General features: G+C 44.4%; 1 protein-coding gene across 2 annotated transcripts; it reads left to right on the top strand.

Annotated features, from left to right (window-relative positions):
• The first annotated feature begins 16331 nt into the window (after positions 1-16331).
• sirt6 (sirtuin 6) lies at positions 16332-69584 on the top strand. Of its 2 annotated transcripts, XM_078198214.1 has the most exons (8): positions 16344-16478; positions 22226-22353; positions 32356-32538; positions 48821-48880; positions 55499-55594; positions 59352-59432; positions 62594-62717; positions 68829-69584. In XM_078198214.1, exons 1-8 carry the CDS (start codon positions 16413-16415, stop codon positions 69180-69182), a joined length of 1092 nt encoding a protein of 363 aa, XP_078054340.1. In that variant the 5' UTR covers positions 16344-16412; the 3' UTR covers positions 69183-69584. The 2 variants fall into 2 exon arrangements, with proteins under 2 accessions (XP_078054341.1, XP_078054340.1); XM_078198215.1 differs by lacking the exon at positions 32356-32538 and having other exon boundaries at positions 16332-16478.
• The last annotated feature ends 2505 nt before the right edge of the window (positions 69585-72089 follow it).

Below are 72089 nucleotides of genomic sequence, written 5' to 3'. Positions count from 1 at the left end.
TGTGAGGCAGCAGTGCTAACCAGTGTGCCACCATGCCGCCAGTTGAAGATGAATGAAAAAGTTATTCTCGATGTCCTGTATTGATCCTCCAGAAGGAACTCTTCAGTTGTAGGCAATAAATTAAAACAAAATCAGACTTAGTCCAACTTATAAATCAAACAAAAAAGTTTAATAAAGAAACTTCATTACTCCAACACATGCAGCCTCACCCTGGGCCATTCCAAGCTCCCAACAATTCTCTATTTATACTGAGTCAGTTGATCATCACATCATCTTGTCATTGATTACATAGTTTATTGGGTCAGCTAACCCTTACAGCTTGTTACCATTGGTCACACTTCAACAGATCCAATGTTATCATTGGTTACATTCCAACATCCTGGCCAACATATATCCCTCAATCAACACCACAAATGTAGATTCTCTGGCCATTACCACATTGCCATTTGTGGGAGCTAATGATTGGCAAAGTTGCCCACCATGTTTCTTTCTTCACTGCTTTACTTTAAAAAGTATTTAATTGGCTCTGAAGTACTGTGGGATATCCTGAGGTAAGAGGTGCTGTATAAATGCACCCTACCTTGGGTTTTCTCCTTCCATTACAAGGTCATTGTTTGGTGATGACTTTACAATATTAAATTCTATTCTTAACTCCTCCAATCATGAAACCTTCAGCAAGCCTTGGGCTGGCAAGTGAAGGGTTAACGTTTCCATCACTAAAGTGTCAGGGAAGAGCGATCTTGACCAGCAATGGACCACCACAGGAGTCTTCCAGCAACAGGGTCCTGGACGCCACCCTTACACAGAACACAATTGGACCAGGGAGGCGTCTACAGGAACAGGGCAGAGGCTGAGTCGCCCATGATCAGTGGCTTACCTCCTGGCTGTTCAAAGCCTCTCCATCAGCTACAGGACTCTAGTCAGGAGACTGATGGGATAAACACCGCTCACCTGGGACAACAGTCACAACACTACTGAAAAAATTTGACACCCACCAGGACCACTTGAATTGTCAACAAATTCCCCCACTAGGTTGTTGAGATATTAAAATATCGACAGAATTTGAATATAAAAGCAAGAGACCATACTTACATAGCAGCTTTCACAACTTTGAGACATCCTAAAGGTCTTGGAGACAGTGAGGTATTTTTGGAAGTGCAGTCACTTTTGTAATGTGGAGAAGGTGGCAGGCACAGCAAGATCCCACAAACAGCTGTGTGGTGACGGTGGGATAGCCTTTCTCAGTGATTTTGGTTGAGGGCTAAGTATTGGCCCAGACATGAGAAATAATTCTCAACTCTTCTTCACAGAAAGGCATGACTATAGATTCCAGCCTGTAACTTATTCCCAGGTACCGATTATTCAAGGTATAAATCGCCTCATTGATTAGTTAAACATTTGAAAAATCAAAGCCACCCCATCACAAAGTCTTATCTTATTATCAAAAATGCCCTAATGTTGTATCTCTTCCTGACTGTACCCCTCCATGGCCACTGCCTTCAGGTGAAGCAAGATCATTCCACACTTGGGTGGAATTTCTGACTATTTACCTTCTCCATTATAAATACTGTTCACTTCCACCTCTGAAATACTGTGTAATACCATTCCTACTTCAATTCATTTACTCCTCAAATTTAATTCTATGGGTGGGATTTTAAGACCGCGCTCATCCCGAAACCATAAAGTCCCGCCCGATGTCAACATACCTTCCCATGGTCCACCCCTCGCCTGCTCCGATTCCCAGCCTTTATCACCTTCTCCCATCTTCAAAATTCATCAAAGATTCTGTCTGTTGTCTGTGTTCTATTTTGTACTTTCCCGCCCACACGTTACTCCTCTGCCCACTGCCCCACGTTGACTCCAATTTCCCAATGTCTCAAATTTAAAATGATTATTCTTGTCTTTAAATTCCTCCAGGGCCTGTGTATTTCAGAACCTCCTCCAGCCCTGCAACCTTCTCCGGAACACTCTGCGTGGAATTCTCCCATTTGGAGACTGATGGGGGGCTCCAGCAGCACATACCTGCTGACCAGGATGGTGGGATCCTGCTCCAGTTCCTGCAGTCAGAAGCTCATTAATTATGCATATTCCCCTCCAACTCTCCTGGTGGATGGGCAAATGATTTGTTCACCCGCCCTCAGCTGACAGGTTTGAAGATCCAGCGCTATATTTACACACCAGTCCAGCACACTCATATCACTCTCTCCAGCCCAGCTGCCTTCACCAGTCAGTGCGGGATGTCAGCAGCACAGAGGGAAAAAGCTTGCAGCCTCAAGAGGAAGCCTGTTCCTCGATTCAAACATCTTTCCCCAGAGCCCATCACCTGCCCATGCCCCACTTGGACCTCTACCCACCACATCTGGAGTCTTCGCCCATCCCCTCCCAATAAGCGATGTGTTATCCCTTTCACCCTCTTGCTTGTGATGCAGCCATGTCCGACAGGGTCCAGCTTTCCTCCCTTGGTCTTCCCTCTGCCTTCCATTGTGCAACTTCTTCATCCACCTCCTTTCCCCTCTGCCTGCGACCGTGAGCCTTGCCCTTCACCCTGTCTACCACATTGCCCCCCTTGTCTTCATTTGTCAACCTATCCATTGGCCTCATCTCATACTCCACCTCCAGTCAAACTTTGGACCTTTGTTGCAATGGCTGCATGAGTCCCGCAGCACAGTGCTCTCCAGATAGACACTGGTGCGTGGCACCAGGGGCAAGGAGACTCCTGTACTCCCTAACCAGCACAGTACTGATCCGTCCCAGTGACACAGGAGGGTCTGTGGGTCCAGCAGCATGGTGATGCCCATTGATGGAGGGCAGGAACCGGTCTGCCTGGCAGAGTGGTGAACAGCGCATCAGGAGCTGCACAGCACTATGGCAGTGTTGCACTCACCCCAAAGTCTCTGGTGAACTGAGGACCACCTTGTGCCCACCACTCATTAGCAACCGGGTTTGACGCTGATGTAATTTCCCGCTGGCATGACGTAAGATTGAAAGGCTTGATGGGATGCTGGCGGGCAGCTGTTTGAATGAGCATTCCTGACACACAAGTGAATGTAAATGGTATTTGTACCATCTGGCAACAGGAAGAGAGACCCGCCATTAACCTGTCATTAAGAGAATTGCAATGGGATTTTACGCCAGCGGGTTTCTAACTTTATGGCTCCCATCGGATTCACCGCAGCCGCCTGCCTCCAAACCCACCGTGGGCTGGTTGGCAGAATTCCACCCTCTGTTCCTTTGACACTCCTCCCTGCCTCTCAACCCTGGAAGTCATGACTTCAACTGCTTAGGCTCCACATTCTGGAATTCTCTGTGCAAACCCCTCACCTTTCTACGCCCCTCTATGTGAGATTTTCCTCATAAATCAACTACTTTGACAAAGTGTTGAGTCACCCCTCTTAACTACCTTTGGCTAGCTGTACTTTTTAAAAAATTACTTCTCGGCGAAGCACCTTATGGGGCAGTATATGACTGTTGCTGTTGTTGTCGACCTGTACCTCATTCAACATATTAAACCACCAAACCCACCAACTAGATTCCAGCCTGCACCTCAATGCCACATAATCATTATTCTACATATCCACCTCTGTGTCTTTTAGATTCTAGCCTGTAGCTCATTGCAACAATCCACTACCTCCCCAGACAATAAAATGTGAGGCAAGTCAATGCGTTAAGATAACCCATTGTACAAAACATCGCCAGAGAGCAAACCTTTCAGTAAATGTGATCATCTGAACTTGCTCCAGGCTGCGGAAATGTGCCAATACCTCTCTACGTCGGAGATCACCGATTGTTTCCTCCTGTATTAAATATCCACAGATAATGTTTGAGGTAAAAACTCACGAATGCTTCAACCTTGCAACAACTTTCCTTGATGTAGTTGAGAACGTGTGATTATTCTTGTGACCTCCTCAACAAGTGAGCATGTTCCAAGAGTCTTATCTTTTATCTTCATTAGCTTGTAACTGTTGGCAGAGCACCTCATGTCAGTCACTTTGTGCAGCCTGATACCTACTAATGACTGACAAGTACCAGGCCAATAGGGACTTACAGGAAGCACTCCAAATATGGTTGCCTGATTCAACGGGCTGAGGCTGTTGGGTGGGACAGGATGAACCCGATTGCTGGATTTACATCGCTCTGCGTCCTGCAATGTGAATAGTGGTAATCCAGCATGAGAGTCGATCCGGATCACAGAAAACTCCGGAACAGCCACAGAAAAATTCACCTCATCCTTTGACTCTGTTCATTATTTTCAAATCCCCCTTGTCCGTAACCCCCTCCTTATCTCTATAATCTCCACCATCTTCCAAAATATCTCCAATTCTGACCTCATGAACAGCCCAATTGTAATCACTCGACCAATGGCAGCAATACATTCAGCAATCTAAAGCCAAAACTCTGGAATTTCCTTCCTAAACATTTTCTCCTCTCCTCTCTGGGCAGCACAGTGGTTAGCACTGCTGCCTCAGAGCACCAGGGCTCCAGGTTCAATTCTGGCCTTGCGTGACTGTCTGTGTGGAGTTTGCACATTCTCCCCATGTCTGCATGGGTTTCCGCCAGGTGCTCTGGTTTCCTGCCACAGTCCAAAGATGTGCAGATTAGGTTGATTGGCCATGATAAATTGCCCCTTAGTGTCAGGGGGTAAATATGTGGGGTTATGGGGGTAGGACAGGACCTGGGTGGGATTGTTGGTGTTGCAGGCTCGATGGGCCGAATGGCTTCCTCCTGCACTGTAGATTCTATGATTATCTCTCTCATTTAAAACTCTCCTTAAAAACCTTCCTCTTTAACCATGTGACTCGGTGTGAGATTTACTTGAGACCATCACTTTGAAGCATCTTGGGATGTTTTACTGCGTTAAAGATGTTTTTAAAAAGTAAGTTGTTGCTGTGTTTAGACTGCGTGGAATTTGAACTTTCCCCACCAGGGCGGGAGGGATAATCAGGGTGTCCTCACAGCTACAGTTAGTTTTACTCCGGGGCGATGTCTAAATCTACTCCCCTGAATCCTGCTCTCACATCTCCATACTGTGTTTGATCTTCTCGCTCTTCTTGATCACATTTTACCATTGCGTTGCACCCGTTTTCGGGCGCGGAAACTTGGTAAAGTTAGGCATGAGGTGAATAGCGTGATCCGCGCCCGCGTTCGCACAGATTCCCACCGTACCAAGGTCTGAAAATGGCCACGATCGGGACCACGTCCGAAACGGGCGTGACGTCAATTTAAATGCATTTGCATACATTTAAATTGACTAAATGAACTGGACGCCCAAACTTACCGGCATTTTCCTCTTTACCATCACGTTCGCCTGTCCAGATTCGGCGCAAAACGGACATACTCGGCAAAGGTCTGTTTCGGGCGCTCCAGCTGCTGAAGGGGGAAGTTCAGAGCTTCCAGCTGCTCCCTGGCTCAGATCCGTAGCGGGGGGGATGGAGGGAGGCAAGCCAGATCATTCTCTGGTGGTGGGGGGGTGAGGAGGAGGGCCAGATGTATCACTGGTGGGTGGGGGGGGGGGGGGGGGCGGAAGAGGGGAGGGCAAATCGTTCTCTGGTGGGGGGTGCGGGAGGGGCAGGAGCGGGGGGTCCGCTGCCACTCAGTGGGGGAAAGGGGGCAGGGGGTTACGATCGGTCTGGGTCGTGGGGGGGGAGGGGTTGGGAGAATAAGGGGGACAGTTATGTTGTGGGGGTGGGACGATGTCTGTGGGGCCATCGCTCCCAGGCCGCTTTATCCGCTTTTTATGTCTCGGGAATGATGTGACAGGGGAGCGTTTTTCAACTTTTTTTTACTGCGCATGCGCAGTTGAAGGCTCCATTCGGAGCAGCAGCGTTTCGGGCACGATAAGCCCCGCCCACAGTGCGATTCAGATTTGCAACTTTTTTTTAGGCTAAGTGTGTATGGGAGCGCCTGAGAACAGGTTTCCAAGTCAGATCTGAATTACGCCCAGATTCAGCACTTAGAATCAAAATGGCAAAATTACCCCCTATATATCCCCGCAGGTTCAATTCGAACTCTCTTCACATGATGGAAACTGGGCTATACTGCGAAAGCCCAACAACTTACCCATCCACTTCCCACCCACCCACTATGTTTTCATGGGTAGCCAAGCTACTTTGGCACATTGGGACACAATCATGCAGATAAGCCCCTGCGGCTGATTAACGGTGCTCTTCATCGTAAAATCTAGCAGGAAAAGCCCAAAAGATTAACAATAACTGATCGTCTAGAACCATAGAATCCTACAGTGCCGAAGGAGGCCATTCGGCCCATCGAGTCTCCACTAACCACAATCCCACCCCAGCCCTATCCCCATAACCCGATACATTTACCCTAGCTAATCCTCCGACAGTAAAGGGCAATTTCGCATGGTCAATCCACCTAACCTGCACATCTTTGGACTGTGGGAGGAAACCGGAGCGCCCAGAGGAAACCCACGTAGACACGGGGAGAATATGCAAACTCCTCACAGACAGTTACCCAAGCCGGGAATTAAACCCAGCTCCCTGGCGCTGTGAGGCAGCAGTGCTAACCAATGTGCCACCATGCCACCGCATGGGTCCAATAGAAGAGGAGGTTTTCCTCTGAAACCCTTCTGGAATTATATGAGCTGCTGTTCCCTTCCTGAAAAAAAAAGGGATGGGGACGTAAGGCAGAAATTCAGGGAGTTAGGGTGGAAGCTTAGAGCCAGAACAAATAGAGTTGTGATCTCTGGTTTGTTACCCGTGCCACGTGCTAGCGAGGAGAGGAATAGGGAGAGAGAACAGTTGAACACGTGGCTACAGGGATGGTGCAGGAGGGAGGGATTCAGATACCTGGATAATTGGGGGTCATTCTGGGGTAGGTGGGACCTCTGCAAACGGGATGGTCTACACCTGAACCAGAGGGGTACCAATATCCTGGGGGGGAAATTTGCTAATGCTCTTCGGGAGGGTTTAAACTAATTCGGCAGGGGAATGGGAACCTGAATTGTAGCTCCAGTGTACAGGAGGTTGAGAGTAGTGAGGTCATGAATAAGGTTTCAAGGTCGCAGGAGTGTACCGGCAGGCAGGAAGGTGTTTTGAAGTGTGTCTACTTCAACGCCAGGAGCATCTGGGATAAGGTGGGTGAACTTGCAGCATGGGTTGGTACCTGGGACTTCGATGTTGTGGCCATTTCGGAGACATGGATAGAGCAGGGACAGGAATGGTTGTTGCAGGTTCCGAGGTTTAGATGTTTCAGTAAGAGCAGGGAAGGTGATAAAAGAGGTGGAGGTGTGGCATTGTTAGTCAAGGACAGTATTACGGTGGCAGAAAGGACGTTTGATGAGGAACCGTCTACTGAGGTAGTATGGGCTGAGGTTAGAAACAGGAAAGGAGAGGTCACCCTGTTGGCAGTTTTCTATAGGCCTCCAAAAAGTTCCAGAGATGTAGAGGAAAGGATTGCAAAGATGATTCTGGGTAGGAGCGAAAGTAACAGGGTAGTTGTTATGGGGGACTTTAACTTTGCAAATATTGACTGGAAAAGCTATAGTTCGAGTTCTTTAGAGGGGTCAGTTTTTGTCCAATGTGTGCAGGAGGGTTTCCTGACACAGTATGTAGATAGGCCAACAAGAGGCGACGCCACTTTGCATTTGGTACTGGGTAATGAACCAGGCCAGGTGTTAGATTTGGAGGTAGGTGAGCACTTTGGTGATAGTGACCACAATTCGGTTACGTTTACTTTAGCGATGGAAAGGGATAGGTATATACTGCAGGGCAAGAGTTATAGCTGGGGGAAAGGAAATTATGATGCGATTGGGCGAGATTTAGGATGCAGAGGATGGGGAAGGAAACTGCAGGGGATGGGCACAATTGAAATGTGGAGCTTGTTCAAGGAACAGCTACTGTGTGTCCTTGATAAGTATGTACCCGTCAGGCAGGGAGGAAGTGGTTGAGCGAGGGAACCGTGGTTTACAAAAGATGCTGAATCTCTTGTGAAGAGGAAGAAGACTTATGTAAAGATGAGACGTGAAGGCCCAGTTAGGGAGCTTGAGAGCTACAAGTTAGCCAGGAAGGACCTAAAGAGTTAAGAAGAGCCAGGAGGGGACATGATAAGTCTTTGGCAGGTAGGATCAAGGAAAACCCTAAAGCTTTCTATAGGTAGAATCATAGAAAATAGAAACCCTACAGTACAGAAAGAGGCCATTTGGCCCATCGAGTCTGTACCGAACACAATCCCACCCAGGCCCTACCCCCATATCCACCCACTAATTCCTCTAAGCTGCACATCTCAGGACACTAAGGGGCAACTTTAGCATGGTCAATCAATCTAACCCGTACATCATTGGACTGTGGGAGGAAACCAGAGGAAACCCACGCAGACACGAGGAGAATGTGCAAACTCCACACAGACAGTGACCCAAGCCGGGAATCGAACCCAGGTCCCTGGAGCTGTGAAGCATCAGTGCTAACCACTGTGCTACCGTGCCGCCCGATGTATGTCATTAGGTATGTCAGGAATAAAAGAATGACAAAGGTAAGATTAGGGCCAGTCAAGGACAGTAGTGGGAAGTTGTGCATGGAGCCTGAAGAGATAGGAGAGGCGCTAAATGAATATGTTTCATCAGTATTCACGCAGGAAAAAGACAATGTTGTTGAGGAGAATACTGAGATACAGGCTATTGGGCTAGATGGGATTGAGGTTAATAAGGAGGAGGTGTTAGCAATTCTGGAAAGTGTGAAAATAGATAAGTCCCCTGGATTTATCCCAGGATTCTCTGGGAGGCTAGGGAGGAGATTGCAGAGCCTTTGGCTTTGATCTTTATGTCGTCATTGTCTACAGGAATAGTGCCAGAAAACTGGATGATAGCAAATGTTGTCCCCTTGTTCAAGAAGGGGAGTAGAGACAAACCTGGTAATTATAGACCAGTGAGCCTTACTTCTATTGTGGGCAAAGTTTTGGAAAGGATTATAAGAGATTGGACTTATAATCATCTAGGAAGGAATAATTTGATTAGGGATAGTCAACACGGCTTTGTGAAGGGTAGGTCGTGCCTCACAAACCTTATTGAGTTCTTTGAGAAGGTGACCAAAGAGGTGGATGAGGGTAAAGCAATTGATGTGGTGTATAGGGATTTCAGTAAAGCATTTGATAAGGTTCCCCACAGTAAGCTATTGCAGAAGATACGGAGGCATGGGATTGAGGGTGATTTAGCGGTTTGGATCAGGAATTGGCTAGCTGTAAGAAGACAGAGGGTGGTGGTTGATGGGAAATGTTCATCCTGGAGTTCAGTTACTAGTGGTGTACCGCAAGGATCTGTTTTGGGGCCGCTGCTGTTTGTCATTTTTATAAATTACCTGGATGAGGGCGTGGAAGGATGGATTAGTAAATTTGCAGATGACAAGGGCGGCACGGTAGCACAGTGGTTAGCACTGCTGCTTCACAGCTCCAGGGTCCCGGGTTCAATTCCCGGCTCGGGTCACTGTCTGTGTGGAATTTGCACATTCTCCTCGTGTCTGCGTGGGTTTCCTCCGGGTGCTCCGGTTTCCTCCCACAGTCCAAAGATGTGCGGGTTAGGTTGATTGGCCAGGTTAAAAATTGCCCCTGAGATGTGTAGGTTAGAGGGATTAGCGGGTAAATATGTGGGGATAGGGCCTGGGTGGGATTGTGGTCGGTGCAGACTCGATGGGCCGAATGGCCTCCTTCTGCACTGTAGTGTTTCTATGATTCTATGATTTCTATGATTCTATGACACTAAAGTCAGTGGAGTTGTGGACAGTGCGGAAGGATGTTGCAGGCTACAGAGGGACATAGATAAGCTGCAGAGCTGGGCTGAGAGGTGGCAAATGGAGTTCAATGCGGAAAAGTGTGAGGTGATTCACTTTGGAAGGAGTAACAGGAATACAGAGTACTGGGCTAATGGTAAGAAACTTGGTAGTGTGGATGAACAGAGAGATCTCGGTGTCCATGTGCACAGATCCCTGAAAGTTGGCACGGTTGATAGGTTGTTAAGAAGGCGTACGGAGTGTTAGCTTTTATTGGTAGAGGGATTGAGTTTTGGAGCTAGGAGGTCATGTTGCAGCTGTACAAAACTCTGGTGCGGCCGCACTTGGGGTATTGCGTACAGTTCTGGTCGCCGCATTATAGGAAGGATGTGGGAGCCTTGGAAAGGGTGCAAAGGAGATTTACCAGGATGTTGCCTGGTATGATGGGAAGGTCTTATGAGGAAAGGCTGAGGGACTTGAGGTTGTTTTTGTTAGAGAAAAGAAGGTTAAGAGGTGACTTAATAGAGACATCCAAGATAATTTGAGGATTAGACAGGGTGGATAGTGAGAGCCTTTTTCCTCGGATGGTGATAGCTAGCACGAGGGGACATAGCTTTAAATTGAGGGGTGATAGATATAGGACAGATGTCAGAGGTAGGTTCTTCACTCAGAGAGTAGTAAGGGCGTGGAATGCCCTGCCTGCAGCAGTAGTGGACTCGCCAATATTAAGGGTATTTAAATGGTCATTGGATAAACAGATGGATGATATTGGAATAGTGTAGGTTAGAGGGGCTTTAGATTGGTTCCACTGGTCGGCGCAACATCGAAGGCCAAAGGGCCTGTACTGCGCTGTAATGTTCTATATAATGAGTAAAAATGTCAAACATTAGCAAATGCTCTGACAAAATAATCAATTGCTTAACTGCAGACGTGAAAAGCAGGCTATTCATTTTTTAATTAATTTTATTTACTGAAATTTTACAAATGTTTACTTGAAATGAGAATTTGCCCAATTTTGTGGCACACGATAAGAAAAATAAACACGCCCCAAGAAAGAACTTCAGTAAAACAAAGCAAAGAAATTCAAAATAAACTTGAACCATTAATAAAGGTGGAACAAAAATAAATTCAGTCTGCACCTTTGTATTATAGGAAAGATGTGGAAGTGTTGGAAAGGGTGCAGAGGAGATTTACCAGGATGTTGCCTGGTATGGTGGGAAAATCGTATGAGGAAAGGCTGAGGGGCTTGAGGTTGTTTTCGTTAGAGAGAAGACGGTTAAGAGGTGACTTAATAGAGGCATACAAGACGATCAGAGGATTAGATAGGGTGGATAGTGAGAGCCTTTTTCCTCGGATGGTGATGGCTAGCACGAGGGGACATAGCTTTAAATTGAGGGGTGAGAGATATAGGACAGATGTTAGAGGTAGGTTCTTTACTCAGAGAGTAGTAAGGGCGTGGAATGCCCTGTCTGCAGCAGTAGTGGACTCGTCAACATTAAGAGCATTCAAATGGTTATTGGATAAACATATGGATGATATTGGAATAGTGTAGATTAGAGGGGCTTTAGATTGGTTCCACTGGTCGGCGCAACATCGAGGGCCGAAGGGCCTGTACTGCGCTGTAATGTTCTATGTTCTATGTTCTACACAATTCTGGCAATTGGAGTTTTCAATCGTAACCAACAAATCATGAAGTTTTGCACAAGATTAATGGGAATGATGTAATTGCTTTTTTAATTTCAAAATATTGCTGAACTGAGGTTTCAAGCTTGAGGAGCCAATTATTAGAATGGACTTCAAATGCTCATCAGATAAATTTGCTCAATATTTGGACTTGACATCCTTCATTTTTGAAAATGTTTGTTCACACAGGTACGTTGTACCAAAAACTGATACAAATCCACAAGCAAATCGCTTCAAATTTGGAAACTGCTCGGGCTGCAAAGATTTATAAAATTGGATCAGATTTCCTTCTTTATACTGGTCTTTCAGCATGTCATCTGATTGGAGATCAATAATTTCCATTTGAAACTGACTTGGGAGTGTTTCAACATTGCAGCCAAATGGATTTTGAAACAGCTTTATTTCATCTGTGTTTCCATCAAGATCAGAAGATCGTTCCTGAAATTGTTTTTGCAAGTCTTTAATGATTTCTGTTGCAAATGAAGGAGGAAATTCTGCTTCACTTTCTTCATGAAATTTTTCACAACATGGAAAATGAACCAAGTTATGAACTTTCAGCTGTCCTTGAAATAGCATCAGTTTTGCCCTGAATGCCTTGACATCCGCGAATAGATCACAAATCAAATTTGTTTCACCTTGCAACTTCAGATTCAATTGATTCATATGGCTTGTCACGTCTGCAAAAAATGCGAATTTCCAAAGCCAGTCAGCGTTTGATAAAAGTGGTTTGGGTCGATTCTTCTCTGTGAGAAAGGAATCAATTTCCTCTCTGAGCTGAAAGAACCGTGATAGAACCTTTCCACAACTAAGCCATCGAACTGCTGTATAATAAGGCAAGTCACCAAACTCAGAATCAGTTTCTTTCAGAAAATCACGAAACTGGCGATGATTAAGCCCGTGAGATCAAATGAAATTCACTGTGGAAACAACAGGTTTCAGAACACAAGACATATCCACATATTTTCCGCACAATGCTTGTTGATGGATAATACAATGCAGAAACATGGGCTTTGAGAATCCACCAACCTCACAAGCTTTTGTGATTTGTCCAACCAAACCTTTCTTCACCCCAGACATGTTCTTTCCTCCATCAATTGTCACGCATTGCAGTTTATTCCATGCCAGGTTATATTCTAACAGTTTTTTGCAATTCTTTGAAGATGCTTTCTCCAGTTACTGTGCTGTGCATGCTATGCACTGATGCTAATTCTTGTGTCACATTAAATTCACTGTCGACGCCACGGATGAATACTAGGAGTTGTGATGTGTCACACACATCAGTCGATTCATCAAGTGCGAGAGCATACAACTGAAAATTTCTTGCTTTGTCTGCAATTTGATGAAATATATTGCTTCCTATATCCTCAATTCTACGAGCAACAGGATTTGGCGCAAGACTGATGACTTTGAACAGATTTGCTTTTTCTGGGCATAACTCTTCCACTGCTTCCATTATACACTGATGAGATCTCCATTAGTGAATGGCTTTCCTCTTTTAGCCAACACATAAGCTAGTTTGTAACTGGCCCTGGTTAAAGCTTCATTTTCAGTTATCTTCTGCGTAAAAAAAGCTTATTGGGAAAGCAACCTGCGTTGCATTGATTCAAATGTTTCCGAACGCTGTGTTCCTGTGATTTGGGAATAATTTGGTTCATGTTTGGTCTCATAGTGCCGACGTACATTGTACTCCTTCAAAACTGCAACAGTTTCATTGCATATGACACACAAGGCTTTATCACCTGCTTGTATAAAGAAGTACTTTACACCCCATTCTTCATTAAACAGACGGCACTCACTGTCCACTTTTCTTTTCTTTTTTCCTTCCATAACTGAATTGGTCTGAATTGCCGCCATCATTGTCATTGTTCTCGCTCATTTCAGACAGATGGAGCTTACGGATTGGATAAAGCAGCTGTCACTCAGTCAATGCAGAGCGGCAATTGGATAACACATGTCTCAATTGCTGATTCGTTTAATGAACTGTCAGTCACAAGACGACAGCTCTGATTGGACAATAGGCCGGTAAAGAGGGCGGGGACTCCCATGGTTCCATCAGACACCGCGCGGAGCGGCAGCAAATGTCCGGCCTGTGGCTTCTGTCCCTGTGTCCGGATCCTGAGTCAGCAGCGGGGTTCCGGACGCGGGAGTGTTTTCGGCAGCGGGAATCCCACCCCGCCCCACTGGCTGCGGGCCAGATGTTAGCCCGCTGCGGGCCGGATGTGGCCCGCGGGCCGTAGTTTGGAGACCCCTGGTAAAGAATCATAGAATCCCACAGTGCCGAAGGAGGCCATTCAGCCCATCGAGTCTCCACTAACCACAATCCCACCCCAGCCCTATCCCCATAACCCCATGCATTTACCCTAGCTAATCCCCCTGACACTAAAGGGCAATTTTGCATGGCCAATCCACCTAACCAGCACATCTTTGGACTGTGAGAGGAAACCGGAGCACCCGGAGGAAACCCACGTAGACACGGGGAGAATGTGCAAACTCCTCACAGACAGTTACCCAAGCCGGGAATTAAACCCAGCTCCCTGGTGCTGTGAGGCAGCAGTGCTAACCACTGTGCCACCATGCCTCGCCATGAGCCCAATAGAAGAGGAAATTTTCCTCTGAACCCTCCTGGAATTATATTCTTCCCTTCCACTTCCCACCCATCTGGCTGGGTTTACTTTCTGGTCCTCCATACACATTGGACTCGAGCTGGCTTTTTGTCTCAGATTGCCAGTCAGCAAGCTGGCTTTCCTGCAAGAGGAAATAACCAGATACTCAGTGCTGAGCACCTCCCAAAGCCCACGAACCCGCCCACCACTCCACCCAACTCCTCCCAATTATGAAGCCCACCTTTCTGTGCCTGTCTCACATTATGTGGGTGAGGTTTTCCAGTCACACCCACCCCAAGGCCAGAAATCCCCCCAGAGGTCAACGGACCTTTAAATGGTCTGTCACATTTTTCATCCGGCTTGTGCTGATTCCTGCAGCGGGCAGCACCAGGATCCCTGGATCTCTGTCATGCTGTTGTGTTGTGTCTCTATCACTCTGTCTGTGCGCCTCTCTTTCTATTTCGCATTCTCCAGTCACGAATCTCAGCTGGGACACGGCTGGTTTGGTTCAAATGCCCATTTTATTCTCTTTCTGAGCCTACGTGAGCAGAGAACAAAATCAGGTGGGTGAAACTGACTTCCAACCCATCTTCCTGCCAGTTCATTTGGATTAAAATCAGGAAAAGCAGAACATGGGGGTGCTGGAAATCGGAAATCATAGGATCCCGACAGTGCAGAAAGAGGCCATTCAGCCCATTGAGCCTGCACCAAAAACAACCCCGCTCAGGCCCTATCCCCGAGGCCAGTCTTCTGTAAAGAACGACTGTTGCCACTATTTGTTGGTGGTGGAGGGATTGAATGTTTGTGGAAAGTGTAGCAATCTAACAGGGTGCTTTGTCCTGGATTGTGTCGAGCTTGTTGAGTGTTGCTGGTGCTGCATTCACCTGGGCAATTGGAGAATATTCCATCACGTTCCTGACTTGTGCCTTGTAGATAGTGGGCATACTTTGTGGGGGGGTTGGTCAGGAGGTGAATTACTTGCCACAGAATTCCTAGCCTTTGACCTGCTCTGGTAGCACAGTATTTATATGGCCAGTCCATTCCAGTTTCTGGTCAACACCCCAGGATGTTGATAGTGGGGAATTCAGAGATGGTAATGCCATTGAGTGTCAAGGAGGGATGGACAGATCCTCTCTTGTTGGAGATGATCATTGCCTGGCACTTATTACTTGTCATTTGCCATCCCAAGCCTGGATATTGTCCAGGTCTTGCTGCATTTGGAGATGGACTGCTTTAGCATCTGAGGAGTCATGAACATTGTGCAGTCATAGCAAACATCCCCACTTCTGACCTTATGCTGGAAGAATGGTCATTGATAAGGCAGCTGAAGATGGTTGGGCCTAGGACACCATCCTGACGAACTCTTGCAGTGGTGTCCTGGAACTGAGATGATTGACCTCCATTCACCACAACCATCTTCCTTTGTGCCAGGTATGGCTCCAGCCAGCTGAGAGTTTTTCCCCTGATTCCCTTTTTGCTAAGGCTCTTTGATGCCATGCTCAGACAAGTGATGCCTCGATGTTGGAGGCAGTGACTGTCACCTCAGCGCTAGAATTCAGCTTTTTTGTCCATGTTTGAAACAAGGCTATAATGAATCAGGAGCTGAGTGAGCCTGGCAAAACCCAAACGGGGTTTCATTGAGCAGGTTATTGCTGAGCAGGTGCTGCTTGATAGCACTGTCGATGGCCCCTTCCATCACTTTACTGATGATCGAGAGTAGGCTGATTGGGCGGTAATTTCCGGGATGGATTTGTCTTGTTTCTTATGTACAGGATGTTCCTGGGCAATTTTCCGCATTGCCGGGTAGATGCCAGTGTACTGGAAGAGCTTGACGAGGGGAGCGGCAAATCTTTGTGCTGCAGGAATGCAGGATTTTCACAGTAACTTCATTGCAGTGTTAATGTAAGCTTACTTGTGACAATAATAAATAAACTTAAACTTATATTAGTAATTTAGTGGCGATCAGGCACAGGTCGGCGGCCTGCGGGATTTACTGACCAACTATCAGCCTGTCTCAGTTGGCAACACTTCAGATTCTGAAGGTTTTTTTGCAAGAAGTTCATATAAAATCTGAAAGACTTTTCTAAATATTGTAACAGTAAAGTTAACAATGTCAATGCCATTTTTTCTGTTATTGATAAGTTTAAAATAAATAAGATTAAATTTAGAATAAAGGACAGATTACATTTAAGGGACCTATGATAAAGAAATCCCCTCCCCTGAGCACCTCCAGCTGCTGCGCCCTCTGGAGGTCCACTGCTCTGCGTGCCCACCTGACGTCAGCGCGTCTCGCTCCGTGCCCACCTGACGTCAGCGCGTCTCTGCGCGTGTCCCCGTGACGTCAGCGCGTCTCTGCCCCGCCGCCCAGACTCTGGTTCCCTCTCTCGCTGTCGGCGCCGTTCTGCCCGCCATGTCGGTCAACTACGCAGCCGGACTGTCCGAGTACGAGCACAAGGGGAAATGCGGCCTGCCTGAGGTAAGAAACCGCAGGCCTCGCAGCCTGGGAGCCCGGGATGGGACCGACACCGGGCTCACTGGGGAGGGAGCCCAGGAAGAGACTGCCCCCAGGGCCTCGCACAGCGGCTGGGGGAAGAGCGCAGGAGGCACAGGGTGTTGGGGGAGGGGCACAGAGGGGCGGGGCGGAGGGTGCTGGGGGGGCGGGGCTGGGGGTGCTGGGGGGTGCGGTGCTGGGGTGGGGCGGGGTGGGGCGGGGGGAGCTGGGGGGGTGGGGCTGGGGGGGTGGGGCGGGGGGAGCTGGGGGGGTGGGGCGGAGGGAGCTGGGGGGGGCGGGGCGGGGGGAGCTGGGGGGGGCGGGGCGGGGGGAGCTGGGGGGGGGGGCGGGGGGAGCTGGGGGGGGGCGGGGGGAGCTGGGGGGGGCGGGGGGAGCTGGGGGGGGCGGGGTGGGGGAGCTGGGGGGGGCGGGGTGGGGGAGCTGGGGGGGGCGGGGTGGGGGAGCTGGGGGGGGCGGGGTGGGGGAGCTGGGGGGGGCGGGGTGGGGGGGCTGGGGGGGTGGGGGGGCGGGGTGGGGGGGCTGGGGGGGCGGGGTGGGGGGGCTGGGGGGGCGGGGTGGGGGGGCTGGGGGGGCGGGGCGGGGGGCGCTGGGGGGCAGGGTGGGGGGGCGGGGCTGCTGGCGGGGCGGGGAGCTGGGGGGGGCAGGGCGGAGGGAGCTGGGGGGACGGGGCGGAGGGAGCTGAGGGGGCGGGGCGGAGGGAGCTGGGGGGGCGGGGCGGAGGGAGCTGGGGGGGCGGGGCGGAGGGAGCTGGGGGGGGCGGGGCGGAGGGAGCTGGGGGGGGCGGGGCGGAGGGAGCTGGGGGGGGCGGGGTGGAGGGAGCTGGGGGGGCGGGGCGGAGGGAGCTGGGTGGGGTGGAGTGGGGGCGGGGCGGAGGGAGCTGGTGGGGGCAGCACAGGGAGCTGGGGGGCGACCCGGAGGGAGCTGGGGGGGCGGGGCATAGGGAGCTGGGGTGCGGGGCGGAGGGAGCAGTGGGGGTGCGGGGCGGAGGGAGCTGGGGGGGGTGCGGGGCGGAGGGAGTTGGGGGAGGGGCGGAGGGAGCTGGGGGGGCGGGGTGGGGGGGGCGGGGTGGGGGGAGCTGGGGGGCGGGGCGGTGGAGCTGGGGGGTGGGGGCGGGGGCAGCTGGGGGGTGGGGGGAGCTGGGGTGGGGGGGGTTGGGTGGTGAGAGCTGGGGGCGGGGGGGGTTGGGTGGGGGTAGCTGGGGGATCGGTGCGGGAGGAGATGGGGGAGAGGGTGGCGTGTGCTGGGGGCGGGGTGGCGTGTGCTGGGGGCGGGGTGGCGTATGCTGGGGAGAAGATGGAGAGGATCTCCAAGAAGATTGCGCATGTCGACACAGACATCAAGTGAAGCGGCACTGCTCCGAAAGCTCGTGCTGCCCAATAGCTTGGCTCATGTGGATCAGGCCCGGGACAGGGTGGTTTGGTCGCTCGCCCTGTCTTGTCGGCCTGGATCTGGGGTGTCTCGACTTGTTGAGACTCTGAATTGGATTTGATTTGATTGAATTGGAAAAGTATATTTAAAAAAATAGACCTGTTGGACTTTAACCTGGTGTTGTGAGACGTCTTGCTGGGGTAGGGGCAGCAGGTGCTGAGGGATTGATTCCAGGCATGACGGGTTTGTCATATGAAGAGAGATTGAACAGTTTAGGCCAATACTCTGAGTTTTAGAGGAATGAAGGGTTCAGGGTGTAATTGGGTTGGATGATGATGGGGCAGTGATGGGTTGTCGATAGTGCCGCTGGAAGAGCTAACCAAGACATTGATTGGATTTTATTCCATTCTTTTATTATTCATAAATCAGTGAACCTCCTCTGAACTGCCTCCAATGCCACTACATCTTTCCTCAAATAACGGGACCAAAACTGTGCACAATACTCCAGGTACAGCCTCACCAATGCCTTGTATAGTTGCAACAATACTTCCTTCCTTTTATATTCTATTCCTTTAACTATAAATGCCAACTTTCCATTCACTTTCTTTATTATCGGCTGTACCTGCATGCTAGTTTTCTGTGACTCATGCACGAGGACATCCAGATCCCTCTGCACCAGAGCTCCCCAAAGTCTCTCCCCATTTAGATAATAAGTCGCCTTCCCATTTTTCCGTCCAAAATGCTTGACCTCACACTTATCCACGTTAACCTCAATCTGCCACATTTTGGCCGACTCTCCTAACCTGTCTATATCCATTTGTAAGGTTCTTATTTCCTCATTACAACGTACTGTCCCACCTATTTTTATGTCATCTGCAAATTTGTCTATTAGAGAACCTTCTGTCCCTGTATCCAAGTCGTTAATATAGAGCCATGTTCTGTTCAAAGACACTATATAAAAGTGTCAACATCTTCCCAATGTACACGTTATAAGTATTGTTGTACCAGGATTTTTCATGTTAATTGTCACATCAATGCCTTCTGAGAATTGGTGCCAAATACCTGGCTGTGCATACCCGAGTGTCACTGATGAGCTGTCGTAACATCATTCTATGTACTTAACTGGCAGCCATTTAGTATAGGTAAATATCATGAAATCATTCAAATCTCTTGTGAATAATCAGCTTCCATCTCGTACTCCTGTAATTTTAAATTCAAGTGAAATGAATACCTACATTAAGCAGCGTCAGCTGTCCCAAGCATCCCAACTCTGTCACCTGCACATGGCGCCCTCTTAACCTGACCCACTCTAACCTTATAAGAACATAAGAAATAGGAGCAGGAGTAGGCCATCTTGCCCCTCGAGCCTGCCCCACCATTCAATAAGATCATGGCTGATCTGATAGTGGTTTAGTTCCACTTACCCGCCCGCTCCCCATAACCCTTAATTCCCTTATAGAACATAGAACATTACAGCGCAGAACAGGCCCTTCGGCCCACGATGTTGCACCGACCAGTTAAAAAAAAAAACTGTGACCCTCCAACCTAAACCAATTTCTTTTCGTCCATGAACCTATCTACGGATCTCTTAAACGCCCCCAAACTAGGCGCATTTACTACTGATGCTGGCAGGGCATTCCAATCCCTCACCACCCTCTGGGTAAAGAACCTACCCCTGACATCGGTTCTATAACTACCCCCCCTCAATTTAAAGCCATGCCCCCTCGTGCTGGATTTCTCCATCAGAGGAAAAAGGCTATCACTATCCACCCTATCTAAACCTCTAATCATCTTATATGTTTCAATAAGATCCCCTCTTAGCCGCCGCCTTTCCAGCGAAAACAATCCCAAATCCCTCAGCCTCTCCTCATAGGATCTCCCCTCCATACCAGGCAACATCCTGGTAAACCTCCTCTGCACCCTCTCCAAAGCCTCCACATCCTTCCTGTAATGTGGGGACCAGAACTGCACACAGTACTCCAAGTGCGGCCGCACCAGAGTTGTGTACAGTTGCAACATAACGCTACGACTCCTAAATTCAATCCCCCTACCAATAAACGCCAAGACACCATATGCCTTCTTAACAACCTTATCTACTTGATTCCCAACTTTCAGGGATCTATGCACACATACACCTAGATCCCTCTGCTCCTCCACACTATTCAAAGTCCTCCCGTTAGCCCTATACTCAACACATCTGTTATTCCTACCAAAGTGAATTACCTCACACTTCTCCGCATTAAACTCCATCCGCCACCTCTCGGCCCAACTTTGCAACCTGTCTAAGTCTTCCTGCAAACTACGACACCCTTCCTCACTGTCTACCACACCACCGACTTTGGTGTCATCAGCAAATTTGCTAATCCACCCAACTATACCCTCATCCAGATCATTAATAAATATTACAAACAGCAGTGGCCCCAAAACAGATCCCTGAGGTACACCACTTGTAACCGCACTCCATGATGAATATTTACTATCAACCACCACCCTCTGTTTCCTATCCGCTAGCCAATTCCTGATCCAATTTCCTAGATCACCCCCAATCCCATACATCTGCATTTTCTGCAGAAGCCTACCATGGTGAACCTTATCAAACGCCTTACTAAAATCCATATATACCACGTCCACTGCCTTGCCCCCATCCACCTCCTTGGTCACTTTCTCAAAAAACTCAATAAGGTTAGTAAGGCACGACCTACCTGCCACAAAACCATGCTGACTATCACCTATCAATTCATTACTCTCCAAATAACTATAAATCCTATCCCTTATAATTTTTTCCAACATCTTGCCGACAACAGAAGTGAGACTCACCGGTCTATAATTCCCGGGGAAGTCTCTGTTCCCCTTCTTAAACAATGGGACAACATTCGCTAACCTCCAATCTTCTGGTACTATACCAGAGGCCAACGACGACCTGAAGATCAGAAATCTATCTACCTGTGACTTAAACATATTTAATGAGGTAGCCTCCACTGCTTCAATGGGCAGAGAATTCCAGAGATTCACTACCCTCTGAGAGAAGATGTTCCTCCTCAACTCTGTCCTAAACTGACTCCCCCTTATTTTGAGGCTGTGTCCTCTAGTTCTTGTTGCCTGCTTCCTCCATCTACTCACCCAGTTAGGTCTGCAGATCCACCTGTGACAATGATCAGTCAGCCTTGATCGTTTCTCTGGATGCTTATGAGAGATGTACATCTTCCCCCTTCATCCTCTACTTTTCCTTCACCTACAACCTAACAGTGATGATACATGAAGTTATTTGAAAAAGAGCAGAGGGAATTCTCCCAATCAACCTCGCTAAAACAGGTTTTCTGATTGTTTTCCTCCTCTCTGTGGGATTTTGAATATAAATTGACCGATACACTTCTCCATAGTATAAAGGTGATAAAACTTCAGAAGTATTTTGTTGTGAAGCATTTTGGGGCATTGTGAAAGACAGTGTATAAATGGAATAGTTTTTATTTCCCCTTGAAGCCCCTTCACAGTGGTACGGTTTAACACAATAACACGTGTAGAAACTGTTAGACGAATGAGCAGCCTTTGAGTTCGAAGACTCCTTACCGTCAACACCCCAAGTTAAAAACTTGAGCTACTAAGAATTTGTCGACAAAACTAATTTTGTGTAGACTCTGCAGAAAGTTGGAGAGGAGACAAATCCCATCCACCTGCAAATGAATTTGGTCCCATCCCATAGCGTGAATGGACATTGTTAATCACCCTCGAGAATAGCATGCTTCAAATAGTGAAGCTGCTTCCTCCGATGTCTCAGGATGCAGAATGGTTAAAGTGCAGGCTGATGGTCAGCTCCCCAATTGTTTGAAAACCGTTTAAAGAGAAACTTTTATGTAGCATATTTCACAGCTGTAGGATGTCCAGGAATGCTCTAGACCTAATGGGTCACTATTGTAGGAGCAGACACAGTAACCAGTGTATGCATCATCCTACAACAGCAAGTGAATGACTGACCTGATGACCTGTTTTTGATGGTGGTGTTTGATGGATATTGGCTGTGCCTCCACTGTCAGCAGGTAGATAGACTTAACATTTTATCCAGAAAGACAACACTTCTGATAATGCAGCCCCTTATACACTGCCTATCACAATGCGCCAAAGTGCTTCACATCCCGCACTGAGTGTCAGAGATTGTATGCCTAAGTCACAGGGTGGGTGCTTGGGCCACATCATTAGGACCCGGGTGAGAATGATGCCAATCGAAATGAACTGATATTTCACATTTAGTGATAACCTGGGACGGCAGAAAAAGCAGGAAAGTCTGGTCATAGCCACTGAATTACGTTTTGAATTGAAACCAGTTCCTTCCTCTTTGTGCATTGCAGATCTTTGATTCGTCTGAGGAACTGGAGAGAAAGGCGCTGGAACTGGCAGATCTGGTACAAAATGCCAGTTATGTGGTGGTGCATACGGGGGCTGGCATTAGCACGTCCTCAGGAATCCCGGACTTCAGGTACATTGCCATGGCGCCACAGTCTTTGTCTAGAACAGTGCCCTGCCACTGTGTGTCCTGTTTGCTGATGTATCTGAAATGCTTGGCTTAAACGGTACTGTCCAGTTGACACAGTTGACGGAATTCTACCGTGCCGTCCGCCACAGAATCAGAGCGGGCAAGGGGCGGACAATGGAAATGTCCGTTGACCTTAGGTGGGAATTTCTGGTCTCGCTCGACCGAGGCAGTAAAATCCCACCCAGTGTCTTAATGCGGCATCGGCCCTGTTTATATAACAGCTCCTTAAAGTCTTATCGCTCCACCTAGAATATAAAACAATAAGAATTCATGTTTGAATTAATTTTAAGTTAGACGTTTTGCTTTATGTTTCCACCTGTAGGGAAGGTCGAAACTAAGGATTATAAATATAAGATGGTCATGTCCTTCCCAAAAGAATGAATGTGGAACTCGCTACCTCAGGTAGTTGAGCTGATAGTGTGGATGCAATTAAGCGGAAGATAGAGAAATTGTATTCGGGAGAAAGAAATAAAAGAAAATGCTGATACAGTTGGATGAAATAAGATGGGAGAAGGTTTATATGTTGGGTCCTTTGGCCTGTTTCTGCTATAATCGTCATGTAATTTTTTATATTTTATTAGTGTCACAAGTAGGCTGACATTAACACTGCAATGAAGTTACTGTGAAAATTCCAGTCGCCACACTCCGGCATCTGTTCGGTAACACTGAGGGAGAATTTAGCATGGCCAATACACCTAACCAGCACGTCTTTTGGACTGTGGGAGGAAACCGGAGCACCCGGAGAAAACCCACGCAGACACGAGGAGAACGTGCAGACTCCACACAGACAGTGACCCAAGCCAGGAATCAAACCTAGGTCCCTGGTGCTGTGAGGCAGCAGTAATATTTAAATTTCTTCCTAGCCTTCCCCTCCCAATACCTACATCTCCTGCAGCTTCTACCACTACTCTCCAAACTCTTTTCCTCTGTTGCAAAATGCTGCCACATTTTTCCCTGTCACCGACAGCTATGCCTTCAGCTGTCCAGACCTCATGCTCTGAAATTCATTCCCACACCTCTTTACCTCCCTTCTCCTTTAAAAATCTTCCCAAAAACCAACCTGTGTGGAACCGGAGGAGATTGGTGAAGCATTGAACCAATATTTCTCTTCGGTGTTCACGCAAGGGGACATGAATATAGCTGAGGAGGACACTGGGTTGCAAGGGAGTAGAATAGACAGTATTACAGTTGATAAGGAGGATGTGCAGGATATTCTGGAGGGTCTGAAAATAGATAAATCCCCTGGTCCGGATGGGATTTATCCAAGGATTCTCTGGGAGGCAAGAGAAGTGATTGCAGAGCCTCTGGCTCTGATCTTCAGGTCGTCGTTGGCCTCTGGTATAGTACCAGAAGATTGGAGGTTAGCGAATGTTGTCCCATTGTTTAAGAAGGGGAACAGAGACTTCCCCGGGAATTATAGACCGGTGAGTCTCACTTCTGTTGTCGGCAAGATGTTGGAAAAAATTATAAGGGATAGGATTTATAGTTATTTGGAGAGTAATGAATTGATAGGTGATAGTCAGCATGGTTTTGTGGCAGGTAGGTCGTGCCTTACTAACCTTATTGAGTTTTTTGAGAAAGTGACCAAGGAGGTGGATGGGGGCAAGGCAGTGGACGTGGTATATATGGATTTTAGTAAGGCGTTTGATAAGGTTCACCATGGTAGGCTTCTGCAGAAAATGCAGATGTATGGGATTGGGGGTGATCTAGGAAATTGGATCAGGAATTGGCTAGCGGATAGGAAACAGAGGGTGGTGGTTGATAGTAAATATTCATCATGGAGTGCGGTTACAAGTGGTGTACCTCAGGGATCTGTTTTGGGGCCACTGCTGTTTGTAATATTTATTAATGATCTGGATGAGGGTATAGTTGGGTGGATTAGCAAATTTGCTGATGACACCAAAGTCGGTGGTGTGGTAGACAGTGAGGAAGGGTGTCGTAGTTTGCAGGAAGACTTAGACAGGTTGCAAAGTTGGGCCGAGAGGTGGCGGATGGAGTTTAATGCGGAGAAGTGTGAGGTAATTCACTTTGGTAGGAATAACAGATGTGTTGAGTATAGGGCTAACGGGAGGACTTTGAATAGTGTGGAGGAGCAGAGGGATCTAGGTGTATGTGTGCATAGATCCCTGAAAGTTGGGAATCAAGTAGATAAGGTTGTTAAGAAGGCATATGGTGTCTTGGCGTTTATTGGTAGGGGGATTGAATTTAGGAGTCGTAGCGTTATGTTGCAACTGTACACAACTCTGGTGCGGCCGCACTTGGAGTACTGTGTGCAGTTCTGGTCCCCACATTACAGGAAGGATGTGGAGGCTTTGGAGAGGGTGCAGAGGAGGTTTACCAGGATGTTGCCTGGTATGGAGGGGAGATCCTATGAGGAGAGGCTGAGGGATTTGGGATTGTTTTCGCTGGAAAGGCGGCGGCTAAGAGGGGATCTTATTGAAACATATAAGATGATTAGAGGTTTAGATAGGGTGGATAGTGATAGCCTTTTTCCTCTGATGGAGAAATCCAGCACGAGGGGGCATGGCTTTAAATTGAGGGGGGGTAGTTATAGAACCGATGTCAGGGGTAGGTTCTTTACCCAGAGGGTGGTGAGGGATTGGAATGCCCTGCCAGCATCAGTAGTAAATGCGCCTAGTTTGGGGGCGTTTAAGAGATCCGTAGATAGGTTCATGGACGAAAAGAAATTGGTTTAGGTTGGAGGGTCACAGTTTTTTTTTAACTGGTCGGTGCAACATCGTGGGCCGAAGGGCCTGTTCTGCGCTGTAATGTTCTATGTTCTATGTTCTAACCTCTTTTACCACATTCTCGGTCACAGTTGTCAAATTTGGTGCCTATTTCTGTTTGATTCCAGCACTAAAGTACCTTGGGACAGTTTAAGGTGCCCTGTAAATGCAAGTTGTATGAGAATATCTTAATAATGTTCCTAGTCAGGTTTTATCCATTATTGTTCACTTTGCTACCTTGTACAGGGAATGGTGAATATCCAGTGGGTTTGACCGGAGTAGCAAATGGCCATATTGCTTAATTGCCAACAACTGAAGTGCAGTTAGAGGATGGTGGGGGATCCACAGAACTTCACCATGCGCTTGCAGGTTGGAGATGAGTTTGAAAGGAGTTATTCATTTTCAGTTTCTTGAGAGCAAATTAGAAAGCAGAATGAATTCTGTGGGTGGAATTTTAGGAGATTTTTTCTAAGGGTCGGGCGGGCATGAAACTGGGAGAGTTTCAGATCTATTTTTTGGGCACGTTTTCAACCCTAATCTTATGAACGCTGTCTTTAAAATTTTGGGCCAGTCCTTTCTCGCTACGGAAGGCTTAACTCGCCAGACTGCTGACAGAGGGAGATAGTGCGCAGGTGCAGACCTCTGATGCTGCACATGCGCATTAACAGTAGCAGGGGTCTGACAGACAGAAAGAGAGCTGTCAGGCCCCTGGCTTTAAGTAGCACCCCCCCCCAATTTGCGGGGGCCCACAGCCCGAGACGCAGCCCCCATCGCCCAGACCGATTGCAGCCCCGCCCCTACTGATTGCAGCCCCGCTGCCCTTCCCCTCCCCAGGGGGGGGGGGGGCCTCAATGGCCTCCGGTTCCACCAACGAGGCCAACACGACTGTTCCCCGTTCGTGGGGAACAGGTGTTTTCCTCGCCGGAGAGAACCCCTCCTGGTGAGGCCATAAAGGCAAAGCGAGCCCGGACGATTGAGCGACGGCTTCACGAAACACATTTAAAACACTCTTAATAAATTTAAATAAATTAATCAACTTCTCACCCATTTCCGGCGAGAGGCTGACCGTGCCGGAAATCCAGGTGTCGTAAAATCGCACCGGTGGCGAAAACCGGCGCCATTCGCGGGAACCGTTTTAGGCCCGATTTTACGGATTTTCCCACCGCAAAATGGGCATGGAGCAGTGGTAAAGTTCCACCCTGTATCTGTCTTTTGTTCTGTTCTCAGTGAGGCAAGCAGCACTTCTCTCCAAGTGCCTGCAGATGGTGCTGTTGCAGCATGGTGGAACCTTTACCTGTTAGTCTGGCTATCTCCTGCCCATTTAGAATCATAGAAATCATAGAATCATAGAAACCCTACAGTGCAGAAGGAGGCCATTCGGCCCATCGATTCTGCACCGACCACAATCCCACCCAGGCCCTACCCCCACATATTTACCCGCTAATCCCACTAACCTACGCATCTCAGGACTCTAAGGGGCAATTTTTAACCTGGCCAATCAACCTAACCCGCACATCTTTGGACTGTGGGAGGAAACCGGAGCACCCGGAGGAAACCCACGCAGACACGAGGAGAATGTGCAAACTCCACACAGACAGTGACCCAAGCCGGGAATCGAACCCGGGACCCTGGAGCTGTGAAGCAGCAGTGCTAACCACTGTGCTACCGTGCCGCCCACGCCAGAGCAAAGTCAAAACTATAAAGTAAATTAATGGTTGCTATAAGTTATTGTAAGACTTCATTTGTATAATTCCAAATTAAAAGTTCTAAAATAAATCCATGAAATGTAAAACCTTGTTAAATTCATAACCCTGTCAGCAATACCTTCTCTCCCCCACTCTCTCCCATCACCACACCGTTACCATAAGTCCACCTAAGATTTATCCTTTTACTTGTCTAAATACTCCCCCTCAATGACGTTATTTGGAAAGGATAAGATCGGTTTTCACATAAGCATCCAACTCCACCTGTCTCAATCCCTCTACTGCTCCTCTCCTTTCGGACTTGTTTCTCTGATACCCATTTGCAACCATTCATATCCCCTCAGCTCTGTTCTCAACTGCAAGCTGCAAAGACCAACGCGGCAGTAGATATGGGTGCCTTGAAATAACTCCCAAAACCACGCCAGAGCAAAGTCAAAACTATAAAGTAAATTAATGGTTGCTATAAGTTATTGTAAGACTTCATTTGTATAATTCCAAATTAAAAGTTCTAAAATAAATCCATGAAATGTAAAACCTTGTTAAATTGAATCCAGTGGCGGCACTCTGCCTGTTGTGGAGCCTCCTCCTTGGGTTTAGTGTTTTTGGTATCATACCAAGAAGCGTTCATACTCCAGAACTTTGGGATCATGACAGAGTGTGGGATGAAGTTGTGTCCCAATCTGATCTTGTAGGTATTGTCCCCTATTGCTCCCACTCTAACTGCCCATTTGTATTCATAACCCTGTCAGCAATACCTTCTCTCCCCCACTCTCTCCCATCACCACACCGTTACCATAAGTCCACCTAAGATTTATCCTTTTACTTGTCTAAATACTCCCCCTCAATGACGTTATATGGAAAGGATGAGATCGGTTTTCACATAAGCATCCAACTCCACCTGTCTCAATCCCTCTACTGCTCCTCTCCTTTCGGACTTGTTTCTCTGATACCCAGCCTTGGCGGAGCTGCATTTTCTTACAGGTAAATGTTGGGGAGAGCAAAGTCAACCATAACCAGAAAGACCATCCACTTCCAGTTCCATATCATCATCTGCCTCCACTCGTGCCTCAGCTCATCAGCTGATGGCATCCTTATCTGTACTTTTGTCATCTCCAGACTTGGCTATCCCAGTGCTCTCCTGACCAGTCCCCCATCTCCCACCGTCTGTAACCCTGTTGGCTGCATCCACCTCGCACCTCACTTCAATTGTACATCAGTGCAGTGCTCAATGAGCTGCAGTGGCTCTCGATTTCCCCCACCACCCCAACTTTATCATTTACATCTTTGTGTTTAAGTCTCTTTGCAGGGACTTTAGCCCCTCTTTACCCTGTAACCACTTAGACCCTTTCAAAACTCATTGTTTTTCCCAACTCTGACCTCTGTTGAATTTTCCCTCCCGCCCTAATGATCACACACTCTACAATTCTGTATCTACATATCTAACTCTCACTTTTCTTAATCTTCTCTTTGACGAACTCTGTAGTCACCCCTTCCAGTAACTCCTGTTTAACTCTGGACCCTATTTTTGTAAAAATCCTGGGAGCTTGCTTATACAATAAAGATGTTATATATATGCAAGTTATTTTATGGTAGCAGCTTAGTTCAAATTGGAATGAATACATTGTAATGTGAAAAGGATGAATGTTGTTTTACTGAAACAGGACCAAATGCCTCCAGTGACTATCGCTTTTACTTAGAATTGCATATTTCATCGGAATTCTGGTGCAGAACCAGGCCAAGTAGTCTGTGCCGGTGATGTTTATGCTCCACACATGGCATGGTGGCACAGTGGTTAGCATTGCTGCCTCACAGCGCCAGGGACCCAGGTTCAATTCTGGCCCCGGGTCGCTGTCTGTGTGGAGTTTGCACGTTCTTCCCGTGTCTGCATGGGTTTCCTCCGGTTTCCTCCCACAGTCCAAAGATGTGCAGGTTAGGTGGATTGGCCATGCTAAATTGCCCCTCAGCATCAGGGAATTGGATGGGTAGATACATGGGGTTATGGGGATAGGGCCAGGGTGGGATTGTGGTCAGTGCAGACTCGATGGGCTGAATGGCCTCCTTCTGCACTGCAGGGATTCTATGATTCACACAGGCCTCCTCTCACCCTACTTCGACCCAACTTCCATCAACAACTTGTGTTTGTATGGTACCATAAACATAGTAAAAGCACCCAAGTTGGATTCTCAAGAGCAATTATCAAACAAAGTTTTGACACTACCACAAGGCAGATGACCAAAGCTTGGTCAAAGCTGTGGGTTCAAGGAGCATTCTAAAGGTGGAGAGAGAGGCGCAGAGTTTTATGGAAGGAATTCCAGACTTGTGGCCTTGGAGCTGAAGGCATGGCTGCCAGTGCTGGAGCAAAGGAAATTTGGGATGATCAAGAGGCCAGAAATAGAGGAGTGCAGCTGTCTCAGTGGGTTTTATGACAGGAGGAGATTACCGAGATAGGAAGGGACAAAGTCACAGATGGATTTGAAGACATTGATGGGTTGCTGGACTGGGAATCAATGTAAGTGGGTGAGAATGGGAGTGATGGGATGAATGGGCAAATTAGTATACAGACACAGACTTGGCCGAGACCCAGATAGCTACCAGGAAAGAGGATGGACTCGGTGGCTAGTGAGCAAAGTTTGTGGGAGGGACTGAAGTTTGGCTTCAGGTATTGAGTGAGAGGAACTTTCTGCTCACCCTCGACTGGATGTCAACAAGTAATCGGGCAGTTTCGAGGCAGTGGAGACGGTGCTGGTGAGGTAAAGCTGGGGGTCATCAGCATACATTTGCAGCCTGACATGTTTTCGATATCTCTGTGAGGCGGCATGCAGACGAGAAGTTGGAGGGAGCAAGGGTACATCCTTGGGGAACACACCATAGGTAATGTTGCAGGAGCAAGAAGAGAAACCATTGCAATTGATTCCCTGGTTATGACCAAATGGATAAAGATGGAACCAGGAGAATTTAATCTCACCCAGCTGGACAGAAGGTTGCAGACATGTCAGGAAAGAGGAGGAGGAATAGTTTACCTCTGTCAAAGTCAAATAGGATGTTGTGACTTTAATAAGAGCCAATAAGGTACTGTGGCAAGAACAGAAATCTGTGTGGAGGGATTCAAAATTCAGTGTCCTTTAGCGTAGTGGCACAGTGGTTAACACTGCTGCTTCACAGCACCAGGGACCCAGGTTTGATTCCCAGCTTGGGACACTGTCTGTGCGGTATCTGCATGTTCTCCCCGTGTCTGCATGGGTTTCCTCCGGGTGCTCCGGTTTCCTCCCACAGTCTGAAAGACGTGCTGGTTAGGTGCATTAACCATGCTAAATTCTCCCTCAGTGTACCCGAACAGGCACTGGAGTGTGACGACTAGGGAATTTCCACAGTCCTTCATTGCAGTATTAATGTAATCCTACTTGTGACAAAAATAAACTTGAACTTGAGCATTAACTTTCTGTTCCTTTCTCGTGTTAATCTAACTTCCTTCTAAATGCATCTGTACTATTCACTTCAATTACTCTGGATTGACAAGTTCCGCATTCTTGCCAATCTTTGGGTAAATAAATTTCTCCTGAATTCCCGACTGAATTTATTGGTGGCTATTATATAAATGACCCAAGTTTTCTTTTCCTGCTGCCACCCCCCCCACCCCCGCAACAGGTTGAAACATCTTGTCATGTACCTTATCAAATTCCATCATAATTTTAAAGGCCTCCATTAGGTTACCACTTAGTGTTTTAGGAAAGAGCCCAGTCTATTCAGCCTTTCCTGTTCATTAACACCCTCTCAGTTCTCATATCATCCACCTGATTTTTTTTGTACCTTGTCCGGTGCTTCCATATTTTTTATGACATGGGGACTTGAGCTCAGTGTAGTCTAGACAAGCTTGTACTCAGTGTAGTCTAGACAAGCTGAACATAACTTCTGCTTTTCAATTCATCTTGCGTTCTCTGCTCGAAGGCAGATCCTCATTTCGTATCATCTCAGTACCCTGCTGATAACTCAACTCCCTCCGGCTTCCAGTCCTGAGTAACTCTCATAAGGAGGGCGATTGCAACAAGAAAGCTGCTGGAGAAGGTTTACATTAACCCAAGCTTGCCGCTACACAAGGACCTTACCAATCCACCTGCTGCTCACATCCCATCCCATTAGTCTGTATGGCTAAGACCACCGTGCCAAGGAGTAACCGCAGAGACCCTGTGGCAGCAGGAATGGAACCAACAAGCCACCATTAAAAACCACTTCCTTATCCCACAGCCCACCTGCCACATCAACATTGGGCAAGCCTCAACCATATCTACACTGGCCAAGGCTTTGTGCCACAAATTGGCACAAGTTGCAGGGAAGCCAGACTGCAGTAGTGGTGCATCCCAATCAATGAATGGCCACATTGAAGACAGTCCCTGACAAAATTCAGTGGAGGCTCAGTGAGCTCCATTTAGTTACTGCTGAAGTAATTGCCTGGCTTAATGATTATTGCACACACTTTAAAAAAACACAGATCCTTGATGATTATTTGCTGAACTGCAGCAAGAGTGTTGTATTTTGAGCAGTTTTGACAGATCTCCATATTCTTCTAACCAAAATTAATTTGTCAATCACATGACCATTCTGTAATCTATTAGTATCCTGTATTTTTGTGCATTCTTCCACAGTACTAGCCTGTGCCCCCACATCCTGGCAACAGCCCATTTGGGTGTAATCTGCAAATGTTGAAATTGTATTTCTGATCCAGAGTTCAAATTGTTTATGGAAATTGAACGTTGTGAGCAGCCGTGCTGGAAGCACCAACCCTTTGCACCATTTCTGACCCTTCCTCTATAAGGGTTAATGAATTCCCTTTATCTTGCTGTGCAAGAATGAGAGGGAAGTGAAATATAAGGGAAAAACGTTTTGATTCACTCAAACATGGAGGTACCTTTATCTGTGTGGTGTTGAGGTTTATGACTTTGTGTGATTGCAACAGTTAGAGTTATCTTGCACCTTGTACCCTGACTCCTGAGAGCAATCTGCATGGTGGCTGGCACAACCTCAACTTATCCGAGTATTGTCTGACTCGAGTCAATTTGTGCCAGTTGGCAAGTGTAAGTAATATTGTTACTGTATTTCGTGGTCCAGAATGGATGCTTGATCCTTTGGTTTAGTGTAGCTAATGCAGTGCGAATCTATTGGGTAAGTGAGGTCATCTCTGCTGGCACCTGCCAATAGACTGTCATTCTAAGCATGCCAGTAGTGATGACCTCTGTTAGGTTGACAGACATTGATGACCTCTGTCTGGTTGGCACACATTGGCTGCAGTAATATTGGCTAAAGTCAATTCTGCATTTGCTGTTGGAGCAAAAATCATCTTGCAGTGGTTCAATAAAATTCCATGGATAAAACAATGGTTTTGTAGTGCAGAGCAATGGATCACATTAGCTGATCAGGTGTTGTCACAATACAGTGCTTATGCTGCTGGATTCCCAACATGCAGCCTCATCACAAAGACTTACCAGCCTAATTTGTAAACTGTTCAATGGTAATATTGACAGGGGACCACGTGGGGTGTGGACGATGGAGGAACAAGGCCTGGAACCTAAGTTTGACACCACTTTCGAGGAAGCCAGGCCTTCCAAGACACATATGGCACTAGTGGCACTACAGAGAGTTGGCTTGGTGAAGTACGTGGTCAGCCAGAATGTGGATGGGCTTCATGTACGGTCAGGTTTTCCCAGGTAGGTCTTTGCGCTGTTCTTTGTTTCTACAAGCAGTTTAACTGTGTTTTTCAGATTTGTAACTCTTCAGAAAGAGGCATGAGATGCATGCCGGAATTTTAATAGCAGTAGAAATCAGGAAGGGTATCTCAAAAGCAGGAGAGAGGCTAAGGTTGGAATAAAGAAGGCTAAGAGAGAAGCATGAGGAAAGGATGACAGGTGCTAAAACCAACAGTAAAATGTTCTTCATACATATTACTGGTAAAAGTGGAGGATGGAGTGGGGCCCATAAGGGATAAGCTGGATAAACTGCTGACTGAGGTGGAGGGTGTAGTAGAGGTACTACATGATTACTTTGCTTCTGTCTTCACCAAATTACAAGATGGTGAAGGTGGCCCGATTGAAAATGTGGGTGTTGACCGCCTGAGCAGCATAGTGATAGCTAAAGAAGAGGTGCTGAAAAGGCTGGTGGCTCTTCTATTTTTGTAGACAGCCATGTCTTTCATTGTGAGAACAAAATAAAATGAAAGATGTAACTTGATGGAAGACTAGTCCCATCTGAGGAGAAAATAATTAAATTTCACTACCTCTGAGAGAATCTGCCAAACACCTCACTAAAGAGATTGTCCTTTAAAAGCCATGTTCCCATTTCAGAAGAAGGGAAATCCCTTGGGTATGAATTCACTCAGGTTTGAGGCCACACTGCTGGAAATATCATTTCTAGTTGTTTGAGATGACATTTGAATCTTGTATGATAATGAGCAATGACTTTTTTACTGAAAGCCTTTGCAGATTTGATCTGACAATAGAGAGGATGTTTTTGTTCGGCATATTGCCTCATCAGTTATCGAATGCCTTTCCGAGAAGCTGCTGTATTTTTAATGTAATTATTTGCAGCACCCTGAGTTATCTTGTTGTCAGACTGGAATTAAGTTATCGCAGAACATTGTAGAAAATGTCTGTAAAATGTTTTAATCTGTGAGTGAAGAAAAAATCGATTGAACCGAAGTTCTGGCTTAAATCTTGAACTTTGTTTACTGTCCTAATATCATGTCATGGTGAGAGGTACATTACTGAACCTGTCTGGTTTTCAATTGGATTGTTTAGACTGAGAGTGGAGATCTGGTGTCCTAGAATATAGAATCCTACAGTGCAGATGGAGGCCATCAATCCCGTCAAGTCTGCACCAACCACAATTCCACCCAGGCCCTATCCCCATAACCCCATGCATTTACTATAGCTAGTACCCCTAACACTAAGGGTCAATTTAGAATAGCCCATCCACCTAACCCGCACATCTTTGGACTGTGGGAGGAAATGGGAGCACCGGAGGAAACCCACGCAGACACTGGGAGAACGTGCAAACTCCACACAGACAGTGGCCCAAGCCGGGAATTGAACCCGGGTCCCTGGCGTCGTGAGGCAGCAGTGCTAACCACTATGCCACCGTGCCGCCCCTATTTGTCCTGTTCAAATTTGCAATGCGATCGGTTATCTGTGTGGCTTGCATTCTTTTAAAGGCTGGTGAAACATTTTTTATTAACCAGCAGTGCAGCACTTTCTATCTGGTTTAATTTTAAAGAGAACTTTGTTGCTGGTGGAGAAGATGTGCTGAAATCAGTCTCTCCCTCAGAGAGCTACTCTGTTAGATGTCCGCTTTAATGTGGAGTTGCTGCAGTGATGTGAGCTACCTGTCTACATCAGTGGAGCTCCATTCGCTAATCTGCAAGTTGGCATACAAACAGTGATAGACAGGAGAAGGGCCACTGGGCCACCCAGCCTGTCCCATACCACTGCAACATCCTGTGCAGCACAATATATCCTTCCCACCCCACCTAAAGCCCATCCAATCGAGACAGTATTTGTTTGGCAGTATAATACAGAACTTGAGCACTGCTGAAAAAAAGAGGGGTTTTTTTTTGGCAGTATAATACAGAACTTGAGCACTGCTGAAAAAAAGAGGGGTTTTTTTGACGAAGCTTTTGATCTGGCTCTGATGAGTGTAAGATAAAAAGCACCTTCTGTTTTCCAGCACTAATCCAGGGGAGGTGAAAAACCAAATAAAAACCCAGGCTAATGAGAGAGAAAAAAACCTGGAAAGTTTCTCTGATCGCATTAACTGATCAAAGCTGGTCCAGCAGGTAACTCTGACCCGGATTAATGTTATTCCATAAAACAGAGGAGCAGAATGAGGCCACTCGGCCCATCGAGTCTGCTCCTCCATTCAATCATGGCTGATTTTTTTTTCATCCCCATTCTCCTGCCTTTTCCCCATAACCCCTGACCCCCTTATTAATCAAGAACCTATCTATGTGTTAAAGACACTCAATGAACTGGCCTCCACAACCTTCTGCAGCAAAGAGTTCCACAGATTCACCACTCTCTGGCTGAAGAAATTCCTCCTCATCTCTGTTTTAAATGATCGTCCCTTTAGCCTGAGGTTGTGCCCTCTGGTTCTAGTTTTTCCTACTAGTGAAAACATCCTCTCCACATCCATTCTATCCAGGCCTCGCAGTATCCAGTAAGTTTCACTAAGATCCCCCTTATCCTTCTAAACTCCGAGTACAGACCCAGAGTCCTCAACCGTTCCTCATACGACAAGCTCTTCATTCCAGGGATCATTCTTGTGAACCTCCTCTGGACCCTATCCAAGGCCAGCATATCGTTCCTTAGATATGGGGCCCAAAACTGCTCACAATACTCCAAATGGGGTCTGACCAGAGCCTTATACAGCCTCAGAAGTACATCCTTGCTCTTGTATTCTAGCCCTCTCAACATGAATGCTAACATTGCATTTGCCTTCCTAACTGCCGACTGAACCTGCACGTTAACTTTAAGAGAATCTTGAACAATGACTTCCAAGTCCCTTTGTGTTTCTGATTTCCTAAGCATGTCTCCATTTATGCCTCCATTCGATGCAAAGTGATTTCTGCCCTTTACAGGCATCTCACGAACATTGCTACTTGCTTGCTGTTTGAGTTTAAAAAATACTTTTGCCATCAGCAGACTTGTTGAATAAAGATAGCTTTATTTTGCAGTGAAATATGAATTTTGTATGGAATAGTTGAGCTGAACAGTATCAGTCAGGCAGATAATGCCTTTAAGCTATTGAAAAAGTTCAGAATGCCAGGGATTGATTGTTCTTCCATCATCTGTTTATCACGGAATTGGCACAGTGCAGAAGGAGGCCATTTGGCCCATCGTGCCTGCACCAGCTCTCCAAATGAGCATTATGACTTAGTGCCGTTTCCCTGTACTCCTGCACATTATTTCTACTCAAATGATGATCTAATACCCTCTTGAATGCCTCGATTGAAACCTGTCTCCTCCACACTTCCAAGCAGTGCATTCCAGACCTGAACAACTGTGTGAAAATGTTTTTTTCTAGTATCACATTTGCTTTCTTTGCAAAGCATTTTAGATCTGTGCCTTCTCATTCTTGATCCTTTTCCGAGTAGGGACCTATTCTGTCCAGCAGCTTTGAGTCATAGAGTCATATAGCACAGAAGCAGGCCCTTTGGCCCTCCATGTCTATGCCAATCAAATACCAATCTATACTGATCCCATTTACTAGCACTTGGACCACAGCCTACGATGTTAGCCTACTATGCTTTGGGATTTAAGTGCTTGTCCACATGCTTTTTAAATGTTGAGAGTACCTGCCTCCACCACGCTTTCAGGCAGTGCGTTCCATAATTCCACTACCCTCTGGGTGAAAATTACTTTCCTCAGATCCTCTCTAAACCACTAACTCCTCACCTTAAACCTATGCCCTCTGGTCTGAGACACCAATGCCATGGGGAAAAGATTCTTACGATTTACCCATCTGTGCCTCTCATAATTTTGTATACCTCTATTCAGTGTGCCCTCAGCCTTCTCTGCTCGGGGAAAACAAACCCAGCCTATCCAGTCTCTCCTCATAACTAAAACTTTCCATCCCAGGCAACATCCTGGTGAATTTCCTCTCCACCTTCTCCAGTGCAATTACATCCTCCAATAGTGTTGACGACCTGAACTGCACACAATATTCCCATCTGTGGCCTAACAAATGTTTTATAAGGTTGTACCAAGGCCTCCCCGCTCCTATATTCTGTGCCCTGGCTAATGAAGACAAACATTCCATATGCCTTCTTCACCACCCTATCTACCTGTGCTGCCACTTTCATAGAAGTATGGACTTGTACACCAAGGTCCCTTTGTTCCTCAATATTCCCCAGGGACCTTCTGTTCATTGTCAATATCAATGTCTGAGCAGGAGGTCTATTAAACTTCCCAAAATGTATCACCTCATACTTATCAGGGTTAAATTGCATCTGTCATTGCTCTGCACAACTTACCAGCTGATCAATATCAGTGTGTAGCCTTAGACTATCTTCCTCACTATCAACAACGGCACCGATTTTGAACATGTCGATCAAATCTCCTCTTAGCCACCTTCTCTTCAAGAAGAGCAGTTCCAACGGCTCCAATCTATCCTCTTGACTGCTCTAATTCGTGTTTTATATAAAATCAGCATAAACTCCATGCTCTTGTACTCTAAGCCCAGAATACCATATGCTTTATTAACAGCACTCTGCACCTGTCCTGTCACCTTCAATGATCTCTGCACATATACATCCGAGTCCCTCTGCTCCTGCGTCCCCTTAAGAATTTTACCCCTTATTTTATATTGCCTCTCCACATTCTTGCTAACAAAATACATCACCTCACACTTCTCCACATTGAACTCCATCAGCCACATGTCTGCACACTCTACCAGTTTGTCTCTTCTTTTGAGGCTCTACACTGTTCTCTTCACAGTTTACAAAGCTGCCAAGTTTTATGTCAAACTTTGAAGCAGTCCCCTGCACACCAAGATCAATATCACTGATATACATCAGAACGTGTTGCAAGTTGCAAAAGGCAAAATTAGCTTCCTTGTTGATTTTAATCACCATCTATTTGAATGAATACTTTGATAGGCAGAGGTAAGGTGAGAGTTAGCACTGCTGCCTCACAGCACCAGGGACCCGGGTTCGATTCCCGGCTTGGGTCACTGTCTGTGTGGAGTCTGCATGTTCTCCCCGTGTCTGTGTGGGTTTCCTCTGGGTGCTCCCGGTTTCCTATCACAGTCTGAAAGACGTGCTAGTTAGGTGCATTGGCCATGCTAAATTCTCCCTCAGTGTACCCAAACAGGCGCCGGAGTGTGGCGACTAGGGGATTTTCACAGTAACTTCATTGCAGTGTTAATGTAAGCCTACTTGTGACACTAATAAATAAACATAAAGGTGGCCTTCAGTCTTAAAAACATACCAATTCAGTTACAGTGTTCGACAGAAGTGAAATGTGGTGATAATTGAAATCGGAAAGCAGCTCATGTTTGGCTGAAGCCCCAGCCACTCCTGCCTCATCCTGAGTTCAGGTAACATTAGATAGCCGAATAACCGTAGCAATAAGGAGAGATCAGACCAGATTGATTTCATGACATACTACGTTATGGAAGGACAATTCTTCCGACCTTCCATGATGTTGGGAGACGGAATCGAGAGCTAAGGAGAATATGCCAGGTGAGGAAGTGATTTAGTAAAGATTCTTCGGAAGGTAGGAAAATGGAGCACATTTTTAAGACTGATTAACAAAAGGAGAAAACACAATAAACAGAAAGACATAAAATAGAGAGGTCTTGTGAAAAGAAGACTGCAATGCCGGAGAACCAAATTAAAACGAGAAACTTTGGAAATATGAGGTAAATCCACTGGCATCTTTTAAAAGGCAGAGTAGGTCAGATAGCAAGCATTCACCAGAAGTGGAGAATGGAATCAAAGCAAACCCTTCAATAATACGGAATTGTACTAAACAGAGAAAGAAGAATAAAGATAGCCATTCACCTTGCTGAAGCTTGGAAAGCGGTGAAAAAAGTCATTAGTGATCACCTTCAGAAGGATCAAAGGGACATAAAGATGCAACAGCAAATAAAGAATAGCTCTGCCAAACAGTGCAAGTCTTGGAATGCAAAAAGCTTGGGTAGGAACAGCATGCAAGAGAAAATGGATCTGCACTCTGGCTCAGGCCACTCACTAGGGTGCACTTTTGCCACTCTCTGGATTCAATGGACTCAACGTGATGCATTCTCTCTTCCTTTCCTGCTCCTCTTCCTTTTGTGCAGTTCAGTTAATGTGCTTACTTATCTCCCAGTTTTTACTTCTTACCTGAAGCATTAACTCTTGTTGTTTTCACTCCTGCTGATCCCTGCTGTGTATGCCCAGCACATTGTTCCTATTATTTTCCTGCTGGCAGTCACATTTTGCCCGCAGCGGTTGTTGCTAAGAACAAGCTAACTTACTGTCAATCTTTGACTAAATTGACTGAAAATCAGATCCGGCAATTTGCAGAGCTGCATTTGGTGAAAATTGCCGCAATCAAACAAGTTTCAAACTTGTGAACCTCAAATATAGAATCAAAATTGTTTGAAATCAGGAGAAAATAATGCTTTCTGAAGTTGTTTAAGACATGCAAGATCAGTGCAACGTGAGATTAAAATGTTGGTGTAATTACTGGCTGTGGAGGGCAGCCTGAAACTCTAATATATAATAATGACCATTCTCCATTTACATTGCTCCCTCTCAGATCAACTTCAAAGATAGGTAGGGAAGTAAGTTGTGAAGCGAACACGAGAAGACAACAAAGAAACATGGGTTAAGTGTCCTGGCAATTGTCTGGCAAATGGAGTATAGTGTGGATAATGGTGAAATTGACCATTTTGTCAGCAAGAATAAAAAAGAAGCATATCATTTAAGTGTGGAGAGATTGCAGAACTTTGAGATCGAGAGATCTGACTGTCCCAGTGCTTGAATCACAAAAAGTTGGTATGCAGCAAGTAATTATGAAAGCTGACAGGATGATATCGTTTATTGCAAGGGGAATTGAAAATAAAAATGTTTCAATTATACAGGACACTGGTGAGATCAAATCTGGAGTACTATGTACAGTATTGTGCTCCTTATTTAAGGAAGGATTCAGATGCATTAGAAGCAGTTCAGAGAAGATTCACTAAAGTAACACCAGGAATGAGGTGTTATCTTATGAGGAATGATTGGACAGGATAGGCTTGTACTCGCTGGAGTTTAAAAGAGTAAGAGGAAACTTGATTGAAATGTACAAGATCTTGAGAGGTGTTGACAAAGTTGATGTGGAAAGGATCTTTTCTCTTGTGGGAGAATCTAGAACTAGTGGACACTGTTTAAAAATGAGGGGTCGCTCATTTAAGAGATGAGATAAATCTGGTGGAGTCTTTGGAACCCTAACCCCCTCAAGGCAGTGGAAGCGGGAAAAGAGCTGATGTTTTGAGTCCAGATGACCCTTTATCAAAGCACTCTTTGACAAAGGGTCATCTGGTCTCGAAACGTCAACTATTTTCTCTCCTTACAGATGTTGCCAGACCTGCTGAGATTTTCCAGCGTTTTCTCTTCCAGAGACTTTGAATATTTTAAGGCAGAGGTAGATAGATTCTTGATGAACAAGCGGTTGATATGTTATTGGGGGGGTGGGTGGGAGTTTGCAATCAGCTCAGCTATGATATTGTTGAATGGCTGATTGCTGACGGAGTGGCTTATTCCTCATTTGTATATTTGTATCTCTCATTTTCCAAACTTCGCCTTCTAATGAAAAATAGCGTCATAAATTCAATCTGACCCAGGGCTTGCATGATGTCTGTGCACATTCTTGGTTTGTGCTTCCTGAGACACATGGCATAAAGCATGTTTGACACCACATAATCACTTTAAGAGGAGAAAGACGGGGGAATTGGCAATTAATCAGAAAGCGAGAGGTTTAAGGCAGAAACTTGAATTAGACAACAATAAAAAAAAAACAAGGAACATTTGAGAAGTTCATCTTTGCTATACAGCCAAATCCTTTTTGGAAGCACCTTGCCAGTTGTGCCATGGAGTGGGCAAATAGAAACATAAAATGGTTCCTGCAGAGAAGAGAGCCTGGTTCTTTGCGAAGGGAGTTCAGCGAGTCTCACTACTCTGTCCTTTCCCCAAAATCCTACAATTTGTTGCCTTCGAGTGCTAAGCCAGTTTAATTTTGAAAGCCCCAGTTATACCTGTCTCTTCTACACTCAAGCAGTGCATTTCAGACCCTAACCACTCACTGCGTAACACTTTTTCTTGTATGTCACTCTTTGGTTCTTTTGTCGATCATCTTGAATCAGTGTCTCCAATTCTTCAACCTTTTGAATGGGAACAGTCTCTCTCTCTACTCACTCTAGACCCTTTAGGATTTTGAACTGTCAAATTCTGCCAAGCTGCCTTACCATTGGTTGCGTTAGAGGCCGATTAAAGTAACACTTGGGCTGCATGAGAAGAGATTGCAAGTGTGAAAAATCTGACAGAAAATCAAAATGCATCAGAGTGGGCAAACTGTATTTGTGAACAACACTAGGCCAGGACAAGGTTGGAGAAGGGTACTGCTCCTGTTGGTGTATTTACTAGGCAGTATAGTGGAGCACTTATTGGTAGAATCCCATTAATTTTCCACACACAGATTTTCAGTATCTCCATCTCTGCTTTCTCACTCTTAATATTTACTCATTGGTCTGTGAGATGCCTTGACATGAATATTTTTGCAAATTCTGTAGAGTCTGAAAGCAGAGCTGACGAGAGAAATAATGACTTTTGAATGAAAATCTACTGTTTTACAAAGGCAAGTATTATGGAGCTAATCAAGAGCACTGGTTGGGAACAGATTTAAAACCAGTTTCATAGTTGGCAGTCTTCAGTGACTGGGTGGATTTATTGAACATTGGTATCTTCTGATAAAACCCAAGTCCAATTGGAAATATTTTAGCCAGAATGAAGTTGGTAAGTGTTGGTGCAGACAGAGCACAAATTGTACTTCATCCCAAACGTTAACTTGTTACTTCACTTATATCCAAGCTCTGAAAGTCATAACTGAAATGTGGTGACCTACATTGTAGTCTTCTTGATTGCAGGAAGTGATGTTTCTGTGGTAGCTTGGTGCTAAAATTTGTGACTGGTGGCCGGTTTGGAATAGAAATATTGTGTTAATGGCAGTAGGATTTTGATTTGATTGATTATTGTCTCACGTATGAGTATACAGTGAAAAGTATTATTTCTTGACGCTATACAGATGAAGCATAACGTAAATAGAGAAGGATAGGAGAGAGTGCAGAAAGTAGTGTTACTGTCATAGCTAGGATGTAGAGAAAGATCAACTTAATATGAGGTAGGTCCTTTAAGAAGTCTGGTGGTAGCAGGGAAGAAGCTGTTCTTGAGTTGGTTGGTACGTGACCTCAGATTTTTGTATCTTTTTCCCGATGAACGAAGGTGGAAGAGAGAATGTCCAGGGTGCGTGGGGTCCTTGATTATGCTGGCTGCTTTTCCGAGGCAGCGGGGAGTGTAGACAGTCAATGGATGGGAGGCTGGTTTGCATGATGGACTATTTATTATATTCTCAAAATGTAGGTGACACTAGCAAGGACAATATTGCTTTTGCCTGCAATGGGACTATAAATAATTGAATTACTGTTGTATAGGACAGACTGGATAGACTAGTACATCTTTTCCTATCCTGTTCATATATTTGTGTATCCCAAAAGGCCTTTAGTGACCACCTGGACTTTGGAAAGCAGTAATTTTTGAACAGAGGCTTGGGCTTTAAAGTGTGCAATAGGTTTGTTAGAAAATGGGTCAGAAAATCATTTTCAGAACATATCTACTCCTCTTTGAAAATAGAAATTACCAAACACACAATGCTTCACCGTTAGTTCTTAGTACGGCTGTAATGCATTAGCTTTTGCTTATTCCCCTATAGACACTTCTGCCTTTATCTTCGTGAGATCAGAAGGTTTTAGCTGAAGCAAGACAATCTAAGATGTACTTTCCACCCCACTTTGAACTTCAGCCAGCAACATGTGTATTTCTTGCACTTTCAACAAGCTGTCACCTATCCAAAAGATCTAAAACATGATGCTTTCAGGCTTTTATTCCTTGAAGTGAAAAGCTAGGATGTAGCGGAACAAGTTTATAAGGCGTTGGCCCACTCCATTGCTTTCTTTGGAACAGAAAAGGCTGAAGGGTGATTTAGTTGTTGTGAACCTAGAGAGAGTATGGACAGGAAGGAAGGCAGAAACATCAATAACCAGGAGGCAGAGATTTAAAGTAATTGGTGCAAGGCACTGGTGGTCAACCTGTGGCCCAGGGCCACATGCAGTCTGGGTTCTGAGTGCAACCTATGAGACATTTTGTTGATTATTGCCCATGCACAGATAGAAAATAAAGTTTATTTATTAGTCACAAGTAGGCTTACATTAATACTGCAATGAAGTTACTGTGAAAATCCCCTAGTCGCCACACTCCGGCACCTGTTCAGGTACACTGAGGGAGAATTTAGCGTGGCCAATGCACCTAACCAGCATGTCTTTCGGACTGTGAGAGGGAAACGGGAGGAAACCCACGTGGAGAACATGCAGACTCTGCACAGACAGTGACCCAAGTTGGGAATTGAACCCAGGTCCCTGGCGCTGTGAGGCAGCAGTGCTAGCCACTGTGCCACCGTGTCGTCCCAATTTCCACATTCTACTTATTTCTATTCGCATAGATTTTTCCTGTCGGTAACACTGAAGTAATTTGCATGTAAAATAAGGGCAAGTGAAGTGAGGTACACGCTGGTTGCTCACAACATTAACTGAGAGGTGTACGCTCCCTCTATGTCCAACTTGTAAATATTTATTTTGCTTTTACTATTTGAACTTGATAATTCTAGTAATATGTGAATGATTAAGCATTTTCTATAACTCGTTATGAGGTCTTTGGCATGTATTAAATGTATTTAATCTTATTCATGGAACCATGGTTAGTTACCAAGCCTGATTTCAATCGTGCGGCCCACTGAGATGAAGGTAGGCCACTCATAGGTTGCCCATCACTGATATAAGAACAAGGAGTAAGTTGAGAAGGATTGTGGAAATGGGAATCTGGAACTCTCTGCCTGAAGGGGTGTAGGTAGAAATCCTCATCACTCTTAAAAAGTACTTGGGTTACTGCGCCTCAAGTGCAAATCTAAGACACTATGGACCAAGATTTGGAACTTTGAATTTATTAATTAACACTAACATGATGACTGAATGATCTCCTGTGCCATAAATTTCTATGATTCTGAGTTGATAAACTGCATATAGTTGACAGAAAATGTTCCAAAAGCACTTTCTCCTGAACTCAATAGAAAGCACAGTTTGTGTAATAGCTCCCAGTTACAGAACCACTTGGAAAAAGTTGTAAAATACTTTGAACTAAACAAATATGGATAAAGCTACAATAAAGACAAGTAAAAGAAGAAACTAAGGTATTTTGGGTACCTTACACAACCTTAGGTTGTCACAAAACATTTCTCGACCAGAAGTACTTCTGAAGTGTTGTTACTATTATAGGGATGCAAGTCCTACTTTAGGAAGGCCAGTGGGAACAACATCAAAGGTAACCATGCTCAGAATTAAAATATTAGCATATGAATAGCAGAAGATGCTGGGAATGCTCAGTAGGTCGGGTGTTAACGGTGGAGAGAGAGGCAGAGTTAACATTTCAGGTTATGACCTTTTATTAAAATGAAGATGTTAGAAATGAAGAGTTTTTAAGCGAATGCAGAGGCAGGATAACAGCAGGTTCAGAGTGGGTGTAAGAAGGGAAAAAATATGGACAGTCTGAGAGAACAGAAATTATTAAATGACAAAGAGAATGATGGAGAAGGTAATAGAAAAAGGAAAGAAACAAAAGATGTGTTCAGATGTGGCATACATATTGAAGAATCCCCAAGAGAAAATGGGCAGTGGTTAAAATTTAGCTAGTTATTAATTTACAAAAATTATCCTAGGATCTACACTCACAACAGAAATTTCAATCTGCTAATGTCAAAATGTATGAAGAGAGCAGCATCTTGCTTTCAGCATTCACATCTTCAATAGTTTTGGGATCTAACACTATCAGTTCTGCTTTTGCATTATGTAATAAAAGTAGTCAAAATCATAAATAATATTTAAAACCAAGTAACTAAAGTTTTGTCCTAACCAGCATTTAGCACCCATCAGTCGTTGCCGTCTAAAATGGACCACCTTGAACTACTGCACTGCTGAATCCCATAGAATCGCCACAGTGCAGAAGGAGCCATTCAGCCCATCAGGTCTACACTGACTCGTATCTTACCCAGGACACCTCCCCCATCCTATCCCTGTAACCCCGTGCATTTACCATGGCTAATCCACCTAACCTACACATCATTGGACACTAGGGCGCATTTTAGCATGGCCAATCCACCTAACCTTCATATCTTTAGACTGTGGGAGGAAACCGGAGCCCCCCCAGGGAAAATACACACAAACATGGGAAGAATGTGCAAACTCCACGCAGTCACCCAAGGCCAGAATTGAACCTGGGTCCCTGTGAGGCAGCAGTGCTAACCACTGTGTCACCCTAATTCCTCCAAAAGTGCAGGGGTTCCTCAGGTTAGTCCCAGGTCCAACCATCTTCAGCTCTTTCATCAACGACTTTTCTTCCATCAGAAGGTCAGAATAAGGATGTTTGCTGATAACTGTTCATGAGTCTTCAGATATTGAAGCAGTCCATGTCCAAATGCAGCATGACCTGGACAATATTCAAGCTTGGGTAACAAGTGGCAAGTAATATTCATGCCAGGCAATGGCATTCTCCAACAGGAGAAATTCTGATTCTCGCCCCTTTACTTTCAATGACATTACCTTCACTGAATTCCCCACTATCAACATCCGAGGGGTAACCATTGACCAGAAACTGAACTGGACTAGCCATATAAATGTTGTGGCTACAAAAGCAGGTACGAGACTAGGAATCCAGTGGTGAGTAACTCACCACCTCAATCCCCAAAGCCTGTCCACCATCTCCAAGGCAGGAGTGTGATGGAATACTGTCCACTTGCCTGGATGAGTGCCGCCCCAAAAACACTGAAGAAGCTTAACACCATCCAGGACAAAGCAACGCATTTGATTGGTACCTCTTCCACAAACATTCAATTCCTCCACCACAGATGAACAGTGGCAGTTGTGTGTGCCATCTACAAAATGCACTGCAGAAACTCACCAAGTTTCCTTCTGAAGTACCTCCCAAACCCATGACCAGTACCATCTAGGAAAAGGACAGCAGATACCTGGGAATGCCACCACCTGAAGATTCCCTCCACGTTACTCACCATCCTGATTTTGAAATATATCACTGTTCCTTCATTGTCACTGAGTCAAAATCCTGGACTCCTTCCCTAAATGCACAGTGGGTGTACTTGCACCTAAGGGGCTGCAGCAGTTCAAGAAGGCAGCTCACCACCATCTTCTCGAGGGCAACTAGGGATGGGCAATAAATGCTGGCCTAGCCAGTGATGCCCACGTCCTGTAAAATGAATTTTAAAAACATTTTTTTCTTCTTGTCTTCTGGAAACTAAAGTTAGTATTTTAAATATTTATCTTGCCATGTCGAGGGTAAATCAATAAGATAATGAGTTACTTGCCTATTGAAGGAATATTTACAAGGCTGTATTTTGTTATCCATTGGCTAGTTTGTGGGAGATGATTTGGTTGAAGTGGCATCAGTAGCAGCTCCATCAAGGGATATACACAGTGCATCTTACATAGAGTCATAGAGGTTTACAGCATGGAAACAGGCCCTTCTGCCCAACTTGTCCTTGCCGCCCACAAAGCTTAATTATTCACCAAATGTCCGGATTTGGACAATTTGGCTACACCAGAGAACCCTGTTTACATTTGAAATTGCAGCCTGGAGTGTGCCTTTACTTTGAACATTGTTACAATTGTACAGTTTTTAAGATGATTATGTTTTAGGACAATATATTTTGGTTTATAGAATTGTAAAGCTACAGCTCTGAAATATAAGGTAAAAGAAGGGAGTTATATGATCTGCTCTGGAGACGGGGTGATTTGATTGTTAGAGATCAAAGGAGGCATGGCTACAGTGCCTGACTATGTCATGAGTATACCTTGAGCCTCCCAAAGGTGTTACAGGTATCAAGTTATAAAGAGTGGTGCTGTAAAATACCTATATACTTCTAAAATGAAAGGGAATTGGTATAAAAGAAAACTAATTAGCATTTCTATTTGGCTACAAGGTTAATGTTACTCATGTTGCCATGGGGAAGTGAGTAAAGGAAGCCATTTTTGAGATCAGGTTGCAGGCTTCCCAGTAAAGCAGGTAGATGCGCACGGTCAGATTAAGGACTGCGTTTGCACCAATTTAGAAGTGGCTGAAAGAGTTATCTAGCTTGGAATAGGAAGAAGAGATCTACAGTGAAGTGAAAGACAGTTCCTTTTCCAGTTACCCAGCAGGAAAAGAAAAAAGGAAGCAAGACATTGGAAGATCAGAATAATGTTTGACTTGTTCCTGGAGGATGAGGCACCCACTTAATGGACAATGTATCGTTTAACCTTAGTGGAAGATTTTCATTCATGCTAAAAATTAAATGGGAGTTTGAAGTACAAGTTTGTTTATAAAAAAGTGTTTTTGGTCACTAATGCTTTTCTTTTAATCACTTAGTAAAAGTTTTAAACCATGGAATCTTGACATTTATTCAGCTGTCAATTGGAAGTTCAAATTTCTCTTTAAAAGTCATCAGTCTCTCTGGATGTAATAGCAAAATCTTCAGCTTTGCTTATTAATGGGAATGGATCTTTGATGGTGCAGAGTATGATGGTGGTGCCTTTTATCAAAGGCTGCCAAGCAATATTTTCATTATTGAAGCCAGAATGAATGCAGAAGTAACTGACATCCTGCACAGTTCCTATTGGTTTCAGCCCATCACATGGTTCAATTTTCATACCAGCCGTAGGATCTTTAATCATTTCTGACCCGAGGCATTTGAGGCAGGATCATTGGAACTAATCTCTTCAAACAAATGGTTTTTGAAATTCTGATCGACACTTCACACAAATTGTCATCACCTGATGGTTCCATGCCTAATTTAAGGCAGTGACAGTTATATAAAAGTTCTTTCAATTGTGGGTTTCAAAGAGAGATATTTTGATTGACTACGCATGTTGCATGATCATTGAAGATAGCACAATGTTGGTAAGGCCACTGCAGTACCATGGGAGGGGGGAGTGTTGAGGTATGAGCGCTTCCATCTTGATTCCAATGTGATGGGAAAGCAAGACAAAACATGAGGGCACATTTAATGATTTCAGGGCATTCCGCAGCACTTCACTGGCTTTTGGTGATAATCCTCACTTGCCCTTCTTTACAAGTGCTGACCAAGAATTTTTTTTTGCTCTGTCATATCACCTTATTATAGAAAGGATATTATTAAACTAGAAAGAGTGCAGAAAAGATTTACTAGGATGCTACCGGGACTTGATGGATTGAGTTATAAGGAGAGGCTGAATAGACTGGGACTTTTTTCTCTGGAGCGTAGGAGGCTGAGGGGTGACCTTATAGAGGTCTATAAAATAATGAGGGACATAGACAAGGTAGATAGTCAATATCTTTTCCCAAAGGTAGGGGAGTCTAAAACTAGAGGGCATAGGTTTAAGGTGAGAGGGGAGAGATACATAAGTGTCCAGAGGGGCAATTTTTTCACACACAGGGTGGTGAGTGTCTGGAACAAGCTGCCAGAGGTAGTAGTAGAGGTGGGTACAATTTTATCTTTTAAAAAGCATTTAGATAGTTACATGGGTACGATGGGTATAGAGGGATATGGGCCAAATGCGGGTAATTGGGATTAGCTTAGGGGTTTTTAAAAAAAAGGGCAGCGTGGACAAGTTGGGCCGAAGGGCCTGTTTCCATGCTGTAAACCTCTATGACTCTATAGAATGCAGTTGTTACTGGCAAAGCCAGCAGTTATTCTCCTCTCTAATTGTCCTTGAACTGAGTGGCTTGCGAGGCCATTTCAAAGACTGCCACCCCTACCTGGCCAGGCACTCCCTAGCCAAGTCCTGAACCCCTCCATCCCCCTCCCAATGCAATACTTCCACCGCAAATCCTTTCGAACTTACCTCCTTCATTTAGTGCTGTAAAAATTGGTGTTTCTTTCCTCTGGACTCCACACTGATGTAGCCAGGGACATGTTTCATTGCTCTTGTCTCAACCAGCCTGAGTAGGGAAGGTCAGGCGAGGCAGGGGTTGGATGAAGTAGGGATCGAAGGAGACTTTTGTGGGGCATAAAGATTTACATAGACCAGGTGGGCCAAATGGCCTGTTTGAGTTTTAAATTCTGTGTAGCTATACTGGCCACATGTGGATTTTGATGTTTTCATTCCGTTTTCTTTCCACAGAGACAAGCTGTCAGAGCTCCATGGCAACATGTTTGTGGAAGAATGCACCAAATGTGGCAAGTAAGTTCTCTCCATTTCCAGAACCTCGCATTCCTGGGTTTAATATTTTTGGAAGCTGCAGTAACAGCTGGATAGATCTCAGTTCACTCGGGGACCTGTATATCATGCCCCCAATTTTGTAATGTCTTTTTCAGCAATTTGGCCTTCCATATTCAGAGCTAAAGTATCTGCAGTATTGGCTACTCTTCACACCTGGTGCTGTTTCCTCTGGGGTCCACCAAAGATCTGTCCCCAATAAAAACAGAAAATTCTGGATAAACCCAGTCGGCATCTGTGGAGAGAGAAACAAAGTTAATGATTTGATCCCTATGGCTCTTCTGCAGAACATAGAGAAAGATCTGTCCCTGATACCTTGCTCCTCTTCTTTGTGCTTCTCCTTGCCCGCACCATCAGCAAACATGAAGTTATCTTCCCCATTTACAGTAAAGACTCCCAGTTTGCCTTCTCCCACCTCTTCAATCCCCCCACTGCCTCTGTTTTCTAATCTGTTTATCCGACATCCAGTCTTCAGTGAGCCCGAGTTAAACATTTTGAATACCAAAACCATTTCTTCAGCCCCCAGCACAAATGCTGCTCCCTCATCACTGATTCCATCTCATTTCCAACCCCCAGCCACTGTCTCAGGCCATTCACAGTCTCCACCACGAGCTATGTTGCTGTGACTCCACTTCCTCTTCATCACAAAGACAGCTACTTCCTCAATCTGTCAACCACTCAGACAGGTTAGAGGCGTTATATAAATTCAAGTGGTTAGCTTTGGTAATAGCCAAACCATACTTGCTCCAATATTTACTGGACTAGCAAACACACAAACCACACCTGTGTATAGGCTGCACTATTAATCCGATTGCTCAGCTGTGGAACAAAATTATTAATGCTCATATAGGCCATGCTCTCAAACTACGCTTTATGCACAACTTCAATTGGTTGCAAAAGGAAGGTCCCATTCTGTCTGATGAAAAGGAGTTTTTCTCGTTTTTAATTTCCCTGCCCCTGCCAATTTGGTGACCACTTATATTTCGCAGGGCAGCAAAGAAGCTATATTATTGTATCTGTCCTTCCATATGCATTTCTACCTCGACCCCATCCACCCCTGCCAACCTTCCTACCCACTCCTACACACAGAGAGGGTAGAAAAAATTGAATCTTCTGGCTTGAGAATGCAAATTTTGACCTTCTTGGGTGGGATTCTGGCCCGCTGAAGTTTGAGTAATTGCAAGTCAATCTTTGTGCATTTAATAATTTTTATTGGAGTTTGTGTGCATTGTAGCGGCTTTTTCTATCCTTCATGCTCCATAACATTTCCCATTTTAGCTGTGTACTGTGAAATTAAACTATTCTGTGCAATGAATACAACTTAAGGCTGTGGTGGCTTTTGTCATGATGTAGTGTGAAATTCCTGCAGAATGCAGGAACAGGGGAGACTGTGAGGAAAATTGGTGGTGAATGGGAAAGCTTGAATGCTCAGCTACAGTGTCTGTTTCCTTTGTGCCTTCAAAAGGTGGAAGGCTTTTCATATTTTGATTATAGCAATATCTATGTTTTTATAGCCAGTTGCTGCTATTATTTTAAAATAATCACTTCACCCTGTTATAAATTGTTGAGGTCGGTTTAGCTCAGTTGGCTGGACGGCTGGTTCGTGCTGCAGAGTGACGCCACGCCAACAGTTCAATTCCCGTACCAGCTGAGATTATTCATGATTATTCCTTGCTTCATCAGGGACCAAGGCAACTTTATCTTTTACCTTTCACATTTTATGAATTGTTTAATGCAAGCACACAGCTCCTTTTAATGAGTTATAACATTAGGCTCATGGTTCCTGAGCAGTGTAGCTTTACATTGCTTTCTGCTTCCTGCCATATCTTTGATAACTGCATGATGTACGCTATAGTAGGTGATATTATACATCTTGGTTTGCTTGGCCAGAGTAAAGTAGATGCATGGTTATGAAATGCTGCCTTTAATGTTATTGAGGGCATAGCATTAAAAGCTGTAGTTGTTTAAAGATGTTTAACCTTTAAACATTAAAGATGTTTAATTTCTGTGACATTCATTAAGCTTAAGTCTGTCTTCGATAGGATTAATACATCAATCAAATTAAAGATGCATTAGTGTAACATGGGATGCCTTGTCTTTGTATATTTCATATTGGCCTGTCTTTGTGTTTGCGTTTTATTTTGACATGTATGTTAGCTGTGAAGTACAGACATGAATCAAGTTAATGCATGTTAAATTGTTCATAAAAACATAATGAACGTTGAACTCTGCAAGGGAATTTAATCAAGTTTACTGTTCCACCATTGATCTTGGCTCTGACCTGTTTCCACAATAAGTCTGTTCACAGAGGTTTCACTCATCTTTCCACAAACAAGTGTCACTATGAAAACACCTTTTACCGAGTTATGGGAGATAAGGATAATTGTTATTGTTCAAGCATCTTTTTTGTTTTACAGACATAGGTCTCCAGCAATTTTCGTAAGCAAACTGAGTCTCTTACCAGAATCTGCCTGTTTGCTGTTATACAGCAACAACTTGCATTTATATAGGCTTGTTAACACAGTAAAATATCCCAATGTCTTTCATAGAAACAGTGAGTTGTGTAAAGAGTAATTGGGGCAGATGACCAAACATTCGAGCAAAGTTAACGGCAATTCTTAAAGTAAAAGAGAGAGAGGTATTGAGGACAATAAATGTGGGGAGGGAATTCCAGAGTGTGGGGCCCAGGGGACTGAAAGCACAACCCCCCAGTGTTCGGATGAAGTGAGCAGGAAATGTATAAGAGATTTAAATTAGAGAAACACAGTTGGGATAGGGATGTTGTAAGTTCGGAGAAGGTTATAGAAATGATAAAACGAAAGGCATTGAGTATATTTTTTATATTTCTGTAAGTGACCAAATAGGTGACGAACGTAACTAACTTGAAGTCAGCTAATTGACCCGCATGCTGGGAGCATTCATTCAGTTCCTGCATTCACTGTGCTTTAACACTGCTGTGTGTCCTCAGCAACTCAGCACCTTGTTCTATTTCCATTATCTGATGGTTTCTGTATCCTTGTGAGCTAGAAATTGCACACATTTGTGCACTGCATCTAAGCATTGTTTATTCCAGTCAGTTAATTCTGATGATATAGTTAGCACCCACTGTTTAGAGGAAAACAGTTACCTATTGCAGTTAAGCTGATCTGAAGACAGGGTTACACTTCAAAAACCACAGAAACCTAAAAATCAATCACTGATGGCCCCAGTTGCACAGGAGGAACCTTGGAACAGGGCCAGGTCAATCAGCCCCTCGAGCCCACTCCACCATTCAATAAGATCACAGCTGTTCCAATTGTAACCTCCCACCTATCACTGATGACCTTTCACCCCCTTGTTTATCAAGATTCTAACTATCTCTACCTTGAAACCACTTCCACTGACCTTAGAGAAGTGTTTCAAAGACTCATTACCCTCCGAGAGAAAACAATTCTTCCCATTTCTGTTTGAAATGACAATCCCTTATTTTTAAACTAGATTCTTGTTCTAGATTCTCCCATAAGAGGAAAGATCCTCTCTACATCTACTCTGTCAAGACCGTCTGTCAGGTTATTGAAGATTTCAATCAAGTCACTTCTTGCACTTTAAAACTCTAGTGGATACAAACCTAGTCTGTCCAAAATTTCCTCATAAGCCAACATTCCTGACTGGTAAACTTTCTCTGTACTGCTAACACCTGTACATAATTCCTTAAATAAGGTGACCAATACTGTACACAGTACTCCAGATGTGGTCTCAACCAGTGTCCTATACAATTGAAACCTCCCTACTTTTAAATTCAGTTTCCCTCGCAATCAATCATAACATTCTATTACTTTGCCTTATTACCTGCTGTACCTGCATGCTAATCTTTTGCAATTCATACACGAGGACCCTAGATCCCTCTGTATCTCAGAGCATTTAGAGACGCAAGGACTGATTAGGGACAGTCAGCATGGCTTTGTGAGTGGAAAATCATGTCTCACAAATTTTATTGAGTTTTTTGAAGGGATAACCAAGAAGGTAGATGAGGGCAGTGCATTTGATGTTGTCTACATGGACGTTAGCAAGGCCTTTGACAAGGTACTGCATGGTAGGTTGTTGCATAAGGTTAAATCTCATGGGATCCAGGGTGAGGTAGCTAATTGGATACAAAATTGGCTTGATGACAGAAGGTGGTTGTGGAGGGTTGTTTTTCAAACTGGAGGCCTGTGATCAGCGGTGTGCCTCAGGGATCAGTTCTGGGTCCACTGTTGTTTGTCATTTATATTAATGATTTGGGTGAAAATATAGGAGGCATGGTTAGTAAGTTTGCAGATGACGCCAAGATTGGTGGCTTAGTGGACAGTGAAGAGAGTTATCTCGGATTGCAACGGGATCTTGGACCAGTGGGCTGATGAGTGGCAGATGGAGTTTAATTTAGATAAATGCGAGGTGATGCATTTTGGTGGATTGAACCAGGGCAGGACTTACTCAGTTAATGATACGGTGTTGGGGAGAGTTACAGAACAAAGAGATCTAGGGGTACATGTTTATAGCTCCTTGAAAGTGGAGTCACAGGTGGACAGAGTGGTGAAGAAGGTATTCAGCATGCTTGGTTTCATTGGTCAGAACATTGAATTCAGGAGTTTGGATGTCTTGTTGAAGTTGTACAAGACATTGGTAAGGCCACACTTGGAATACTGTATACAGTTCCGGTCACCCTATAATAGAAAGGATATTATTAAACTAGAAAGAGTGCAGAAAAGATTTACTAGGATGCTACCAGGACTTGATGGTTTGAGTTATAAGGAGAGGCTGGATAGACTGGTACGTTTCTCTCTGGAGCGTAGGAGGCTGAGGGGTGATCTTACAGAGGTCTATAAAATAATGAGGGGCACAGATCAGCTCGATAGTCAATATCTTTTCCCAAAGGTAGGGGAGTCTAAAACTAGAGGGCATAGGTTTAAGGTGAGAGGGGAGAGATACAAAAGTGTCCAATGGGGCAATTTTGTTCACACAGAGGGTGGTGAGTGTCTGGAACAAGTTGCCAGAGGTAGTAGTAGAGGCGAGTACAATTTTGTCTTTTAAAAAGCATTTAGACAGTTACATGGGTAAGATGGGTATAGAGGGATATGGGCCAAATGCGGGCAATTGGGACTAGCTCCAGGGTTTAAAAAAAAGGGTGGCATGGACAAGTTGGGCCGAAGGGCCTGTTTCCATGCTGTAAACCTCTGACTCTATGATCTCAGCAATCTCACTATTAAGATAACATTTTTTTTGTACTTCCTTACAAAATGGACCATTTTACATTTTTCGGCACTACTCAGTTTGCCAGGTGTTTGCACATGCACATAACCTATCTATATACCTTTGCAGCCTCTTTGTTCTCTTCACAACTTAATTCCCTACTTTTGTGTCATCAGTAAATTTAGCAACCATACCTTCAGTGCTTTCATCCAAGTCATTTATATAAATTGTAAAATGTTTAGGCCCTGGCACTGATCCCTGTAGCCATCACTTGTTCTATCCTGCCAACCAAAAAATGACCCATTTATGCCAACTCTGTTCCCTGTTAACTAGCCAACCTTCTATCCATGCCATTATTACCACCTACATCATGGGAAAACTTTTATTTTCCACAATAATCTTTGATGTAGCACCTTATCAAATGCCATCTGGAAATTTAAGTCGTCAACTCCTGTCACGAATTTGTTTACCCACGTGAATGTGCATCTACAACAAATCGCAGGTCGCAGCCCCAAAATTTCACTCATCCATAATTTAGGCTCTCATGTTAAAATGTTAGACTCGCACCTTTCCCATGTAGAAAGTGCGGACGGCACATGCACAGTTCACCCCTTGTGATTTCACCCTTTGAGATTTCACAGGAACAGAACCTCTTCAGTTGACTGGACATTACGTCCACTGGTCCCCCTTTATCTACTGCACATGTGATTTCTTCAAAGAACTCCAGTACACTGGTTAAACATGATTTCCCTTTCACAAAACCATGTTGACTTTTAAGTGCCCTGCCATAACATCTTTAATAGTTTTTAACAGATCATGTCTGATCTGTATCGTTAGTCCATTTTATCTGTCTTGGTTCCATATTCTTAACCTAACAAAAATCCATCAGTCAGTTTTCAGTTGACACCCACCCAACCTTAACAGCTTTTTAGGATCGATAGTTTCAGACTTCCACTACTCTGTGTGAGGAAATACTTCTTTGCATCTTGAATGGCCAAGCTCTAATTTTCAAGTTATATCCCCCTTGTTTTGTCCTTCCCCACCAAAAATGTTTTCCCTCTCATTATCAAATCTTTTAAAACCTTTGCATTGATCATCCATTAGCCTTTCATAGTCAGGGGAATGCAAGTCTAGTTTATGCTGTCCGCATAATTTAATCCTTTTGGCACAGATTTTATTCTGTTAGTAATTTGCCTGAAATAATGTTTACTGAGCCTTAGTAGTTATCACTTACTTTGCCACTTGATTGAGTTCTGGATGGCAATGGTGAGCAATGCCTTTTAACTTTAGTGACCTAGAGTGTAGCACATATGATTTTTGTATTAACCTTTACTGAAGCTAACTTGGTAATCCACTGGTTCTTCTCTACTGCAGACAGTATGTTCGAGACACAGTAGTTGGAACAATGGGGTTGAAAGCTACCGGCCGATTATGTGACCTTAAAAAGGCACGAGGCCTTCGAGCATGCAGGTTTGTCATTTTCTATTGCACACATTATCTCCAAACGTTGAATAATTGTGATGTTTTTTGGAGCATTAACAGTCCAGGTCGCCTTTCGTGTGTTTACTCGAACTTCATTTTATTGCAAGTGTTAAATGTCTCTCATTCTTCCCCATCACAATTGGTGATATCAGTCTTTCTACTTTTTTGCACCCACCTGAAGACAGTTAGTCTTTATAATATAGGAGCTCCACAGACATTGTCCACTCTCCAGTAACTTACCTAAACAGGCACTTTGTGAATTAGGCTATGAAGAGTGAATATTGGCAGGTTAATCAACCAGAGCAAGTATCACAGCCAAGTTTAGTCCTAATCTCATCTGACATCTATACATGTGGCAGGAGTTTCTGGGTGATGTGAAGGAGTGAGAACCCTAGAATTGATACCAAGCTACTTTTGACAGTGATTTCTGACCGAGGCATTAAAGGATATAAATTCTATTTGGAACAGATATTTTCCATTTGAATTCAACAGAAACATGATCTTAGTGATCTTGCCATAGTGACGTTCAGATTAACAGAATTAAAGAAGATAGAAAGGAGAATTGGGAGTCAGTAATTGTCGAAAAATTTCTGAGTATAGCTGGCCACATATTCGGTGAGCTGTAGTTTTTGCTCCATTGCTATCAGTTATAAATGTAGTTCTCTCTAATGTACCTTGTCTGGTTCTTGTTGTATCTGCTCAGTCGGAAATTAACTTGCAGTGTGCTGTGTTTATTTGTAAGCTAATGTGGTCATGGGCATAGCAATAGTATCCCCTTGTACCCACCACTGCTTATCAATGTCTTCCACACGTGCGTCATCAACCTCCCCAACTGAACAAATCTTTATTGAGAGAAGGTGAGAATCAAATCGATGAGCTGTTTTTCTCACAGCAAGGTAATGATATAGAATAGCCATTCCGACCCAACATACTCTATTCAATTCCTAAAAGCTACCTTTGCAAAGAAATACAGAATAAATAATTCTTCACATTTTCCCACATCATTGGGTCATCTATTTGCCAGCATTTCTAACCATCTAATCTCAGCAAAACCTCAAAGCTCTCACAGCCATCTATGATAAAGCAAATAGCCTTCCTGTTTTCCAAAAGCCTCACTGCTTGCAGTTGAGTTTTATTTTTATCTTCTATTATTCAAAGTTAGCAAGGGATGGGTTGCAAGCCCCTTTATTGACTTCCTGGGATTAGCAACTCTCCAACACAATTGATAATACAAAAGGCATATATATGCGTGTGTTTGCATAAGGGTGTGTGTGTGTATGTATATTTTATATGTTATAATGTATAAATATATATTTCTATTATGTACTCCTATCTAGGCTTGCCAGCATTTCTTACGATCTCCTGTTTGACTGCAACATTATACATTCAGACTTTTGTGACTCTTTCCGCTCCAATTTCTTGCCTGACTCCAGATAATCAAGTTGCTTGCATGACACATGAACCGTATCCATTCCATGGAGAGAAAGTGAATAACAGATTTGAACTAGCCTGGTGTAAAATAATTCATATCACATTGTTATTCAATCGGCTTGATGATCGAGGAGATTGCTTACGTTAGAATTAATAACACTGTAAAAGTTTGTTATATTTTATTTTAGCTGCGTATTAAATTGGATGTAAAATAAACTCCCTGTTGTGATTTGTGGTTTCCAATCAGCGTCAGAAACATGTGATCTTACTGTAGTGATGTTAGGATGAATAGAAACAAGGAAGATTGAAACGTGAATTGGGGAGTGAGTAATTTATTGCGGTAAAGTTGTTGAGTATTGCTGGCCACCTATGTGGGGAGATGGTTGAGATTATGCTTCCCATTTTGAATTTCAGATTACTCCAACCACTGTTGGAGTACCTCGACCATGTTATAGTTAAACTCAAAGAGAATGTATTCTGGTCACGTATTCATAACACTGATTCCAGAGTACGATTTCCGATCTCCTGAATTGTTCATGCTTCATCAGGAAGTTGTGCTGTGATCAGAGGAGCTTTGAGGAATTGCGTCAATTTGGTTTTTGGTCAGAGAGCAGGAACCAGCTCATGGTGCTGTCATTATCTCAGTTGTGCGTTGCCAAGATCAGAGCATTTCATCAGGCCCAATTTCATTCATGAGCTGACTGTAGCACCCCCATCCTGCATCAACCATCTTGTGCCCTTACTTCATGTGAGGTGGAAAAAAATGCAGAACATTTAGTCAGTTTAAAATCCTATGTCAAAATAACCCTCAGGTCAGGCAAGAGGTCCCCTAATTCACTTACATTACCCAGGAATGATTTACTCTTCTAATGTGATTATCTAGTTCTGCAGCCTTTTCATGAGCTATAACAGATCAGTCTTTACTGCCACACCCTCAGGAAAAAGTAAAGCTTCTAGATATCCAATTTTATCTCTGTGTCCCCTTTTTTGCGCATGTGTCCCCTAATTCTACATGAACTCATTGCATCAAATATACTCTATATATGATTTCCCCACCTTTAATCATCGTAAATGCTTTGATCAAATGCTTCTCCAACTCTGCCTCTGTCGCTCCTACAATCCCAGGGCATCAAAATGACGTTTGTCACCTCAGATTAGGAGTTAATCTTGTTCTCCATTAACTTGTCGTAATCCCCCAAGCTCAGAGCAGTGATGATATTGCCAAGTTAGTGTGTGACGGGAAATCCTTCCAGACCCAGGGGAACTGCCCCTGGTAAGGCCACACTTGGAATATTGTGTGCAATTCTGGTCACCCTATTATAGAAAGGATATCATTAAACTAGAAAGAGTGCAGAAAAGATTTACTAGGATGCTACCGGGACTTGTTGGATTGAGTTATAAAGAGAGGCTGAATAGACTGGGACTTTTTTCTCTGGAGCGTAGGAGGCTGAGGGGTGACCTTGTAGAGGTCTATACAATAATGAGAGGCATAGACAAGGTAGATAGTCAATATCTTTTCCCAAAGGTAGGGGAGTCTAAAACTAGAGGGCATAGGTTTAAGGTGAGAGGGGGAGAGATACAAAAGTGTCCAGAGGGGCAATTTTTTCACACCGAGGGTGGTGAGTGTCTGGAACAAGCTGCCAGAGGTAGTAGTAGAAGCAGGTACAATTTTATCTTTTAAAAAGCATTTGGATAGTTACATGGGTACGATGGGTATAGAGGGAAATGGGCCAAATGCGGGCAATTGGGATTAGTTTAGGGGTTTTTTTTTAAAAAGGGCGACATGGACAAGTTGGGCCGAAGGGCCTGTTTCCATACTGTAAACCTCTAGAGAAATCTTCAGAAGATCTGCAGCTATGTGTGTTTGAACCAGTGTAATCAGTAGCATTGCACTGTTCTGTCCTTGCAGAATACGGAAGATACTCAAGGTTTATCAGATGTGGCTACAGCTGACTAATAAGTGATGATCACAATACTTATTTATAAATTTAAAAACACTCTGCTGAACATGTGGTTTATGTTTAATTCCAAATGTTAAAAATGCAATAAGACCAGATGACAGCATGGACTCTATACTATAGATGTGGCATCTGTATACTTAACATTAAACATAATGCCCACGTACAGAATAAAAATCATAGTAAAGAGCTTCAATCATTATTGAACAGGCTGTACTTACTGCTGTCATTGGTTACTTACACGCAACTGACAGGAGCCACGGGGCTGTGTTTCTTGATTGGCAGTAGCAGAAAGGTCAGCAGGAAGAATTCTTTAGGCCACTACAGAGATTGACTATTTTAAATTTTGTTTCTAGGGGAAAGTTACGAGATACCATTTTGGACTGGGAAGATTCTTTACCTGAGCGGGACCTCAGTTTGGCAGATGAAGCCTGTAGGTATGTCTGAAACAACTTGATAGTGGCAGAAATTGGAAGAACATTGGTAACTTTATAACTTAGTTTCTTTTTGTTTACTATTTTTAGAGAATGGTCTTCATTTTTAGGGTAATTCTTTTGACTCCTCCTGATTAGTTAAACATGGATACTATCTCACAAATGTACTTCCAAATTTCCTAGTTCCACTATTGAACCCATGACAACATTTGATTCGTTAGTTTAAGTTTCCAGATGCTAGATTACTAAGATTGAGATCAATGTTACTACCCAGTGCACACTTTGTTCTTTGCTGCTACAGCTACTTTATCACTGGGTTCCTATTGCTGGTTGTTTTGAAATAGTTTTAGACTTTTATTCATTCCCGGGATTGGGGCATTGCCGGCACTTATTACCCAACGCTAGTTTCCCTGAGATGCTGGTGATGTGAAAAACTGGCTCGATAGGCCACTTCAGCAGAGTTATCCATTTGTGCCATGCAGGCTCGAATTTCCTCTTCCTCATTGGTTGTGTGTTTAAGCCTCTGTTTTATTTCTACCTGGTCATCTTGTACATTCATTATACACAGGTTACATGGCACAAATCCTTCCAGTTGCCAATTACATTTTCAAGATAGAGATGACCTACCCTCATCCACACACCATAGACCCTGAAACAAAATTTTGTCTCGTAGGCACCAAAGAATATTTTGGTTCTGGGGGAGGCAAAAATCATTTTTGTCCATCCTATCTGTCAATCCATCCAACAATTGTTGTTCCCATTCTCCAAGCAAAGCCTCATTCATGATACCAAGCTTTGGGAGCAATCCTGATCTCAGGCAAAATCATAGAATCCCTACAGTTCAGAAGGAGGCCATTTGGCTCACTGAGTCGGCACCGATTCTCCGAAAGAGCATCTTATCCAGGCTCACATCCTGCCCTATCCTTGTAACCCTGCCCATTTAGCACGGCCAATCCATCTAACCTGCACATCTTTGGACTGTGGGAGGAAACCGGAGCACCTGTGCAAACTCCAAGCAGATAGGCACCCAAGACCAGAATTGAATCCAGGTCCCTGGCGCTGTGAGGAAGCAGTGCTAACCACTGTGCCACCCAAGATACATTGCTGCCGCCTTTCAGAATACAATGAAATTATACCCCAAAAAAACTCAATCATAATCGAATTGAGCAGTTCAGCAGGAACAAAGGGCCAAATGGCCTATCAACAAAGAACAATACAGCACAGGAACAGGCCCTTCGGCCCTCCAAGCCTGCGCCGCTCATGGGCCCACTAGACCATTCTTTTGGATCCCTCTATTCCCAGTTGTCCCCAACGATCATTTTCATCCCTTGCAACTCTCTCATCTCTGAGTCAGCCAATCAAAATACCCATGAGCAATGTAATGACAAATACCCAAAGTGCTTGAGAACAGAACATTCCAGTTTCCTCGCAGTAACCCCAAGTTCTGCACTTCATTGTTCTCTGCTGGTGTGAGCCCAGACCTGGCTTCTTCCTGCTCAAAACACCCTCCCTGTTCTTGATTAACAGACAGACAGATTTACTATTAAATAGTGCCCTGTGATCAAAATCAGAATGATCCCAAGCTGTTTCACAGGTAGAAAATTACTTTTTAGGGTGTATCGTAGACAAATGCAGCACTTGCTTTGAGCGCAGCGCAATCCCACAAACAGCAGTTAGCTGATTAATTAGCCAATGTATGAACAGCTTCCTCCATTCTTTCTACCCTCTATTCTGAGCTTCTTGTTACTACACTACTCCCCACTCCAGCCTTAAACTTCCACCACTCAATTCCTCTCTCCCTTCACTTCCCTATGTAGCACAGTCTTCACTACATGTGACTTTTCACTCTTTAATTTCTTTCAGAAGGATACTTGCAGACATAGTTTATGCTGCCACAGGTTAAGTACATTGTTTAGAAGTATCTGCATGAATTGAGAAATATGCTGGCATATTTTAAAGCTGTCATGAAGGAATATAGAGGAGAGCTAGATTAGGAACCCAGTTAAATTGAAAGTTAATAGACGATTAACGGTGAAGTTAAGGAAACAAAATAAGAACATAAGAAATAGGAACAGGAGTAAGCCATCTAGCCCCTCGAGCCTGCCCCGCCATTCAATAAGATCATGGCTGATCTGATAGTGGGTTCAGTTCCACTTACCCGCCCGTTCTCCATAACCCTTAATTCCCTTATTGATCAGAAATCTATCTACCTGTGACTTAAACATATTTAACGAGGTAGCCTCCACTGCTTCAGTGGGCAGAGAATTCCAGAGATTCACTACCCTCTGAGAGAAGAAGTTCCTCCTCAACTCTGTTCTAAACTGACTCCCCCTTATTTTGAGGCTGTGTCCTCTAGTTCTTGTTTCCTTTCTAAGTGGAAAGAATCTCTCTGCCTCTACCCTGTCGAGCCCCTTCATTATCTTGTATGTCTCTATAAGATCTCCCCTCAGCCTTCTAAACTCCAACGAGTACAGGCCCAATCTACTCAATCTCTCCTCATAAGCTAACCCCCTCACCTCCGGTATCAACCTGGTGAACCTTCTCTGCACTTCCTCCAAGGCCAATACATCTTTCCGCAAATAAGGGGACCAGAATTGCACACAGTACTCCAGTTGCGGCCTCACCAGTACCATGTACAATTGCAGCAAGACCTCCTTACTTTTATACTCCATCCCCTTTGCGATAAAGGCCAACATTCCATTTGCCTTCTTGATCACCTGCTGCACCTGCACTCTGAGTTTTTGCGATTCATGCACAAGGACCCCCAGGTCCCTCTGCACAGTAGCATGTTGTAATTTTTCACCATTTAAATAATAGTCCATTTTACTATTATTCCTTCCAAAGTGGATAACCTCACACTTGTCAACGTTATACTCCATCTGCCAGATCCTCGCCCACTCACTCAGCCTGTCCAAATCTCTCTGCAGACTTTCCGCATCCTCCACGCAATTCGCTTTCCCGCTCATCTTTGTCATCCACAAAATGGAAGTATTTAAAAGATAATTATTTTCAATATGTTCAATATTTCTTTCAGTTGTAATATTTCAGTCTCAGCATTGCCATGTGTTATCCACTAGTTAGACAGAAATTATGATGGGAATTATCAATCTCAACATCTGGCTGATCTTTGTAAACTTAAACTCTGTTTCCTCCCCCCCCCACAGGAAGTCTGACCTGGCCATTACATTGGGAAGTTCTCTTCAGATCAAACCTAGCAGCAATCTGCCACTCAATACAAAAAAGAGGGGAGGAAAGCTGGTCATCGTTAACCTTCAGGCCACGAAGCTGGTAGGTGCAAATAACCCAGGGAATGAGAGTTCAAATCTCATGGCAGGTTCGGAATATGAATTTAGTTCTTAAAATAAATCTGGAAATAAGAAGCTTTCTGTTGTAAAAACCCAACTGGTTCACTGATGTTCTCTCAAAATTGGAGTTGAAAATCTATCATTCTCAATCACACCAAGGTGCCTTACTGCTGAATGAAGTGGAGTACCGCTTGCCTCTCGGTTGTGTTTAAGGAAACCAGGGATAGCTAAGAAATCACAGGCTAACCATTGACACCAAAATCCTGAGAATTCTTTTTTAAAGCGGTACTGCTTTTCTATGCACTCAATTAATAGGGAAATTGGATTACTAAAATAGCTCACTGACAAAATGGATAGAGAAGTTGCATATTTTATAATATTATCATGCAGTTGAAGAAGCTTTAGCAAATTGCTTCCGTAAAACTTGTGGATGGTATATATGGCAGCCATGGTGGCAGAGGGAGTGAATATCGAAGGTGGGGCGGCACGGTGGCACAGTGGTTAGCACTGCTGCCTCACAGCGCCAGGGTTCGATTCCTGGCTTGGGTCACTGTCTGCGTGGGTTTCCTCCCACAGTCTAGAAGCCGTGCTGGTTAGGGATATTGACCCGAATAGGCGCTGGAGTGTGGCGACTAGGGGAATTTCACAGTAACTTCATTGCAGTGTTAATGTAATCCTTACTGGTGACTAATAAATAAACTTTGAATGGGTTGCCAATCAAACAGGCTACTTTGCCCTGAATGGTGTTTTGTTTTTTAAATGTTCTTAGAGTTGCACTCATCCAGGTAAGTGCAGAGTATTCCTTTACATTTCTAACTTGTGCCATTTTGATCATGGAGAGACTTTGCAAATTAAGAAATTCATCACCAGAGGCCCAGCCAATGATTTGCTCTGGTGGCCGCAGTATTTGTCTCTGGCTAGTCGAGTTTAGTTTCTGAATGTTGATGGGGGCAGAATGTTGATGGGGCACAGATCAGCTAGATAGTCAATATCTTTTCCCAAAGGTAGGGGAGTTTAAAACTAGAGGGCATAGGTTTAAGGTGAGAGGGGAGAGATACAAAAGTGTCCAGAGGGGCAATTTTTTCATGCACAGGGTGGTGAGTGTCTGGAACAAGCTGCCAGAGGTAGTAGTCGAGGCGGGTACAATTTTGTCTTTTAAAAAGCATTTAGAGAGTTACGTGGGTACGATGGGTATAGAGGGATATGGGCCAAATGCGGGCAATTGGGATTAGCTTACGGGTTTTTTTAAAAAAAGGGTGGCATGGACAAGTTGGATCGAAGGGCCTGTTTTCATGCTGTAAACCTCTATGACTGTATGACTTATTCAGCAATGGTAATGCCATTGATTCACTCTTGTTGAAGATGGTCATTGCCTGCCACTTACTACACAAATGCTGCTTGCTACTTATCAGCCCAAGCCTGAATGTTGTCCAAGTCTTGCTGTATGCAGGCATAGACTGCTTCAGTACCTGAGGAGTTACGAGCGGCGCTGAACCCTTGACCTTATGTTGAAGAGAAGGTCAGTGATGAAGCAATTGAAGATGGTTGACCCTAGGGCACAGAACAAAAATGAACTGTGCTTTTAGAGTGTTGTTTAAGTGAGTGGTGGTATTACAGTGAACAGCAGATTGCCTCCCTGTCACTTCTCTCCATTTTGCTCCTTACTCTCTGAAAAGTAATTACGCTTCCTAAATCAGAGTTTAAACATAACAGCAAATAATGTATTTGTTAATGTAGTTTGAGTATCAATCATGGCAATATTCAGCATCCATAGCGTGTGTTCAAATATGGCTGCCGCTGCTCTGTTTTCTTTGTTTGACCTTTACCGTCTGCCACTGTGGGAATTTTCTAACAAAATTCTGAGCGAAACCAGGAATCCATCAGCATTAGCAACTGCATTGGTTGGGATTGTTTCACAAAGATTTAGGCAACATTTTATCTACTATGTTTTGTAAAACCATTCAGAGATGTTCTGGCCACTATTTGTCCCTCAGCCAACATCACTAAAAGAAATGGGGTAAGGGTATCAAAGTGTTTCTGTGGACTAATAATCCAGAGGCCTGGATTAGTGAACCAGAGACAGGAATTCAAATCCCACCATAGAATCTGGGTAATTTAAATTCACTTAAATACAATCTTGAATAAAAACAGGTATTAGTAATAGTGACCATAAATTTACAGGATTGTTGCAAAAATCCATCTGTTGATTAAAATCATTCAGAGAAAGAAATCCGTCATCATTTCCCAGTCTGGCCTATATGTGACTGCAGGCCCACAGCAATTTGACTCTTAACTCCTCTCTGAAGTAGTCAAGCAAGATAGTCAGTTGTACACAAGAAGGTGTCAGAAATTTGCAATAAATACCGACTCTACATCCTGCAAATGAATTTTTTTTAAAAGCCTCACCTTTATCTCATAATCCATTGCTTGCTGTAAGTCCAGGTCTGAGGCATTCAAGTCAGGGGACCCTGTCCTATACAAGAAATCCAGATACGATCTATGGAGAACCATCTAAGATGCCAAGAGGCAATTCCAGACAAAGCTGGAGTCCCAGACTAACCACACGGACCTCCACCGACTATGGCAAGATCTGCAAGATATAATAGGCTATGAGATGAAGGCTTGTAGAATCGTCGACACCAATGCACCCCTCTCAAATGAGCTCAGTGCACTCTATGCCCATTTTGAGCAAGAGGTCAGTGATAACATGCCTTCTACCCCGGAAGCCTCGGTCAAACCAGTATCCGAGGTCAGCATCACAGATATCAGGCCAGTCTTCTTGAAAGTCAACAATGAAATTGACTGGACCAGATGGGGTACCTGGACGAGCACTCAAATCCTGCGTAGGCCAGCTGGCAGGGGTAGTCGCAGACAACTTTAACCTCTCCTTACACCGAAGCGAAGTCCCTACCTGCTTCAAGAAGACAACCATCATTCCTGTACTAAAGGAAAGCCAGACAATGTGCCTTAATGGCTCCGACATCCATCATTATGAAGTGCTCTGTAAGGTTAATCATGGCACAAATCAATTCCGGCTTCCCAGATTGCCTGGTTCCACTACAGTTTGCCTGTCGCCACAGTCGGCACCATCTCCTTGGCCCTACACTCAATCCTGGAACACCTCGATAACAAACACACCTATGTCAGACTCCTATTTATCAACACTAACTCAGCCTTCAACACCATTATTCCTACAAAACTCATCTCTGAACTCTGTGGCCTAGGGCTCAGCTCCTCCCTCTTCAACTAGATCCACACCCACAGACCGCAATCAGTAAAGATAGACAGCAACACCTCTTCCATGATTATCCTAAGTACCGGTGCCCTGCAAGACTGTGTCTGCAGTCCCTTACTATACTCCTTGTACACTTATGATTGTGTGGCCAAATTCTACTCCAACTCCATTTTCAAGTTTGCTGATGACACCAGTGTAGTGGGTCGGATCTCAAACAATGATGAGACAGAGTACAGAAAAAGACAGAATCTGGTGAACTGGTGTGAGGACAATAACCTCTCCCTCAATGTCAGTAAAACGAAGGAGATTGTCATCAACTTCAGAAGTGTAATGGAGGACATGCCCCTGTCTACATCAATGGGGATGAAGTGGAAATGATCGAGAGCTTTAGGTTTCTAGGTGTCCAGATCATGTCCTGGTTCCTCCACGCCGACGCTATATTTAAGAAAGCCCACCAACGCCTCTACTTTCTCAGGAGGCTAAGGAAATTTGGCATGTCAGCTACGACTCTCATCAACGTTTACAGATGCGCCACAGAAAGTATTCTTTCTGAATGTATCACAGCTTGGTATGGCCCTTCTCTGAACGAGACCGCAAGAAACTACAAAGGGTTGTGAACGTAGCCCAGTCCATCATGCAAACCAGCCTCCCATCCATTGATTCTGTCTACACTTCCTCCTGCCTTGGAAAAGCAGCCAGCATAATCAAGGACCCCATGCACCCCGGACATACTCTCTTCCATCTTCTGTCAGGAAAAAGATACAAAAGTCTGAGGTGACATACCAACTGACTCGAGAACAACTTCTTCCCTGCTGCCATCAGACTTTTGAATGGACCTACCTCGTATTAAGATGATCTTTTTCTACACCCTAGCTGTGACTGTAACACTACATTCTGCACCCTCTCCTTTCCTTCTTCCCTATGTACTGTATGAATGGTATGCTTTGTGTGTATAGCGCGCAAGAAACTATACTTGTCACTGTATCCCAATACATGTGACAATAAATCAAATCTAATGGTTGCTGTTTGTGCAGTCTTTCTATGTGTCAATTGACTGCCACATTTCCACGTGAGAACACTTCAAAGTCCTTTATTGGCCAAGAAACGCAGTGATGTCCTGAAATTAAAGGCGTTATATAAATCCACATCTGTCTTTTGTTTTACTCGTACATTTGTTATATACTTCAGTATCCTTCAGAAAAGTCCTACCTGAGTCAAAGTAAATCAATTTGAACCAATTGGATGCATGCATACTGTGTGTTCAGCTAACATCAAGTGTCTGGACCCATCAACTGAGACATGGTATTCTAGTTACGTACCTGACTTTCCTTCCTGTATTTAGTAACTAATGAGCAAACAAATTGCAATAACACCTTTCTTGTTGTCAGTCCTGTCATTATGTCACTTCAAGAGTGTTTAATTGAAAGTGGACGTGACAGTTTCTATATAGATTTAAGCAGCAGGGAATGTCTCTCTCCCTATAATTTATGTAATATCTAGAATCATTACACCTCCCGTTGTTTGGAATTTTTCATTCACACACACACAACCATAGAATCCCTACAGTGCAGAAGAGGCAATTGAGCCCATTTACTGAATAAAAGATTATTCAGTAAAAAACTAAGTACTTCATGAAAAGTGACTTCAAACAGATCTCAAACTTCAGACAGCTGCATAGGTTCAGAATTTTGAAATGTACGGGTGTACAAAATATACAGCACCAAAAGAGCATATATATATATATATATATATATATATATCTAAAAGTATTCTTGTATTGCTCCGTGTCTCAAACTTGGAGTACTTGTCATAAAGATAAAAGTTATTGAAATGGTGGTGGAAGCTGATTCAACAGTAACCTAACCTCCTAAAGGCAATTTAAGAAATATTTGAAAAGGAAAATTGGGCACGGTTATGGGAAAAGAGTCAGGGAGTCAGACCGATTGGATAGTCATTTCAAATAACAGGCACAATGGTTGTCTAGAAGGTTCTATGGTTTACGTGTACCTGATGGGATAAGTTTGAAATCTGAGGTGATAACATTGTTCCGCTTTGTTCAGATCCACATAATCAGCTGAAAAAGGCAGTTTCCAGGGCACTTAGTGATCCCTTTAAATTGTGACATTGGGCTGTTCAGCCAGTGTGCCAGAGTCAGGTTGTGATAGCTCAATGTGTCCTCGAATACATTCGATTGTCTGGTACGTGGGAACCGACCCCCAAAGCTCAGTTGGTTGGACGGCTGCTTAGTGATGCAGAGCGACGCCAATAGCATGGGTTCCGTTCCCGTACCGACTGAGGTTATTTATGAAAGCCCACCTTCTGAACCTTGCCGCTCGCCTGAGGTGTGATGATCCTCAGGTTAAATCATCGAATCCCTACAGTGCAGAAGGAGGCCATTCGGCCCATCGAGTCTGCACTGACCACATCCCACACAGGCCCTTTTCCCGTAACCCCACATATTTACTCTGTTAATCCCCCTGAAACTAGAGTCAATATAGCACTGCCAATCCACCTAACCTGCACATCTTTGGACTGTGGGAGGAAACCGGAGCACCCGCAGGAAACCCACGCAGACACGGGGAAAATGTGCAGACTCCACATCGACACTGACCCGAAGCCAGAATTGAACTCGGGTTCATAGCGCTGTGAGGCAGCAGTGTTAACCACGGTGCCACCTTCGTCATAGGGGAGAGCTGCCTGTGGTCAACTAGGACTATGGTGACTTCATCTTTACTTGGGAATTATTACAGTATTTGATCTTGAGTGTCAGGTACTCAATAGAAGCATGTTGGTTATTCAACTTCACCAATCTGTGCTTTGTGAATGGTATTTTACATTGTTTTCTCCTTGTGCCTCCAGGACAGACATTCAGATCTGAGGATATTTGGTTACATTGATGAAGTCGTGGCCAAACTAATGAAGCACCTTGGTATCGAAATTCCGAAGTGGGAAGGACCAGTGGTGGTGGAAACAGCAGAAGCAATCAAACCAGAAATGGGGATACTGCTTCCCATCAAAGCCGACCCCGACAGCAAACCAAACATCAAAGTCAAAAGGCAAAGTAGAGACACTGAGGAAGAAGGGGCGAGTGGGTCGGATTCATTGATGCCAGCCTCTTCGAAAACCAATGGCTCCTTTAAACAAGATTGCCAAGAGATGGACTCTAACACCTTTGAGAGTAAGCGCGTCAAACTCGAACCTGTCATGGTGTGAAATGTCAACTCTTTCTACAAAACTATGGGACTTTTTTTCTACAAACACGAATGTCTAATTGTAACTTTATATTTAATTATTTTAAATTCTGTACTAAATGCAACAAATCTTGCTGTTTGTGGCTTTCCGCAAGTTTTTAGAGGAAGAGTAAGTCGAACCCTCAGTAAAAAGGGTCCTGTTTAATTGTAGCTTGAAAAAGCAGTCCTGGAAACCTTCATTCTAAAATGCATTAAAGGGAACATTAGGAATATTTGACCATTAACTAATGTAGTTTCTGTATACTTAAACAGCAGGTCTTGTCCCCGGAAATCATGAAACGTCGAGGATGGTTGTACTTGGTGTCTTTGGAAATTTTCTGGCATATGTTTGATACTTTTTCTATAAACAAGAAAAATGATCGTTGTTTTACTGCTCAGTTTTTCAAACTTTATGCAGTTTATGCTGACAGTGTAGTGCTGGACACGATCACGGTTGGTGTGTTGTTAATTTGAAATCTAAAATGCCAGTAGGATTTTGCTCGTTTGGATGAATGGTATAACCATTAAGCTGTATTCGGGGCTTGATGCCCCATTTAACTTCCAGTGCACAACACACTCAGCCAGTTGGTCAAAGTAAGGTTACGGTCATTATTTTTTTTGCTCATTACATGAAGATTAGTCCAGCATTTGAAAAGTGGACACAAATGTTTTTCATAATGAGATTATTCTTCGGACTTAAATGTGATGTCTCCACTGCTGCTGTAACTTTCCGTGCTAAATTTATTTCCCAGCTGTTAATCTGTTCTGAGTGATGAATAAGTAATACTGTTCACTTCAATTTATATAGCAGCTAAAGATGTCAGTGTCTCAAAGGATTTCACATATCAAAGTCTGCTGATTATTATGCAGACAAAATCTAACTAACAATCAATGTGAAACCAAATAAACATTGAACATTCCAAAGCTAAAGCAAACTTTAACAATTACAGCACAAATGAGGAACTATAATCCAATTGACTGTCAGTCAACTTGATTACATTCATTTGGTGCAATTACTATTTTTGTATGTGATAGAATCTGAACTCCAAATGGTAACTAGAATCAATTTATACCAATGTTTGAACTACAGCCCCAAATCAGAAGTTGTGAGGTTATTTCCACTTGAGCGAGTTGAGCTAGTAATTCAGCCTGACGCCCTTTTGCACTACTGAGGGAATTCTATGCTGTCAGAGGTGCCATCTTTCGGATGCGATGCTAAAGCGAATCTCTCAGAAGATCCTATACAAGATCCCCAACATCGAAGAAACATGAGATCTCGCCTTGGTCTCCTGGTCAATAGTTATCCCTCAGGAAACTTTGCTAAAACTGCAGATAACTGGTCATTATCACGTTGTTTGTCGGAGCTTGCAATGCGCCAGTTGGCTGCCACATTTCCTACGTTATAACAATGACTACACTTAGAGTACTGCATTGATTCTCAAGCACTTTGAGACATCCTGAGGTCGTGAAGGGTTCTGTCAAATGCAAGTCAAATTTTCTCTTGGGAAAACTAAAGCAAGTTGCAGATTTTCCTAATTTATTCTTTCATGGGATATGGGCACCGCTGCTAGGCTTTTAAGTTTTGTTGTCCATCCCTAATAGGGAATCTATGATTCTATGAATTGCACTTGAGAAGGTGGTGGTGAGCCACAGCCTTGAATCCCTGCAGTCCATGTGGTGTAGGCACAGTCAGAGTGCTGTTAGGGAGGGAGTTCCAGGATTTTGACCCAGTGACAGTGAAGGAACAGTGATGTAGTTTCAAGTCAGGATGGTCTGTGGCTTGGAAAGGAACTTGCATCTGTTGCCCTTGTCCTCCTAGGTGGTAGAGGTTGTGGGTTTTGAAGGTGTTGTGTAAGCCTTGATGAAGTATCACAGTGTATCTTGTAGATGGTACACACTGCTGCCACTGTGCATCCGTGGTGGAGGGAAGTGGTAGATGGGTGGCTGCCGAGGAGGATCCTTTGTCTTGGCTAATGTCAAGCTTCTTGATGCTTTTGGAACTGCACTCATCCAGGCGAATGGAGTATTCCATCACACTCCTAATTTATGCCTTGTAAACAATGGACAGGCTTTGGAGAGGTAAGAAGATGAGTTAACTGCTGCAAAATTTCCAAGCCTCTGACCATCCCATGTAGCCACAGTATTCATATGGTTAGACTCTCTCGAGTTAGAGATGGTCATTGCTCGGCACTTGCGTGGCATGAATATTGCTTGCCAGCTCTTGCTGCATATGGACAAGAACTGCTTCAGTACCTGAGGAGTTGCGAATGGTGCTGAATGTTGTGCGATGTTAGAAATGGCGGAGGTGCTTAATGAATACTTTACCTCGGTATTCACGGTGGAAAGGGATCTGGGTGGTTGTACTGCTGGTTTGCGGTGGACAGAAAGGATCGAGCATGTGGACATAAAGAAAGAGGATGTGTTGGAACTATTGAATGGCATCAAGGTTGGTAAGTCGCCGGGACCGGATGGGATGTACCCCAGGTTACTGTGGGAGGCGAGGGAGGAGATTGCGGAGCCTTTGGCGATGATCTTTGCATCGTCGATGGAGACGGGAGAGGTTCCGGAGGATTGGAGGATTGCAGATGTGGTCCCTATATTCAAGAAAGGGAACAGGGACAGCCCGGGAAATTACCGACCGGTGAGTCTAACCTCAGTGGTTGGTAAGTTGATGGAGAGGATCCTGAGAGACAGGATTTATGATCATCTAGAGAAGTTTAGTATGATCAAAAGTAGTCAGCACGGCTTTGTCAAGGGCAGGTCGTGCCTTACGAGCCTGGTTGAGTTCTTTGAAAATGTGACCAAACACATTGACGAAGGAAGAGCGGTGGATGTGGTCTATATGGACTTCAGCAAGGCGTTCGATAAGGTCCCCCATGCAAGACTTCTT

This window comes from Mustelus asterias, chromosome 26, assembly GCF_964213995.1.
Source record: "Mustelus asterias chromosome 26, sMusAst1.hap1.1, whole genome shotgun sequence".
NCBI lineage: Eukaryota > Metazoa > Chordata > Chondrichthyes > Carcharhiniformes > Triakidae > Mustelus > Mustelus asterias.
This window is presented reverse-complemented; position numbering and strand designations above follow the sequence as displayed.

Bases quoted from the DNA above. Each gene is read 5' to 3' on its own strand.
- sirt6 (XM_078198214.1), top strand. From the start codon at position 16,413: ATGTCGGTCAACTACGCAGCCGGACTGTCCGAGTACGAGCACAAGGGG. The intron at 16,479-22,225 runs GTAAGAAACCGC...TGTGCATTGCAG, and splicing joins GGAAATGCGGCCTGCCTGAG to ATCTTTGATTCGTCTGAGGA. The intron at 48,881-55,498 runs GTAAGTTCTCTC...TCTCTACTGCAG, and splicing joins GAATGCACCAAATGTGGCAA to ACAGTATGTTCGAGACACAG.